This window comes from Oncorhynchus masou, chromosome 23 (genome assembly GCF_036934945.1).
Source record: "Oncorhynchus masou masou isolate Uvic2021 chromosome 23, UVic_Omas_1.1, whole genome shotgun sequence".
In the NCBI taxonomy this organism is placed as follows: Eukaryota; Metazoa; Chordata; class Actinopteri; order Salmoniformes; family Salmonidae; genus Oncorhynchus; species Oncorhynchus masou.
In genome coordinates, this window is record NC_088234.1 from 14,693,354 (window position 1) to 14,754,301 (window position 60,948).

General features: G+C 44.1%; 3 protein-coding genes across 8 annotated transcripts; all 3 read left to right on the forward strand.

The window, feature by feature from the left end:
* The first annotated feature begins 11,758 nt into the window (after window positions 1–11,758).
* On the forward strand, window positions 11,759–25,835 carry cyld3 (cylindromatosis (turban tumor syndrome) 3). The gene is given in 17 exon segments (XM_064931243.1): window positions 11,759–11,849; window positions 12,443–12,666; window positions 13,329–13,604; window positions 13,790–14,173; window positions 14,382–14,487; window positions 14,744–14,932; window positions 14,935–15,206; window positions 15,417–15,582; window positions 17,928–18,069; window positions 18,406–18,528; window positions 20,329–20,420; window positions 20,655–20,718; window positions 20,823–21,030; window positions 21,112–21,220; window positions 24,524–24,642; window positions 24,773–24,980; window positions 25,232–25,835. Coding segments are annotated over 16 exon segments (2,811 nt in total). The 5' UTR covers window positions 11,759–11,849; window positions 12,443–12,498; the 3' UTR covers window positions 25,417–25,835.
* A 756-nt stretch (window positions 25,836–26,591) lies between these two features.
* LOC135510391 (ER membrane protein complex subunit 4-like) lies at window positions 26,592–36,020 on the forward strand. 2 transcript variants are annotated; one of them, XM_064931273.1, is made up of 6 exons: window positions 26,592–26,902; window positions 27,386–27,532; window positions 27,908–28,022; window positions 31,616–31,769; window positions 35,382–35,542; window positions 35,674–36,020. In XM_064931273.1, exons 2-6 carry the CDS (start codon window positions 27,435–27,437, stop codon window positions 35,707–35,709), a joined length of 564 nt encoding a protein of 187 aa, XP_064787345.1. In that variant the 5' UTR covers window positions 26,592–26,902; window positions 27,386–27,434; the 3' UTR covers window positions 35,710–36,020. The 2 variants fall into 2 exon arrangements, with proteins under 2 accessions (XP_064787345.1, XP_064787346.1); XM_064931274.1 differs by lacking the exons at window positions 26,592–26,902; window positions 27,386–27,532 and adding an exon at window positions 31,406–31,485 and having other exon boundaries at window positions 27,950–28,022.
* Window positions 36,021–44,258: 8,238 nt separating this feature from the next.
* LOC135510379 (lysophospholipid acyltransferase LPCAT4-like) lies at window positions 44,259–59,240 on the forward strand. Of its 5 annotated transcripts, none has more exons than XM_064931253.1 (13): window positions 44,259–44,774; window positions 46,942–47,308; window positions 48,408–48,520; window positions 49,458–49,518; window positions 49,829–49,887; window positions 50,930–50,964; window positions 52,907–52,961; window positions 53,076–53,158; window positions 53,336–53,461; window positions 54,321–54,504; window positions 54,657–54,749; window positions 57,910–58,045; window positions 58,256–58,402. In XM_064931253.1, the coding sequence occupies exons 1-13, from the start codon at window positions 44,685–44,687 to the stop codon at window positions 58,333–58,335; spliced, it is 1,482 nt and encodes a 493-aa protein (XP_064787325.1). In that variant the 5' UTR covers window positions 44,259–44,684; the 3' UTR covers window positions 58,336–58,402. The 5 variants fall into 5 exon arrangements, with proteins under 5 accessions (XP_064787325.1, XP_064787321.1, XP_064787324.1 ...); XM_064931249.1 differs by lacking the exon at window positions 58,256–58,402 and adding an exon at window positions 58,411–59,240 and having other exon boundaries at window positions 44,261–44,774; XM_064931250.1 differs by lacking the exon at window positions 58,256–58,402 and adding an exon at window positions 58,411–59,240 and having other exon boundaries at window positions 44,262–44,774; window positions 54,321–54,489.
* Window positions 59,241–60,948: the final 1,708 nt, after the last annotated feature.

Genomic DNA, 60,948 nt, shown 5'->3' on the forward strand with positions numbered 1-60,948 from the left:
TCAGTAGCTAACCACAGTTACATATTAATACTGTCAAATTGCATCTGGATTGTTTTCACACTTATTGTTCAAACTATAATTCCAAGAAATATCTAAATGTTTCAGCTTTCTTGTTATTGATTCAATCTATTTCTTTTTCTTGTTGTTTCTAACTGTAAACAACTACTTACTGTACCTTAACATGAAAGAGTTTGAATTTACATTGTCGGTTAAAGGGGAAATAGTTGTATCTCTGTGTTAATTCTGTCGTTTTTTTTTTCAGGTAGGTTTAACATAACAGTCCCCACAGGGAGAATATGGAAATGGTTGATTTAAATCTAATTTGTTGATCAGTTGATTGATTGATTGCTTTATTATGTGATTTATTATGCATTGAATAGTTATGGGATTTTAATATGTTTTACAGTATTATTTCACTGATAAGGTTTTACTGTGTATGTTTTTCTTCCTATGATACACCTGTGACGTCATATAATCTACAGTTTATCTGCATCTGTTGCCCTTGTTACACATTCAATGACTGGCTATATTTAGACATTTTTACATTTAAGGAGAATTGACCTGACAATACAATTGTTTCTGACATGCAAGTAAACAGAATCAATTCTATTCTATTCAAGACATTTCATTACCTAGCTCCTGATGATGTAGGACACTGTTGTGAAATTCATTCCATGGAGAGTTTTCACTCTTCCCTTGTAATTGATTCATCAATTCATTTAATATCACTGATTAATTAGGATCTCCCCTCACCTGCTTGTCTAGGTTGTAATTGGACACAAATTGAAAGGAAAAAACAAAAAAACAGCAGACATTCGGCCCTCCATGGATTGAGTTTGGCACCCATGATCTGGTAGGCATTCTATTCATTGTGATGATCTAGGACCGGTTAGTCAAGTTTGGGTAAGGAAAAAGAGAACTATTTCAGGAACCTTCCTGAAGAATAGGCAACACACACACAGAGAGAGAGACTCTGGGTAGAGAGACAGAGAAAGAGAGAGGAAGAAAGAGGTGAGGAGATCATGGTTTCTGCTTTTAATACAGAGGTTGACAAACTGTAGAAAATATTTATAACACTGGATTATTTGAAGAGTTAAACTTACTTTAAAACTTGACAAAAAAAACACTAATGGACCTGATATTCAATGTATAAACCCATTGATATTATCTTTATGACTGAAATGGGGAAAATGTAGATGTCGTCGGATATTCCCTTGAACTCTTCAGCGAGCGGTGTGATCATCTTTCAGTTCCAGCCAGGTGAGTCTGTCTGTGTCCCAATAACACCATATTCCCTGTATAGTGCACTACCTTCAAACGGAACCCTATGGGCCCAAGGTCAAAAGTAGTGCACTAAAACAGGGATTAAGATGCCATTTGAGAGGCAACCATACACACTCGCAATTATTTGCTTAAAGGCGCACTCTAGATTTTCACAGAAATTTTTAAGCCATTTTAAATGAATGATAAATACTAATTGAATAAATTATAAATTACAGTTCAATTCAATTTGAGGGTGGTTACATTTCCCTAGTGTCATCCCATTTTGTTGCTGTGTGAATTACAGAGTGGGGATTTAAATCATGAATGCGATATCAAACGTACAGCTATGGAATAAATTGATGTTTAGATTATGATTGAACTTAAGGGTTCATGGTTTCAGTTCAGATTTGTTGGCTTTCAATTGAACAGAAAGAAAGAAAGAAAGAAAGAAAGAAGTATAAAAGGAAAAGAACAATAGGGTAGAGGAGATAGAGGAGGAAAATAGATAAATGTCATAAAAAGGAGGACAGGCAAATGAGGGATGGATGTGTGAGCGACATAGAGAGCAGCAAAGTGGAAGAAGAAGGGCAAAAAAGAGAGAGAAAGAGAGGGAGGGAGAGACGCAGTCAGCCAGACTAACATAAAACAACTTGAAAGACAGGTAAGCTACTTAAAAAAAAGAACTTCTAACAGTTTTATCTGTTCATGCTCTCTTCCCAGTGTAGCCTGGTGTCACTACGGGAACATAGACAAGGTAAGATACCCAGATGTAAACGTTTATTTGTTTTTTTGTCATTTGTGTTACATATTATTTGAACTGTAGTTTTTGTTCATTTGTTTACAATTCTCCTCATCCACATATTGGTCTTTGACAGAGAGAGAGAAAGAGAGAAAATGAGAGAGAGTGAGAGAGAGAGCGACCTCGGCCTAAACATCAGCACCACAGGTGACTTCCACAAAGCTGTGAACAATCTGAGAGACAAGGCAAGAAGGGCCTTCTATGCCATCAAAAGGGACATACAATTAGATTTAGGATCTGGCTAAAACTACTTAAATCAGTTATAGTGTCACGTTCTGACCTTATTTCCTTTGTTTTGTCTTTGTTTAGTATGGTCAGGGTGTGAGTTGGGTGGGTTGTCTATGTTAGTTTTTCTATATTTTCTATTTCTGTGTTTGGCCTGATATGGTTCTCAATCAGAGGTAGCTGTCTATCGTTGTCCCTGATTGAGAACCATATTTAGGTAGCCTGTTTCCCATTGTGTTTTGTGGGTGGTTATTTTCAGTCTTTGTGTGTCTGCACCAGACAGAACTGTTTCGGTGTTCACTTTGTTGTTTTGTCATTTGAAGTGTTCAGTTTGGATTATTATTAAATAAGATGAACACTTACCACGCTGCGCTTTGGTCCTCTTCTTCTTCCACCTCTGAATGTCGTTACATATAGAACACATTGCCTTTAGGGTTGTGAGTTCTGGGGTCCTACACACCAACCAAAAATTCACAAAATGGGACAAACACCAAATTGGAAAAATATCCTCCTGGTAAGCATAAATGGTTAGCATAGCAGAAGTGGTTAATGTTATAGCATTATGGTCTGGTTAGCACTGGTTGGAATATTAGACGTGGTTATAGCATTTGGGCCCGGTTAGCATTAGTAGTTATGGTTAGCATGATTTAGCACTGAGGATTATGTGTGTGTGGGGGGGGGGGTTGGAGTTTTAATCTCTATCCATTTTGGCAGAGAAGTTCCTCCCTTTCCACGTGGATTTACAGTCAGTCATCCAAGAAAGACAACATGATTGTAAAATATCAAAGTTACTCAGAGAACCTGAATGGACTATGCCCTGACTCTGTCCCTCCTTTGTCCTTCAGTATCCCTGGCAACGATAAGAGCGTCTGCTAAATGACTTAAATGTAAATGTAAATGTAAACAATGACAGGGATGCAGGATTGAACCACCATGCAAGACAACCCTCAAGGATACTTGGTGGTTGGGGGAAACAGAACTGGAGACATGACCAGGACTGGTAGTGGGTTCGCTTGTGGTGGAGACAGGGAAGACAGAGGAGACAAGGGAGGAGACGAGAAAGACAAGCCTGGAGCTGACAGATTTGTCCAGCAGCACAACAGACAATGCTGACTCTAGAGAATGTCTGATTGCAGAGGAAGAAGAGGATGGTGACAGCAAGAAAAGGAAGGACATCACATTGAAAACATTTGTTATCAGGACTCACAGTAATGACATCAGAGATGAGGTCAGCGGAGATTCCAAGAGCCAATCAGTACACGGTGAGCCTCGTGTCTACAGAGAGTTGGGCATGGCTAGGGTGGAGCTAGCCCCAGAACCACTCAAGGCCCAATTGCCTTTCAAAGAATCTCTGGAGCCCCACCCCCTGGGGATAAACATGGCACTGAATTCAAACCAGACACTGTGAAAATTCAATGTGGATGCAGTTGCTTGCGAACGTAGTCACCCCCCTTGGCATTTTTCCTATTTTGTTGCCTTACAACCTGGAATTAAAATTACTTTTTTGGGAGTATGTATCATTTGATTTACACAACATGCCTACCACTTTGAAGATGCAAAATACTTTTTATTGTGAAACAAACCTGAGCATGCATTACTATTCAACCCCCTCCCCCCAAAGTCAATACTTTGTAGAGCCAACTTTTGCAGCAATTACAGCAAAAAGTCTCTTGGGTTATGTCTCTATAAGCTTGGCACATCTAGCCACTGGGATTTTTGCCAATTCTTCAAGGCAAAACTGCTCCAGCTCCATCAAGTTGGATGGGTTCCGCTGTTGTACTGCAATCTTTAAGTCATACCACAGATTCTCAATTGGATTGAGGTCTGGGCTTTGACTAGGCCATTCCAATACATTTAAATATTTCCCCTTAAACCACTTGAGTGTTGCTTTAGCAGGACCTCTGTCCCAGTCTCATATCTCTGGAAGACTGAAACAGGTTTCCCTTATGAATTTCCCTGTATTTATGCTCATCCATCACTCTTTCAATTCTGACTAGTTTCCCATTCCCTCCCAATTAAAAAAAATCCCCACAGCATAATACTACCACCACTATATTTCACTGTGGGGATGATGTTCTCGGGGTGATGAGAGGTGCTGGGTTTGCGCCAGACATCGCGTTTTCCTTGATGGCCAAAAAGCTACATTTTAGTCTCATCTGACCAGAGTACCTTCTTCCATATGTTTTGGGAGTCTCCCACATGGCTTCATAGCAAAGGGGGTGAATACATATGCACGCACCACTTTTCTGTTTTGAATTTTATTACATTTTTTGAAACATGTTATTTTTTTCATTTCACTTCACCAATTTGGACTATTTTGTGTATGTCCGTTACATGAAATCCAAATAAAAATCCATTTGTAATGCAACAAAATAGGATAAATGCCAAGGGGGATGAATACTTTTGCAAGGCACTGTAAATGGACTGCCAGTCCTGACAGACTTTAACAATGGCGCCTTGAAATTAAAAACAAATCCCTACAATCACAACTTTAATCTGGCCATGATGGACTCCACAACAACCCTCTGCAGCCATAACCACGACAACAACGCAACCCCTGACGACACTTCCAGATCAGCTAATTCCATCCCTGTGAAACAATCAGACCCTGCACCCGACATCACATGAGACAACACTCCGCACCTCAGAAAGGGGGCCGAAGGCAACGGTGGACGGTCCTCACAGAAGAGTGTAGCAGAGGGGGTGTGCTGCTGATACAGAGGCATACACAAGGCATTCATAAGGTGTGTATGATTTGGACATTTTAAATCCAGAGATTAAACCCTGGTCTCCGGTGGGGGGAAGCAGTAACCTGTTAGCCCTCGACCACAGCTCTCTGTAGGTGGAAGGAGGATGATTATAGCCACACAGAAGCCTATGGTCAGCATCAGTCCAAGCTGGTGTCTCCTCCAGACATCTTATGAGAGAAAATAATGAATGGAAACATTACCTTGGTGTCAATAACAGCGAAGGCTGAGTTAATTTGATACAATTGACGATTTACATAAATAGGAAGACTAAACAAACAATAGAAATGTCCAACAATTACCATTTAAATCTTCCCAATGGAGACTAGGGTTCAATCACTGTGTCCACCCTTCCCACTGTTTCTCCCACTAGCCAGTCTCTGGACAATAAAATGAACAAGTTATTGGGAAGAATAAACTACCAACGGAACATTAAAAACTGTAACATCTTGTGCTTCACAGAGTCGTGGCTGAACAACGACAATATCAACATACAGCTGGCTGGTTATACGATGTACCGGCAGGATAGAACAGCGGCATCTGGTAAGACAAGGGGCAGCGGTCTATGTATTTTTGTAAACAACAGCTGGTGCATGATATCTAAGGAAGTCTCGAGCTATTGCTCGCCTGAGGTAGAGTTTCTCATGATAAAGTTTTTATCTATATTCTTTGTAGCTGTTTGCATACCACCACAGTCCGTGGCTGGCACAAAGATAGCATTGATTGAGATGTATTCCCGCCATAAGCAAACAAGAAAATGCTCACCCAGAGGCGGCACTCCTAGTAGCCGGGGACTTTAATGCAGGGAAACTTAAATCAGTTTTACCAAATTTCTATCAGCATGTTAAATGTGCAACAAGAGGGAAAGAACCCTGGACCACCTACACTCCACACACAGAGACGCATACAAAGCTCTCCCTCGCCCTTCATTTGGCAAATCTGACCATAATTCCATCCTCCTGATTCCTGTTTACAAGCAAAAATTAAAGCAGGAAGTACCAGTGACTCGCTCAATACGGAAGTGGTCAGATGAAGAAGATGCTAAGCTACAGGACTGTTTTGCTATCACAGACTGGAATATGTTCCGGGATTCCTCCAATGACATTGAGGAGTACACCACATCGATGACATCGTCCCCACAGTGACCGTACATACATACCCCAACCAGAAGCCATGGATTACAGGCAGCATCCACACTGAGCTAAAGGCTAGAGCTGCCGCTTCCAAGGAGTGGGACTCTAAACAGGAAGCTTATAAGAAATCCCGCTACGCCCTCCGACGAGCCATCAAACAGGCAAATGGTCAATACAGTACTAAGATCGAGTCTACACCGGCTCTGATGCTTGTCAGATGTGGCAGGGCCTGCAAACCATTGCAGATTACAAAGGGAAGCACAGCCAAGAGCTGCCCAGTGACACGAGCCTACCAGACGAGCTAAACTACTTCTATGCTCGCTTTGAGTCAAATAACACTGAAACATGCATGAGAGCACCATCTGTACCGGAAGACTGTGTGATCACGCTCTCCGCAGCCGATGTGAGCAAGACCTCTACACAGGTCAACATTCACAAGACAGATTACCGGGATGTGTACTGTGGGCATGCGCTGACCAACTACCAAGTGTCTTCACTGACATTTTCAACCTCTCCCTGTCCAAGTCTGTAATACCAACATGTTTTAAGTAGACCACTATAGCGCCTGTGCTCAAGAACACTAAGGTAACCTGTCTAAATGACTACCGACCCGTAACACTCACATCTGTAGCCATGAAGTGCTTTGAAAGGCTTAACCTTAGCCTCAACCACAACCCCAACCCAAGCTTCATGTCCACATCCAGGTTCAACCCTAACCCTGAATGTTTCTCTTTAACAATTCCAGTGTGAGTGTTGTTGTTTGGTATTTGATGTATATATGTGTGTGTGGGTGTGTGTATGCACGTGTGCGTTTCAGAGGTTGAGCTCTAAGGTGTCCAGTGGATGTTGTCGCTTTCGCACAGATTGGCCACCAGGGCGGCGCTACAACTACTACTGGTCTGCTTCTGTCTCCTCATCACCCTGCTCATGGCTATACTGAACATTGTAAGTCACACACACACACACACACACACACACACACACACACACACACTTTAACTCACTGTGTTTTTCTCTCTACAGCTCTTTTTACCTGGTAACAACCGTACGTCAAACTCCTACGACAAAACACCACTACATAATCTCCCCCTATACATTGTCCCTGTGTGTACCTCCTCAATCCATCAAGCAATCAACCAGTCAATTCATCAATTATAACCTTACCTGAGACATGAACACTTTCGTTAGCCCCCTGAGGGAATACCTAGGCTTTAGCTCAGTAGGCTAACCTAACACACAGTTGTGGCCTGAAGACGACCCAGGTTTGTCATAAGGTGCTCACTCTCTTTCTCCCCCTTCATCAGATCTTTTTCAGAGCTGATCTGATTGGTCAAAAAGACCAATTAGTGGAAAAAATAATCCGAATTGGGCTGTCTGTGTAAACGCAGCCATAGAGAGAGAGAGACACACACACACGTTACTCTACAATGACACCAAGTAAGACTGGATAACAGGTAGTAACATAGAAACACACACCTTTAGCAACAGCTTTCATCAAAGCCACTTCAGTATCACGTAACCTCATACAGAGTATCTCATTACATTAGTCAACGAAGCCTGAGGCGGTGTTATCTCCTTGGCCCTTTGTTTAAGCTGCGTGAACAAATATAGGTAAAATGATACTATCATCTGGGTTCCACCATCTGGACTCACAGAGTGACAGACAAAAGGCATGAAACTCAAACCAGGGTTGAGTCAGACATGTGTGTCCAGTTTGTGGAACCCCCTCTCTCCTTCCCTCTCCCTCTCTCTCTCAGGAAAGTGAGTTTGAATATGTTTTTTAAAAGACTGACATCACAGAGGGGGGGAAGAGAACAAGGGAAAGACGGATTATTACATGGTGGCTCAAAGTGTGTGTTTGTATTTCCCCAGGCGTGGAGTCCTAAAGGACCCTAAGATCATGGCTGGAGTTTTGTTGTTCTTCTTCTATTACACCTGTCTGTTCATACGTGCTTGTCACTGTCACGACTTCCTTGTTCGGGCGGCGTTCGGTGGTTGACGTCACTGGCTTTCTAGCCATCGCCGCTCCACTTTTCATTTATCCATTTGTTTTGTCTTGTTTTACACACCTGGTTAACATTTCCCAATCATACTGCATGTATTTATTCCTCTATTCCCCCTCATGTCTTCGTGTGATATTGTTTGTGTGTTACGTGTTTTGTAACGCGCCAGGCTGGCGTTCGTTATTTCCGTGTTATTTTCACGAAGCTTGTTTGAATTGTTAAACATTGATGTTTTGTGACTGTTTTTGCGTGCTTTACACATTGCCTTGTTGGCTGGAGGTTTTTGATGCAGCTGCGTCCGTCTGTAATCTTTCTCCTGTAATAAACAATTATCTGCTCTCCTGCACCTGACTTCACCAAAAGTATACACACACCTGACAGTCACACCCATGCCTTTCTGCTTTCATGTGTGTGTGTGTATGTGTGTGTGTGTGTGTGTGTGTGTGTGTGTGTGTGTGTGTGTGTGTGTGTGTGTGTGTGTGTGTGTGTGTGTGTGTGTGTGTGTGTGTGTGTGTGTGTGTGTGTGTGTGTGTGTGTGTGTGTGTGTGTGTGTGTGTGTGTGTGTGTGTGTGCCGAGTGCGCTGAGAGTCGGGAAGCAAGTTCAGGGAGTGAGTGTTTTAATAAATTAACAAAACAAAAAAACACGAAACACAAACAAGCACCGACATGAAAAGAGAGTCAATGACACCTGAGGAAAGACAGATATCGGGAAGACAATCAAAGAGTTGATGGAGTCCAGGTGAGTATCATGAGGTGCTGGTGCATGAGACGATGGTGACAGGTGTGCGGGATAATCAGCAACCTGATGACCTCGAGGCCGGAGAGGGAGTATACGTGACACCCGGACTCAAGTACAATTTGAAATCATTTCAAATACTTAAGTTCGATTGAGCTGCCTGTTGCAATTTAATTATTACAAAAGTCCCAAAAGTGCAAATGCCACATGGCACTCCCGTCAAGCTAAAGCAAATGTTGTAAAGATTTGAAATAGTAGTGGAAGCCAGGTCCGGAGACGACAGAGGGTCAGTCTGACTGCCCCGAGCAACACTGTAATGGTGATAGGGCCACTTCATGCAAATGACCAACCAAACCATGTATATAACGTGTTAGTGTATATGATGTGTGTGCTTTGATATAATGTGTGTGTGTTGTGATATGACATTATGATGTGTTTTGTGTGTATATATAATGTGGTTGTGTCAGTGTTATATAATATAATGTGTGTGTGTTGTGTTCGCCTCGGTACGCCAGTTTAAGGACTTCTACAACGAGCGCAGAGTGAACCGAGATGGACTGCAGTGTCTACACTTCCTCAACGAGATCATCTCAGACTTTGATGAGGTACAAATATTCCCTATATAGTGCACTACTTTTGACAAGGGCCACTCAGGATTCCAAGTCTAAAGGACTGCATCTCAGTGCTAGAGGCATCACTACAGACCCTGGTTCGATTCCAGGCTGTATCACCGTGATTGGGAGTCTCATAGGGCAGTGCACAATTAGCCTGGCGTCGTCCTTTGGCCGGGGTAGTCCGTCATTGTAAATAAGAATTTGTCCTTAACTGACTTGCCTAGTTAAATAAAAAGTTAAATAAAAAGGGTCTGGTTCAAAGGTAGTGAACTATGGGGAATAGAATTCCACTTCAGAGTTTGGTCTGGAACTCGGAAGGGAAGAAGGGCCTGGAGATTTTCCTCAACTGCTAACCTGACCATGAACTGACAGTTTGTTACCAAACATACCCTTTCTCTTTCTCTGCCTCCCCCTCTCTCTCAACCCCTCTGTCTCTAGCAGCTTCCCTCTCAACCCCTCTGTCTCTAGCAGCTTCCCTCTCAACCAAATCTGGATGAGAGAAAGAAAGGTCACTTATCATGTCATTGTTTTAACCAATCAAATCTTATCAATGAGTGGAAGTGTTCTCTTGTTCTCTGTCTCCCTCTGTAGGGCTGTGATGTGTCCTACAGCCATGTGCGCAGCATGGTAAGAGTTTGCCATCGCTCTGAAGAACAACCTGGAGTCCATCAACCAACACTCCTTCAACAGCTTCAAACTACGAATCGTTGACTCTGTCTGGCTGGCTGGCCAGTGGGACAAGGAAATATGTCCTGACTCATTTAATCTTTACTCGATTCCTTGTCGTCTCTCCTTGCCTGATTCTCAAAATGTATTGGAGAAGAAAGTCAGAGGGAAGGGACCTTCTCCTTCAGTAAGGTTGAGGATGCACAGAATCAAGGAAAGACTAAAAGAGATTGAGGCTTAACTTTGTAACCATCTCCCCATTCCAACTCACGTTCTAATGTTCTCTTTAAAATGGATAAACCATGGTCCAAACCACAGTAGGATACCTGGGGGAACTCTGTGTGTGTGTGTGTGTGTGTGTGTGTGTGTGTGTGTGTGTGTGTGTGTGTGTGTGTGTGTGTGTGTGTGTGTGTGTGTGTGTGTGTGTGTGTGTGTGTGTGTGTGTGTGTGTGTGTGTGTGTGTGTGTGTGTGTGTGTGTGTGTGTGTGTGTGTGTGTGTGTGTGTGTGTATGTGTGTGTACGCCTGCGAGCGCGAGAGAGAGATATATCCCACTACGGGTGGAGTGACTAAGAGAGGATTCATCACCGGCAAGGGGGAATTCAACACCGACTGACCAATCAGCTCCTCTGTTCTGACCTCTCCAACCAATCATCAACACTCACCCGACCAAACAATTTTGTGCTAGAAATGCCCGCGTCGATTTCTGGTTCCAGTAGGTTCCTTTCTGTTTTCTGAAGACGTTAAACCACAATCCAGACCTTTGGCGATAATTAGTGATAATTTATTCATTGTGTTTTTAATGACTCTCTACTCATGTACTACTTACTGTATGTATCTATGTGTGATCTGTGTATAGCAGACACCTAACCAAAGACCTTGAACAACATCCTCTTATTACTAATGACAGACACACAGAGTGGGTTCAAGGCAAGAAATGACATTGAAAGGGCCTTATTGGGAAATGACAGAGTATATGTAAACTCCAGATTGATTCCCTTTAAAGGGATGTTTGAAATAAGTGGTGCTGCATATAATAAGAATGGTGTTATGTTACTGAAATGGATGAGGAGGTTCTGGCCAGTAGGCTTCTCTGCCAAAGGTATTGAAACATTCACACATAGCTACACCTTTTTGAATCTATCTGCTGCCACTTTAGAGGCCTGAGAATGCAATATAACTTTTGATAATGTAATTATTTGTTTTGTACTGAGTTTGTATTAAAGAGATTAATATGTGTTGTCTATTCTGAACTACTTTATAATAAAATAATGCTTGACTATAAATGAATGCACATAAAAATTAACTAAGATGTGGGAGATTTTGTAATTACTTCTAAGCGACCAAATTCTTTAAATACTGTTAGTGCATTACTACTTTAATAAGATGATAATAATGTGTAGCCTATTAGTTCGTACTCATAAATTGTCATGAAGCTCAAAGAACCAGGCCTACCTTTTTATTCTCGATACGTCAGTTTCCGACATGAACTGAGAGCTGTGGAATTTCCCCTCTGTTTAAGCCACACCCACAGACCTCTCTGACTGGCCAGAACGATTTATATGTAAAACTCTTCTCGCTCGTCATTGGTCCTCATTCTGTTTGGGACATTTCGTGAGTTATGTTATATGAAAGTTTTGGTTGATCTAAAAGTTGGTGAAATTGGTAAGTGTTGTTATTATTAACTGTCAAATAATGTGTAAATATATTCGTTTCAGTCGAGTTTTGAACCGATATGGCACCTGTTTCCTATTCGTCATGGTTTGTGAGGTAGAATGACTCGTTTTGGTAGCTAATTTAGTAACGCGTCAGAATCGTCAGGTAGCGTGACGGGAGCTACCAGACATGTTCAACATTGCGATGTGGGCTGTTGTAGGGTTATGGCTAAAAGGATTCCAGCCTTTGTCAAATTTACGTCAAAAGTATATATATATATTTTAGCTAACCCTAACCCTTTTCCTGACCTTAATTAGCTTGATTTCCCTAACAGCTACGTCAATTCTCCCTACCTATTGGGGAAATTCTAATCAGACAAAAACTGGATCCTTTCTAGCCATAACCATACATCTGTTAGACGCCCAATATCCTGTAACTACATTCACGCGAGATTCAGCTCTGGTCCGAGATTAGGTTATGGTAAAATGTGCAGGTTATGCTTTATAACTAGTTTATAATCTAGCTTTTTGAGGCTATGTTGTGCCATTTAGTGGCCGCACCATCAATGCCACGAGATACACCCACATGCTCTATTCACACAGATTGGGGCTGATGGATAGGTGAGCTCACTCAACTGAGGACACATACTCACAGCACAATGTCTGGGGCCCAGGACCACAAGAGACGGCAACCCCCAAAGATGTACTTGGTGGTCTCCAACCTAAAGATTCAGGACCAGTTGGAAGGTACCATCCGACTGCTACGCGGGAACCTCTGTCAGGAGCAAGAGGGGGGAAGGAGCAGGGGTGACCAATTGTGGGTAAAGGTAAGAAAAGGAATGAATACTTTATCACGTCTGTCTTCTCTCTTCCTTGTGTTTGAATATTCTCTCTTCTCTTCCTCTTTCTTTCTCTGCTCTCCCTCCCTCTTTCTCTGCTCTCCCTCCCTCTCTCTCTGCACTCTCTTTGTCCTTGTCTCCCACCACCCTCTATCCCTCTCGCTCTCTCCTCCTCTCTTGCTCTCTCTCTCTCCCTTCCTCCCTCTCTCTCCTTGTCCCCCACCAACCTCAATCCCTCTTGCTCTCTCCTCCTCTCTTGCTCTCTCTCTCTCTCTCTCTCTCTCTCTCTCTCTCCTTCCTCCCTCTCTCCTTGTCCCCCACCACCCTCCGTCTCTCCCTCCCTTCCTCTCTCTCTCCCTTCCTGTCTCTTCCCCTCTCTCTTCCTCTCTCCCTCTCTGTCTCGCTCTCCCTCCCTGTCTCTCCTTGTCCCCTACCACTCTTCGTCTCTCTGTCTCTCCCTTCCCCCTCTCCCTCTCTCTCTCTCGCGCGCGCTTCCTCTCTCTCCTTTTCCCCCACCACCCTCTTGTCTCGCTCTCTCTTTCTCTCTCTCGCTCTCCATCAGGAATTTGACAATGCCAGTATGTCAAGACTGTCAAGCAGCTGAAGATTGACAAGTTATACACTCTCTCATTTCTTTCTCTCTCCCTCAGGTGTTAGACTATGGTTGTATGGTAAAGATTGACAAACAGCTGCTTATAGAAGTCCCCACCGACCTGACCGGCCTATTGGAGCCTGTATCTGATCCAGAGTCCCGCCTCAATTTGCTCATGAACCCCAAGCAACTTTACCGATTGGCTGCCTTGCCCCTAGGCACCCCGCTCTATGTCCAGATGGGCCAACCAGGAGAGTTGGCGGAGGCGGAGCTAAGGTATCGAGGACCGCTGACCAGAGGAAGTACTGCTGTGTTGTTTGGGGTGCAGCTGAAGGTTAGTTGCTCACGTGGTGTTTTTAGCTATAGACAACAGATCATAACAACAAACTTTCACTCTTTGATGATTGTCTTGAAAATCATTTTACTTGTATTTTAGTTAGCCACTGTCACACAGTAGTTACCAAAATTGTCAAATGACTCGGGTCTAGCTTTCTCGCTCTCTCTCTGTCTCTCTCTCAGGACTCAGCAGTGGGTAGAGGCAACAGTAATGGTTCTTACAAAGGTCACCAGCTCTTCACCTGTCCCGAAGCCTCCGCCCTCTTCCTACCGGCCAATCAGATTAGGCTACGACGCTGGTCCCGTGCTAATGACGACCATCACAACAACGCTCTTCCTCCTCAACCTCAACCCCCCATTGGTAACATCATTGCTAGAACGGCCGAATCGTCTCCCAGCCTGGCCCCAGTCCCAGTCCTGGCTGGAAACCCCAGCTCCCCACCTCCCTTCCAGGTGGGCCACAGGGTGTGTTTCCCTCTGGAGGATACTGTTCATGGGGGAGAGGTGAGGTTCTGTGGGGCCCTGCCTGGACGGACCTCCACTGGGGTGTTCGTAGGAATCCTGCTGGTCAGTATTACTGCTGGAAGGTGCGGCTGTATATAAAAATACAATCGGTGTGATTATACACATTTGAGATTTTATAGTAATTATTGTGTATTAAGACACCCAGAATTCAGTGTTTTGTGGATAACATTCACACATGTTTAGGCTATATTCTTCATCTAACAGTCAATGTTTCCTGTATATTTGCGCTAATCAGTTTGTTTATACGCAGGACAATGCGGTTGGTAACTGGGATGGTTCATATAAAGGAGAGAAGTTGTGCTCCATCTCCTCTTCTCTGTATGGTTGCCTGCTACCCATCTCCAAGGTGTCCCCTGGTACGTCACTCCCTGGTTCAAATGTTATGGCAGATCAGAGATCCTGTTTGGTTTACTGTTGAGTTACTATTGACAGTTATGAGAGAGGGTGTAATTGGGAAAACAAAACGTTGTGGAAAATCGTGACTGTTAGATGACTGACGTCCTCCCTTCCTTTACCCCTGATTCTCTTTCATTTTCCTCCTACCGGGCTTTGAATTGTGTGCTGTGTTTGACCGTTGACCTCTACTGACCCCCCCCCTCCTCCCCCCCGCAGAACCAAGGTCACGCCGCCATACTCCTCCCCTCCAGAACCCCAAACCGGTCCTCAAACCCACCCAACCACCTGCTCCTGTATCCTCACCTGCCTCCACCCCAAAGATCGCTCTGATGCCCCCCCAACTCCTCTCAGCCAAACTGGCCTTAAAACCTCCACCCCTCCCCAGCCCCAAACCTTTCATGAAGCCTCACCCCTTCCCCCAACCCCTCCCACCATCAAACCCCAAACCCTGCCCTCCCCGACCGCCACCGACCAACCACAGCTCTTGAACGGTTCGCCCGGTCCCCTCTCTCCGGGTCGAGGTGACGGATTGGACGCTGAGGAGAATGGAGACGCGGGATTCGAGGTTGAGTTGGAGGTGGGGTCCATGGTGGAGGTGAATGACCCACCCCTTTTTGGAGTGATTCGTTGGATTGGACGAATCATTGGAGTTTCACAACTGGTGTCAGGAATTGAACTGGTACGGTAATACTGTCAACACTGTCACTGTGTGTCATCAACTCCCTGTAATTCCATCAACTCTGTAATTGTGTCAGTGTCAAGTCAATCAGTGTATGACAACGTTGTAAAGCAGCGGTATTCAAACATTTTCAACTAAGGCACCCTTAAAACTCAAAAAATGTCTAGTGTGTGTTCGTAACATATTTATCTGCTTACTTTCCTTTCTCAGGACCAGGAACTGACCGCTGGAACAGACGGCAGTTACCTTGGCGAACGCCACTTCCGTTGCCCTGCCAACAAGGGGCTGTTCGTCAAACTCCGGAACTGCAGGCGGGATTCCAGATTCCCTGCCCCTGAGACACCGGTCAATCAGGTGGAGCGCTGCAACTCCATAGGTGTGTGTGTGTGTGTGTGTGTGTGTGTGTGTGTGTGTGTGTGTGTGTGTGTGTGTGTGTGTGTGTGTGTGTGTGTGTGTGTGTGTGTGTGTGTGTGTGTGTGTGTGTGTGTGTGTGTGTGTGTTGTCCTGCCTGACTCACGCCACTCCCTTGAGATGAATGAGCGAGCCTAGGTTTCCACTGCTTCAGGTCTATGACCTACAGGTGCCGCCCTTCCAGCGCAGTCCGGATGCCAGCAACCCGCTGATTCCAGCCGCGGCACCGGCGTAGTTCTTGGAGGCCGACAGCTGGAGTGGGAGAAAAAAAAATGGGTTAAAGAGCACTCAGCCGGGCGTCCAACTCCGGGGTAGGGCAACCAGGGGAAGCATAAGACCAGGGGAACTAGAGGGAGAGTATAGTTTCTCCTCTCTGCAACTGTTTTTAGTTTTACACCTTTACACCCACGGGTGCGCGTCACGAACCGTTCACCTGTGAACCTGAAGTTACTCACCCTGACGGGACCTAGTGTCCTACGGGACGGAAGAGGTATATTCACACCTAAGACATTTTCATACACACGACAAACATGAACCACACAGTTACCAAGAGAGGAAACCATTGGGTCTATTTCGGTCAGTGGCCCCTTGAGAGGAAGTACACCACCTGTATTTATTCAAGCACAGCCCTATACAAAGACTCTACTTATCTTGTGAATACCCTAGCTCTCAACCCAGAGGAAACTGGCAGCTTCATTAAATAGTACCCGCAAAACACCAGTCTCAACGTCAACAGTGAAGAGGCGACTCCGGGATGCTGGCCTTCTCGGCAGATTTAATGTGCTTCCTTTAAAAAAGTAATTTGGTCACTTTCATTGTGATACAAACCTTATCAAAACATGTAGGCTTATGGGCTTGGCTACATGAGATGGGCGGCCTATGATAAAAATATATATTTAAAAAAAGGCATTGTTTCTTGCCGTAAGTTGGGCGTCATTCACAAGGCTAATATTGTCACTCCTCACACTATTCTTGATTTAATCGTGTCTTTACATATACTAAATTACATATGTGTGAAATGTGTTCTGTTTCGAAACAGGGATAGAGGGGGGAAAAATCCATGTCATCTATGCACTTAAATAGCAAACGGAGGTTGCTATTTCCCCGTGGTTTATGTTCATGCCAGCCAGGTCGGTTATATACTGTTGCAAAGAGAAGAAATGTACTTAATATTAGGGAAGTTGAGAAATAAATATAGTAGACCTAACCTAGTGGTTCCCAAAGTTTGTATAGTCCCGTACCCCTTCTAACATTCAACCTCCAGCTGCGTACCCCCTCTAGCACCAGGGTCAGCACACTCTCAAATATTGTTTTTTGCCATCATTGTAAGCCTGCCACACACACACACTATACAATACATGTATTAAACATAAGAATGAGTGTGAGTTATTGTCACAACCCGGCTCGTGGGAAGTGACAAAGCGCTCAAAGATCTCGGGGCACAAATAGTAATATAATAATAATTATCAATAATTTTGCTCTTTATTTAGCCATCTTACATATAAAACCTTATTTGTTCATCTAAAATGGTGAATAACTCCCCACAGGTTAATGAGAAGGGTGTGGTTGAAAGGATGCACATAACTCTGCAATGTTGGGTTGTATTGGAGAGAGTCTCAGTCTTAAATCATTTTCCACAAATAATCTGCGCCTGTATTTAGTTTTCATGCTCGTTAGGGCCGAGAATTCACTCTCGTATAGGTACGTGGTTGCAAAGGGCCTATAGAAAGCTGATGTGATCCTCTTCTTCTTAATAGATGCCATGTTTTCTCACACAATTTAATAGCCTATAGAAATGTTGCGCAACATGAGCTCATGGGCTCTCATGAAGTGTTTGATTAGATTTTTGATTAGATTTGCATTGACGTCAGAGTGATTAGAGGGAGTAGAGTGTTGAGTACCAGTTAGCAAGTTTGGTAGGCTACTAATGACCATCATCAGCATCACAGCTTGGAGAAGCCTAATTACCGTGACTACGGTCACGTGAAATTTCTCTGCCGTCACAACTCGTGACCGCCGGTATGGCGGTAATACGGTCACCGAAACAGTCCGAGCTGCCTCCTCCTCTTTCCGCTTGCTGCAGTGCCTCTCGGCTCTCTCCCTTCTGTTCCTTTTCCCGCCCCATTTTCCCGCCTCTGTTTTCTTGGCCTCCTGCTCTCTCCATCCCAGAAGCCATAGTTTCAGCAGGGGTGAGTTACATCAGTCCGAGGGTTTGCGTGTGTGTGTGTGGCACATTTTTGTCTCTATGAGTGTGTGTGTATGCGTGTGTGTCTCCATACCATGTAACATGATGACCAATCCAACCACCAGCGTTTGCCGAGTGGGGCAGTGAGCGCGTCGAGGAGCACACCCCTCCAGTCCAGGGGGACGAGGCCAGAGATATGTACCAGGGCTGGAAGAGAGGCATCCAAGGCCACCTCAACTCCTGCTACCTGGACGCCTCACTATTCAGGTGACCATACGCTGGCATTCTCCCTCCGTCCTGTTTGTGATATTATTAAGCCAATAATTGTTATTCAAGTTATGTAATAGGATGTTGAGAACCGGAACCCTCAGTTAGAACCGGAACACTCCGATAGAACCGGAACACTCCGATAGAACCGAATTAAGGATTAGATAATGCAGTCAAATGCTTTTTTTGTGTGTGCAAAAATGTAAAATTGGGCAATGTTATCATGTCGAATCTAAGGTTGTTTTTTAAACTAGAAGGAATGCTGGATGCATTCATGTTAATTAAACTATTTTCTTCCCCTCCCCCCTCTCTCTCCCCCCTCTCTTTCCCCCTCAGTCTGTTTTCGTGCTGCAGTTCCGTAGACTGGGTGTTGCTGTGGCCCTCAAACCCCTCAGACGGCCCCCACTGCAGCCAAGCCCAGGACCTGCTTCGCTGTGAGATAGTCAACCCCCTACGCAGGTGTGTGTGTGTGTGTGTGTGTGTGTTCCTTCACAATGGATGATTATGTATAGGCATATATTGTGATTTAAATTGTTCTGTTGTAGATCAGTGTCACTTTGTATTTACAGTGCCTTGCGAAAGTATTCGGCCCCCTTGAACTTTGCAACCTTTTGCCACATTTCAGGCTTCAAACATAAAGATATAAAACTGTATTTTTTTGTGAAGAATCAACAACAAGTGGGACACAATCATGAAGTGGAACGACATTTATTGGATATTTCAAACTTTTTTAACAAATCAAAAACTGAAAAATTGGGCGTGCAAAATTATTCAGCCCCTTTACTTTCAGTGCAGCAAACTCTCTCCAGAAGTTCAGTGAGGATCTCTGAATGATCCAATGTTGACCTAAATGACTAATGATGATAAATACAATCCACCTGTGTGTAATCAAGTCTCCGTATAAATGCACCTGCACTGTGATATTCTCAGAGGTCCGTTAAAAGCGCAGAGAGCATCATGAAGAACAAGGAACACACCAGGCAGGTCCGAGATACTGTTGTGAAGAAGTTTAAAGCCGGATTTGGATACAAAAAGATTTCCCAAGCTTTAAACATCCCAAGAAGCACTGTGCAAGCGATAATATTGAATTGGAAGGAGTATCAGACCACTGCAAATCTACCAAGACCTGGCCTTCCCTCTAAACTTTCAGCTCATACAAGGAGAAGACTGATCAGAGATGCAGCCAAGAGGCCCATGATCACTCTGGATGAACTGCAGAGATCTACAGCTGAGGTGGGAGACTCTGTCCATAGGAAAACAATCAGTCGTATATTGCACAAATCTGGCCTTTATGGAAGAGTGGCAAGAAGAAAGCCATTTCTTAAAGATATCCATAAAAAGTGTTGTTTAAAGTTTGCCACAAGCCACCTGGGAGACACACCAAACATGTGGAAGAAGGTGCTCTGGTCAGATGAAACCAAAATTGAACTTTTTGGCAACAATGCAAAACGTTATGTTTGGCGTAAAAGCAACACAGCTCATCACCCTGAACACACCATCCCCACTGTCAAACATGGTGGTGGCAGCATCATGGTTAGGGCCTGCTTTTCTTCAGCAGGGACAGGGAAGATGGTTAAAATTGATGGGAAGATGGATGGAGCCAAATACAGGACCATTCTGGAAGAAAACCTGATGGAGTCTGCAAAAGACCTGAGACTGGGACGGAGATTTGTCTTCCAACAAGACAATGATCCAAAACATAAAGCAAAATCTACAATGGAATGGTTCAAAAATAAACATATCCAGGTGTTAGAATGGCCAAGTCAAAGTCCAGACCTGAATCCAATCGAGAATCTGTGGAATGAACTGAAAACTGCTGTTCACAAATGCTCTCCATCCAACCTCACTGAGCTCGAGCTGTTTTGCAAGGAGGAATGGGAAAAAATTTCAGTCTCTCGATGTGCAAAACTGATAGAGACAGACATACCCCAAGCGACTTACAGCTGTAATCGCAGCAAAAGGTGGCGCTACAAAGTATTAACTTAAGGGGGCTGAATAATTTTGCACGCCCAATCTTTCAGTTTTTGATTTGTTAAAAAAATTTGAAATATCCAATAAATGTCGTTCCACTTCATGATTGTGTCCCACTTGTTGTTGATTCCTCACAAAAAAATACCGTTTTATATCTTTATGTTTGAAGCCTGAAATGTGGAAGAAAGGTCGCAAAGTTCAAGGGGGCCGAATACTTTCGCAAGGCACTGTATATAGTGAATTTGAATAGCTTTTATGAATGTACTTGGCTATGTATGTATCTTTCAGGTTTGGCTATGTATGTGCCAGTAAAACCATGGCCCTGAGAAGACTACTGGAGGCTGAGAGTAGTGACACGGGCTTCACCAACCAGGAGAAAGGTGTGTGTGTGTGTGTGAGTCCGTCTGTCTGTCCGTCCGTCTGTCCGTGGGAGAAGGTGTTTGGCTGTCTGTCCATCTGTCTCTCCGCCCGTGTCAGTAGGATGGAAAATGTTGATAGTGTTATTTAACTCTAGAAAGTTGAGTGAAGTTGAATTTCGTGCCACTCTGCGCAGGCTGATATTTGTGGGAACATTGGTGGTGTGTTTTTAAACACGTATGTCTTCTTTCTGTCAGACCCAGAAGAGTTCCTCAACAAGCTTTTCCAGCTCCTCCGGGTTGAACCTCTTCTGAAGATTAGGTATACTTTCTCTCCTTCCCCTCCCTCTCTTTCCCCCCCCCTCTCTCGTTCTCTTATTCTCTCTTACAGACACTTTCTCTCCTGCTCCCCCTTGTTCCTTTCAGGTCAGTGACACAGAATCAGCAGCCTCAGGAGTGTCACCTCTACCAGCTCTTTCCTCCATCTGTTCCCCTCTCTCCCTCTTCTCCTGTCCCTCTGTCTCCGTCCCTCTGTCCTATCCCTCTCTCCTCCCCTGCAGTACTCATGAGGGTGGCCAGTGTTCAGACTCTGTTAGAGACATCTTTTCTCCACGCGGGACTAAAGTTTGCTGAGGTAACAACACAAGACGACATAGTAGATACACAAACAAACTTTACGTTGATGTGTTGATGGATTGACTCTCCCCTCCGCCAGGCCCCTTCCTGCCTCCCCCTCCTCATGCCTAGGTTTGGGAAGGACTTCAAGATGTTTGACGCCATCTTGCCTTCACTCACCATCGACATCACAGACCTGCTGGATGACAGTAAGAACCAAAGATATTGTCATGGAAATTCTTACACTGGGACACTGGAAGTCATTCTTAATGAATCATTGTTTATTGTCAGCACGCTGGAGAGGTTCCAACCAACTCAATGCACCATAGTACACATGTCAATCAGGAGCTCTGCCGGGGCAGTCCCAGCAGTTGTCTTCTATATGACTATACACAGACAAGTTATATTTGCATAATTAATTTCATTACCATTTTGTTTCATTCATGTGACAGACCAACACCTCACGAGTTTTCTCTCTAAGATGAGACCTGAAACTGAGATATCTTTTGTTCGTTCTCAAAACAAGGTCTGGGCGTACTGCCAAATTGCGGATTCTGATAAATCAAATTAAATGTTATTTGTCACATATATTTGTCACTGAGGGTTCCGGCGTAGACCTAACGGTGAAATGCTTACTTACAAGCCCTTAACAAACAATGCCGTTTTAAGAAAATACCTACAAAAAAAAGAGATAAGAATAACAAATGATTATAGAGAAGCAGTAAATAACAATAGCGGGGCTATATACAGGGGGTACCGGTACAGAGTCAATGTCAAATCAAACTTTATTTGTCACATACGGGAAATACAACAAGTGTAGACTTTACCGTGAAATGCTGACTTACAAGCCCTTAACCAACAGTGCAGTTCAAGAAGAAGAAAATATTTACCAAGTAGACTAAAATAAAAAGCAGTAAAAAGTAACACAATAAGAATAACAATAACGAGGCTATATTACAAGGGGCACCGGTACCGAGTCAGTGTGCAGGGTTACAGGCTAGTTGAGGTAATCTGTTCATGTAGGTGGGGGCGAAGTGTCTATGCATAGGTAACAAGCAAACAGCGAGTAGCAGCAGTGTACAAAAGGGAGAGGGGGGTCAATGTAAATTGTCCGGTGGCAATTTCATGAATTGTTCAGCAGTCTTATGGCTTGGAGGTAGAAGCTGTTGAGGAGCCTTTTGGTCCTAGACTAGGTGCTCCGGTGCCGCTTGCCGTGTGGTAGCGGAGAAAAGTCTATAACTTGGCTGACTGGAGTCTGACAATTTTATGGGCTTCCTTCTGACACTGCCTGTATTTTATACCGGTCCTAGATGGCAGGGAGCTTGGCCCCAGTGATGTACTGGGCTGTTTGCACTACCCTCTGTAGCAGTTTCCATACCAGGCGGTGACGCAATGGTCAAGATGCTCTCGATGGTGCAGCTGTAGAACCTTTTGAGGATCTGAGGACCCATGCCAAATCTTTTCAGTCTCCTGAGGGGGGGACAAGGTTTTGTTGTGCTCTCTTCACGACTATCTTGGTATGTTTGGACCATTATAGTTTGTTAGTGATGTGGACACCAAGGAACTTGAAACTCTCGACCCGCTCCACTACAGCCCCGTCAATGTTAATGGGAGCCTGTTCGGCCCATCTTTTCCTGTAGTCAACGATCAGCTGCTTTGTCTTGCTCACATTAAGGGAGAGGTTGTTGTCCTGGCACCCCACTGCCAGATCTCTGACCACCTCTCTATAGGTCGTCTCATCGTTGTCAGTGATCAGGCCTACCACTGTTGTGTCGTCAGATAACGTAATGATGGTGTTCGAGTCGTGTTTGGCCACGCAGTCGTGGGTGAACAGGGAATACAGGAGGGGACTATGTACACACCTCTGAGGGGGATCAGCGTGGCAGACGTATTGTTGCCTACTCTTACCACCTGGGGGCGGCCCGTCAGGAAGTCCAAGATCCAGTTGCAAAGGGAGGTGTTTAGTCCCAGAGTCCTTAACCGCTCTAGGGAATTTCACCTGGCCAACATCCGGACAGACTTGGCCAGGGAGAGGTTGAAAATGTCAGTGAAGACACTTGTCAGTTGGTCCACGCATGCTTTGAGTACACGTCCTGGTAATCCATCTGGCCCAGCGGCTTTGTAAATGTTGACCTGTTTAAAGGTTTTGTTCACATCGGCTACCGAGAGCGTTATCACTCAATCATCCAGAACAGCTAGTGCTCTCGTGCATGCTTCAGTGTTGCTTGCCTCGAAGCGAGCATAAAAGGCATTTAGCTCGTCTGGTAGGCTCGCGTCATTGGGCAGCTTGCGTCTGGGTTTCCCTTTGTAGTCATTAATAGTTTTCAAGCCCTGCCACATCCGACAAGCGTCAGAGTAGTAGGATTGAATCTTAATCCTGTATAGACGCTTTGCTTGTTTGATGGTTCGTCTGAGGGCATAGCGGGATTTCTTATAAGCGTCCAGATTAGGCTACCGCTCCTTGAAAGCGGCAGCTCTAGCCTTTAGCTCGATGTGGATGATGCCTGTAATCCATGGCTTCTGGTTGGGATATGTACGTACAGTCACTGTGGGGACGACGTCATCGATGCACTTATTGATGAAGCCAATGACTGAGGTGGTGTATTCCTCAATGCCATTGGATGATTCCCGGAAAATATTCCAGTCTGCTAGCAAAACAGTCCTGTAGTGTAGCATCCGCATCATCTGACCACTTCCGGGCCGTACGCATTACCCTCTGTGAGGATTCGTTAAATTGGTCACTTGCATGAACACAGAAATTGGTTATTAGAAAAGCACAAACATTAAAATTCCCATTACACTATAAACTCATATGAAAATGTACACTGAGTGTACAAAACACTTTAAGAACACCTGTTCTTTCCATGACATATTGATGTCACTTGTTAAATCCACTTCAATCAGTGTAGATGAAAGGGAGGAGTCAGGTTTAAAAATGATTTTGAAGTCTTGAGACAATTGAGGCATGGATTGTGTATGTGTGCCACTCTGAGGGTGAATGGGCAAGACAACATTTTTTCGTGCCTTTGAACGGGGTATGGTAGTAGGTGCCAGGCACACCGGTTAGTGTCAAGAACGGCAATGCTACTGGGTTTTTCACATTACAGTTTCCCATGTGTATCAAGAATGGTCCACCACCTGAAGGACATCCAGCCAACTTGACACAACTGTGGAAAACATTGGAGTCACCTTGGACCAGCATCCCTGTGGAACGCTTTCAGCACCTTGCAGAGTCTATGCCCCAACCAATTGAGTCTGTTTTGAGGGTAAAGGGAGTACAATTCAATATTAGGATTGTGTTCCTAATGTTTGGTGTACGTCTGGTAAGAACCCTGCTATGTTAAAACATGAGGACATTTTATCGGGCGGGTTTCCTGTTGATGACCTATTTAATGCTTTCTCTCTCTTTCTCTTCACTCTCATCACTCTCTCTCTCTCTCCCTCCCCCTATTGTAATCTCTTCCTCTCTATTTCTCCCTCCCGCTGTCTCTCACTCCTCCCCCTCTCTCTAGCTCTCAGACAGTGCAGTATTTGCCAGGCAGTAGCAGAATGGGAGTGTCTAGAGTGTTATGACGACTTGGACATCACACCTGGTCGTCTCAAACAGTACTGCCACACCTGCAACACTCAGGTAACCATAGCACACCATTATTACCTATAGTACAGCTCTCAAAGTTCCATCAAAAGTCCCTTACATCTACACACTGCAGGACCAATATCCTCTGTCTCCCTTCCTCTTTCTCCCTCCATCCTTCCATTAGGTGCACATCCACAAGAAGCGCCAGTCCCACAGTCCGTGTCAGGTGGGTGTGGCTGGGGGTCCATGGACCGGCCCACTGCATGGAACTCGTCAGCGATTGGCTCTCTTTGCTGTGACGTGCATCGAGACCAGCCACTACGTGAGCTTCGTCAAGCACGGACCCCGCCCCAACGACTGGCTATTCTTTGACAGTATGGCCGACAGGGAAGGTGAGAGATGTCAACTTTAAAAAGGGGCCTTAAGGCCTGCAGCTAATTTTCATTTCTTCCTGTTAGTCAATTGATTGGCCAGAGTCTACTCATCTGGTGTTCCAGATCTGAATCACTCCCTGATTACAGGGCAAATGCAAATCTGCAGTACTGCAAATCTCAAATAGCCCCGGAAACCATGAAACTCTTAATTTATATGATCATGACATCCCATAATAGTTGCCATGTTCTGTTTCCATGGTTACGGCCAGGCGGGGAGAACGGTTTCAACATTCCCCAGGTGAGGGCGTGTCCAGAGGTGGGCCGCTACCTCAGCCTATCGGCGGAGGAGCTGGGCAGGCTAGACCCCGCCTCCTTGAGAGAGTCCGCTCGCCGGCTGCTGTGTGACTCCTACATGTGTCTCTACCACAGCCCCGAGCTCAGCCTGTACAAGTAACACACACACCAATGTGCCTTCAGGATGAGTGACATGCAGTATTGTACATTAACCACTGTTGTGCCTGTTCAAGTAACACACGCACAAGTTCCAGTATTGCACCAATGTGCCTCCAACAAGCAACACAGAAACAGACTCCTACAACAACCACTGCCCAAATGTGCCTTTGCAACACGAACAACCTGTTTTTCACTCTTCTGTTTACTTTATCCTTATGTTCAATGGAAATCTGAGAAGAAAATTATGAATAATTGTATATAATATCATAATTTGATATAATATAATGATGTTATTATATATATCAAAATAATTTGCATATTTTTATTTCACACACCACTTTTTATTCCATATTGGTTATGCTGTAATACATAGATTTAGAAAATGACCATGAGAATATATTAAAGAGAATTATAATGAAATATGTTGTTTGAAACATGTTATTGTCAAAATATGATTCTGGTGTATGAAAAATAGCCCTAAATGCTTATCGGCGCCAGGTAGTCCCGAGATTAGAGTGTTGGGCCAATAGCCGATAGGCCTCTGGTTCAAATACGGGAGCCAACGAGGTGAAAAATCTGTTGCTATGCCCTTGAGCAAGGCACTTAACCTCAATTGCTCCAGGGTTGCTGGACAATGTTTACCCTGGCTGTGACTCCACTCCCTGCAGATGTCTCAGGGAGAGTTGGGATATACAAGAAAAATATTTCCATTACACACTTATTGGTGTAACAGGACATATATATGCACCCCTCCAAATAATAATGATTATTATTATCATCACGTTTTATTTTAGTAGAGCCACCACGACCTGTGACGGTTTCTTATCAAACGAGGGATAGTGAAATGCAACATGTTAAAGGTGCACTTTGTATTATTAATTGCAATGGTCATACACTGTACAGCACAAGCGGAGAGGATGTCAAAAGAAAATTGGAATCATTGTGAATGCAGCTGAACGTTTTTTGTTTTTTCATAATTTCACAGCCGAGGCCTTGCAAGAAACCCTGTGGGTGATGTACCGTCATCACAGGCCACTGAGCCTGCTATAGGGATTTATTTTGGAGTGGACTTGAAGACGTGGGATGGGTTTTGTTAGTTGACATGTCTAATTTTATATGATGTAGTTAACCCCCTTTTCCGTAATGTTTTTATTTCCTCATTCAACACCCCGACTAGCTGGTGGCGGTAATGCGCCATTAACATCGGATGCCAAACGCCTTTAAACCCCATTGAAGGGGAAGTTTTATTTTTCAACTGCTGTGTTTGCTCACAAGAAGGCAGTGAATAGCGACATCAATCATAAAACGTCATCATTATGAGACCGACCATCGTATGTTATTTTTTTACTTTTTTTCGACCATCATATGTCGTCCATTCAAGTTGTGTTCACTACTTGTAATTTGATGATTATCCATTATTTGCCTGCTAATTCGGCACAATAGTAATATAGAAGCATATTAAACAATAGTTGGAACGTGTCTGAAAGGTAAGGAATGTTGGCATTTTAAATATTTAACCTCTAATGTTTACTATAGTAGATGTCTGAAACTAGCTAGTAACGGTAGCTAACTAAGATTGCATGCTATTAAGCTAGACAGCTGCTTCAGTACATTTGTCGTCAAGTCCCAGTTTACATTAGGGACATGTCTTGATAGCGGCTTTAAATGTAATTGACGTCGATAAACGTATGGTTTACACCTGCTGTAATCTGGCATGTGACAAATACACTTTGTTGATTGTAGCCAGATCTAGCGATCTTTCGTTCAAATTTAAAACGAAACCAATACGTTTCACCCCTGTAATAGTCTTGTTTGCCCTATGTCAAGTCAAACCAAGGACTTTTCCCTTTCCTCTAGTAGAAAATGTTTGTTTTTTTGTCTCTGACACAAGCAAGATCTATGAAGTTCTGCAAAAACAAAGTTCTGTGTTTGTTTTGGTCATTGTTAATAATGTTGTGTTCTCTCTGCAGGGTTTGTGGTGCTACTTTGTGTGGTTGTTCAGCAGAGTTTTACGTTGCCATGGCGACTCCAGGGGGACAGGGGGGAGGGGCGTTGTCTACAAGAGGAGGAGCTAGGAGGATGAAATGGGCTTTGGAGCTGACATTGGGCAATGCCAGGTAAGAAGAGAAACCCACAGGTGCGTAGGGTTTAGTGGTTGATTTTTGGATTGGAACTCTATCAGCCATGTTGATTTTATCTGACAAATGGTGGATTATTGTGCCCAGAGCCCACATTTGATCATGAATTCAGATTTATTTATTTTTATTTTTTTTACCTTTATTTTACTAGGCAAGTCAGTTAAGAACAAATTCTTATTTTCAATGACGGCCTAGGAACAGTGGGTTAACTGTACCTTGTCAGCTTTACCTTGTACCTTGTCAGCTTGCTTGAAGAACTAGCTACCTTGTTAGAACTATGAATAACCTGTATATCCTTTCACCATCTACAGCCCTCTGAATAAAGTGAACTGAACTGACCTATGTCTCTTCCAGGGGTCGTGGTGACAGACAGAGTAACCAGGGAGATGTGATGTATCCAATTGGCTATTCAGACAAACCAGTCCCAGACACCAGCATCCAGGAATCAGACAAAAATCTGGTGGAGAAGGTAGGTAGTGTAGAGGAGGAATTTAAATGATCTGTTTGTGCTTTTGCCAAATCCGTTGCTGTCATTGTCAATTAGTGACAGGAAGTTTGCATGGTAACACAGACTGGCCCTCGGGTTACATATGATCAGGAAGCATTAACAAATCTCCCTGTGCACATTGTACTTAAAAAAAAGAAAATGCCTTGCATATACAGGTAACTGCCAAACTAAAGGAAACATTTCAGTAAATGAGGGATACAAAGTACACTGCTCAAAAAAATAAGGGGAACACTAAAATAAAGCATCCTAGATCTGAATGAATGAAATATTCTAATTAAATAGTTTTTTCTTTACATAGTTGAATGTGCTGACAACAATCACACAAATTATCAATGGAAATCAAATTTATCAACCCAAGGAGGTCTGGATTTGGAGTCACACTCAAAATTAAAGTGGAAAACCACACTACAGGCTGATCCAACTTTGATGTAATCTCCTTAAAACAAGTCAAAATTAGGCTCAGTAGTGTGTGTGGCCTCCACATGCCTGTATGACCTCCCTACAATGCCTGGGCATGCTCCTGATGAGGTGGCGGATGGTCTCCTGAGGGATCTCCTCCCAGACCTGGACTTAAGCATTCGCCAACTCCTGGACAGTCTGTGGTGCAACGTGACGTTGGTGGATGGAGCCAGACATGATATCCCAGATGTGCTCAATTGGATTCAGGTCTGGGGAACGGGCGGACCAGTCCATAGCATCAATGCCTTCCTCTTGCAGGAACTGCTGACACACTCCAGCCACATGAGGTCTAGTATTGTCAATTGTCACATGAGGTCTAGTATCTGACAATTAATCTTAATGGTTGTACAGTCATCTCAAATAAAACTGTGAAGGACCTCGGCGTTACTCTGGACCCTGATCTCTCTTTTGAAGAACATATCAAGACCATTTCAAGGACAGCTTTTTTCCATCTACGTAACATTGCAAAAATCAGAAACTTTCTGTCCAAAAATGATGCAGAAAAATTAATCCATGCTTTTGTCACTTCTAGGTTAGACTACTGCAATGCTCTACTTTCCGGCTACCCGGATAAAGCACTAAATAAACTTCAGTTAGTGCTAAATACGGCTGCTAGAATCCTGACTAGAACCAAAAATTTGATCATATTACTCCAGTGCTAGCCTCCCTACACTGGCTTCCTGTCAAAGCAAGGGCTGATTTCAAGGTTTTACTGCTAACCTACAAAGCATTGCATGGGCTTGCTCCTACCTATCTCTCTGATTTGGTCCTGCCGTACATACCTACACGTACGCTACGGTCACAAGACGCAGGCCTCCTAATTGTCCCTAGAATTTCTAAGCAAACAGCTGGAGGCAGGGCTTTCTCCTATAGAGCTCCATTTTTATGGAACGGTCTGCCTACCCATGTCAGAGACGCAAACTCGGTCTCAACCTTTAAGTCTTTACTGAAGACTCATCTCTTCAGTGGGTCATATGATTGAGTGTAGTCTGGCCCAGGAGTGGGAAGGTGAACGGAAAGGCTCTGGAGCAACGAACCACCCTTGCTGTCTCTGCCTGGCCGGTTCCCCTCTTTCCACTGGGATTCTCTGCCTCTAACCCTATTACAGGGGCTGAGTCACTGGCTTGCTGGGGCTCTCTCATGCCGTCCCTGAGGGGGTGCGTCACCTGAGTGGGTTGATTCACTGATGTGGTCATCCTGTCTGGGTTGGCGCCCCCCTTGGGTTGTGCCGTGGCGGAGATCTTTGCGGGCTATACTCAGCTTTGTCTCAGGATGGTAAGTTGGTGGTTGAAGATATCCCTCCAGTGGTGTGGGGGCTGTGCTTTGGCATAGTGGGTGGGGTTATATCCTTCCTGTTTGGCCCTGTCCGGGGTGTCCTCGGGTGGGGCCACAGTGTCTCCTGACCCCTCCTGTCTCAGCCTTCAGTATTTATGCTGCAGTAGTTTATGTGTCGGGGGGCTGGGGTCAGTTTGTTATATCTGGAGTACTTCTCCTGTCCAATTCGGTGTCCTGTGTGAATCTAAGTGTGCGTTCTCTAATTCTCTCCTTCTCTCTCTCGGAGGACCTGAGCCCTAGGACCATGCCCCAGGACTACCTGACATGATGACTCCTTGCTGTCCCCAGTCCACCTGGCCGTGCTGCTGCTCCAGTTTCAACTGAACCGCGGCCCTAGGACCATGCCCCAGGACTACTTGACATGATGACTCCTTGCTGTCCCCAGTCCACCTGGCCGTGCTGCTGCTCCAGTTTCAACTGTTCTGCCTTATTATTATTCGACCATGCTGGTCATTTATGAACATTTGAACATCTTGGCCATGTTCTGTTATAATCTCTACCCGGCACAGCCAGAAGAGGACTGGCCACCCCACATAGCCTGGTTCCTCTCTAGGTTTCTTCCTAGGTTTTGGCTTTTCTAGGGAGTTTTTCCTAGCCACCGTGCTTCTACACCTGCATTGCTTGCTGTTTGGGGTTTTAGGCTGGGTTTCTGTACAGCACTTTGAGATATCAGCTGATGTACGAAGGGCTATATAAATAAATTTGATTTGATTTGATTTGATATTGTCTTGCATTAGGAGGAACCCAGGGCCAACCGCACCAGCATATGGTTTCACAAGGGGTCTGAGGATCTCATCTCGGTACCTAATGGCAGTCAGGCTACCTCTGGCGAGCACATGGAGGGCTGTGCGGCCCCCCCAAAGAAATGCCACCCCACACCATGACTGACCCATCGCTAAACCGGTCATGCTGGAGGATGTTGCAGGCAGCAGAACTCTCTCCACGGCGTCTCCAGACTGTCACATGTGCTCAGTGTGAACCTGCTTTCATCTGTGAAGAGCACAGGGCGCCAGTGGCGAATTTGCCAATCTTGGTGTTCTCTGGCAAATGTCAAACGTCCTGCACGGTGTTGGGCTTTAAGCACAACCCCCACCTGTGGACGTCGGGCCCTCATACCACCCTAATGGAGTCTGTTTCTGACCGTTTGAGCAGACACATGCACATTTGTGGCCTGCTGGAGGTCATTTTGCAGGGCTCTGGCAGTTGCATTGTGTTGTTTAAGTGTTCCCTTTAATTTTTTTGAGCAGTGTATATTGAAAGCAGGTGCTTCCACACAGGTGTGGTTCCTGAGTTAATCACGCAACCAACATCTCATCCTGGTTAAGGTTGTGTATAAAAATGCCCTGTTGCCCATTGTTTAAGCTACCATGGCTAGAAGAAGAGATCTCAGTGACTTTGAAAGAGGGGTCTCAAAGGAGCTTAGGGGGTTTAAAGGGTGTTTATCTCAGTCTCCAGAACTCAACCCAATTGAACACTTACGGGAGATTCTTGAGCGGCACAATATCCCCCCTTTTCTGCAATTGTTTTTTATTTGTTTTATTCAACAACAGACTTTGATGGAGTTTCTCATGGAAGAATGGTGTCACATCCCTCCAATAGAGTTCCAGACTCTTGTTAAATCTATGCTAAGGTGCATTGAAGCTGTTCTGGCGACCCAACACCCTTTTAAGACACTTTGCCTTGGTGCTTCCCTTATTTTGGCAGTTACCTGTAGATTGTTATTAACTTGCTGTCTCTCGCCCCCCCCCTCCCCATGACAGCGTTGCTGGGACGTAGCTCTGGGGCCTCTGAAGCAGATTCCTATGAATCTAGTCATTATGTACATGTCTGGTAACACCATATCCATCTTCCCCATCATGATGGTCTGTATGATGGCCTGGAGGCCCATCCAGGCTCTCATGTCCATGTCTGCCAGTGAGTGTTTATTTAACCAATAAGGCACCTTGTGTGGGTTTGTGGTATATTGCCAATATACCACGACTAAGGGCTGTTCTTATGCACAACGCAATGCGGAGTGCCTAGATACAGCCCTTACCCGTTGTTAGGTTCTGACAAGCAGAGTGAAAAACTAACTGACAACTAGGAAAAGCTCAAACCAAGTTTATTCACCCAATGGGTCAGACAGCTGAAACAACAAAGATATGTTCCCACCAGCACAATAATTTAGTCTCCACTTTCTGTGATGACTCCTTCTCTCTAAACATGACATCTTTGTTGCTAGACAGGAAGTTAAGTGATGTGTGTAATAAACTGTTCCTTCTCCCTTAATCTGACCTGACTTGACCTCGGCCCCCATTCCTCACCAAACCACATCTCTCCACCCTTACCAGTGACCTCAACCATGTGTTTGCCTTTTCCCTCACTTAGTAACTCTCCAAGCCCATATCTCATATCCACCCTTAATTGACCCCACCATATACATTCCTCCTATGTATAACCATTAACTTCTGGTATAGCAAGTATTTAAATTAATAACGCAACAACTGAAACCAGAGTGTAGCCCTTCTCCACTCCATAGGGTTCCTAATATCTAACAATAACATGTTCTGTTAGAATGTAAACTGCATTCTACTCTCTCCCTTAGTGACATGAATAAGGATATTTCAAGTTTAGAAGTCAGTACCCACCAGTCCCCCCTTTTGAATAATAACACCGTACTGTTCAACATTATATACACTTGGAAATGACTTATAAATTAACAAAAAATAAAACATTAACAACACAGTTGATTATTAGGTTTACACCTCTGAGACTTGTGGCCTCTGATACATAACTACACTATGCACACTTTTATGTTCATATTTCATTGGACAACTGATAATGACATTTCAGCTGGAGCTTTTGACTGACTTCATGTCCTCCTTCTGGTTCCTAAGAGAGTGACAGCACAAGACTTGAAAGCAAAAAGAAACACAAAACATAACAAGTATTAATAATGTGCTATGTTATGCATAAACTTATATAAACTCAGCAAAAAATGAAACGTCCTCTTACTGTCAACTGCGTTTATTTTCAGCAAAATTAACATGTGTAAATATTTGTATGAACATAAGATTCAACAACTGAGACACAAACTGAACAAGTTCCACAGACATGTGACTAACAGAAATTGAATAATTTGTCCCTGAACAAAGGAAGGGGGGGTAAAAATCAAACGTAACAGTCAGTATCTGGTGTGGCCACCAGCTGCATTAAGTACTGCAGTGCATCTCCTCCTCATGGACTGCACCAGATTTGCCAGTTCTTGCTGTGAGATGTTATCCCACTCTTCCACCAAGGCACCTGCAAGTTCCCGGGCATTTCTGGGGGGAATGGCCCTAGCCCTCACCTTCTGATCCAACAGGTCCCAGACGTGCTCAATGGGATTGAGATCCGGGCTCTTCGCTGGCCATGGCAGACACTGACATTCCTGTCTTGCAGGAAATCACGTACAGAATGAGCAGTATGGCTGGTGGCATTGTCGTGCTGGAGGGTCATGTCAGAATGAGCCTGCAGGAAGGGTACCACATGAGGGAGGAGGATGTCTTCCCTGTTACGCACAGCATTGAGATTGCCTGCAATGACAACAAGCTCAGTCCGACGATGCTGTGACACACCGCGCCAGACCATGACGAACCTTCCAACTCCAAATCGATCCTGCTCCAGAGTATAGGCCTCGGTGTAACGCTCATTTCTTCGACGATAAATGCGAAACCGACCATCACCCCTGGTGAGACAAAACCGCCACTCGTCAGAGAAGAGCACTTTTTGCGGGTTTGTGCCCTCAGGCAACGTTGTTGCCGGTGATGTCTGGTGAGGACCTGCCTTACAACAGGCCTACAAGCCCTCAGTCCAGCCTCTTTCAGCCTATTGCGGACAGTCTGAGCACTGATGGAGGGATTGTGCGTTCCTGGTGTAACTCGGGTAGTTGTTGTTGCCATCCTGTACCTGTCCTGCAGATATGATGTTCGGAGGTACCAAACCTGTGCAGGTGTAATTACACGTGGTCTGCCACTGCAAGGATGATCAGCTGTCTGTCCTGTCTCCCTGTAACGCTGTCTTAGGCATCTCACAGTACGGACATTGCACTTTATTGCCTGGGCCACATCTGCAGTCCTCATGCCTCCTTGCAGCATGCCTAAGGCATGTTCACGTAGATAAGCAGGGACCCTGGGCATCTTTCTTTTGGTGTTTTTCAGAGTCAGTAGAAAGGCCTCTTTAGTGTCCTAAGTTTTCATAACTGTGACCTTAGTTGCCTACCGTTTGTAAGCTGTTGGTGTGTTAACGACCGTTCCACAGGTGCATGTTCATTAATTGTTTATGGTTCATTGGACAAGCATGGTCCTGAAAATGGAACGTTTCTTATTTTGCTGAGTTTATATGCAAAGAAAAACCCAAGTTTGATAACATGACGATTCCCACTCTCTTCGTCTGACTCTATGCCTTCGGGATACTTTTCTGCTGCATTCCACTAAAATGAAGGCCATATGAAGCCTCATGCTTTCATCCAGTCTTCCCCTGTCAGGCCACAGGCTCCAAGAGGTGTTCCCAAGCCATGTCATTTTCACTTCACTCCCCATCTCTTTCCTCTTCCATGTCCACCCGATATACACATGCGGTGGCCTTAATAGACTTCATCTTGAGGTAACTCAACACTTTATATATGTTTCAACATCAATGCCCTCAAAAGATATCCCAACAATGCTACTATAGTAACCCCTGCTACTACTAACACTGCCCCTGACGTGTTCTTCACAATACCCTTCATTTGCTCTGTAGTCCAGTTCCATGCTGTTACTATATTATCCTTTGCCATTTCTACAACTCCTTCAGTTACTGTCCCTAAAGTGACTGCCGTGAGAATAGCTATTGCCCGTGAATCTGTCCCCTGCTCTCCTGTTATCTTCGTGGTTCACTGATAAGTCTAGGACTGAACCTTTCAGATACTCCCTACTGGTGTCCCAACTCGTACCCTGGTCCCTAACCACCAATATCTCCAATGACCTCGTGTTCTGCCACATTTGGTACCTGTGGATAATACTTTCCTGTGCTCAGGTTAGGTACACATTGCTCATCCCAAGGCCGATCTACACCCCACCCCTTTGTGAACACCCTCGTTTACAGTATAAGAATTGTGTCGCTCGGTCCCAATCTTCTGGGAGATATGTCAAGTGTTTGCTGGCTGTTAGAAATGGGGGAAAGATTAGTGGCGTTGGAAGACTATCCAACTGTACAAAACTCTGAGTCACATGTTTCTTAATCCCACTATGCTATTATTACCACTAACTTCCCTTCTGGGGATTTGGCCTCCTATATACAGGGATCTGTGGCTATTATTTCATTGACAAACCAATCACTGAAAGTTCAATTTTTTTTACTTCAGTTTATTTTCGTAAATAGTTGAACTGTTATTTTTCTTAACTGCGCTGTTGGTTACGGGTTTGTAAGTAAGCATTTCACTGTTGTACTTGGCGCATGTGACATAAAATACGTCAAATCAAATTGTATCAGCATGTTACCACTGCTCACTGTTGCCTTTTCTCTCAGCATTCAAGCTGTTGGAGAACTCTAACCAGCAGTGGCTTCAGGGGCTGGTCTATTCTGTAGGAAACCTGCTTGGCTCGGCATTGGCTATCTACAAGTGTCAATCAATGGGGCTTCTCCCAACGCACTCTTCTGATTGGCTCGCTTTCATTGAACCGCCTGTGGTGAGATTTTTTGCTATGCTGTTAAATCCAGTTTTAGCACTTATTTTGTGTGTTATATGTTTTTCAGGTTTATTTGTCATGTGTAATGAATACATTGGAAATCTTACTCACGCATTTTCTGTCCTCTGCAGAGAATGGAGATTATGGGTGGAGGGATGGTGTTGTGAAGAGGACAGATGCGCGTGCACACTGAAATATGCTCAACTATTAATTATGAATACATGAATTCTCTTCCAAGTCTCTGGCTTTTAGGTTTTTGTCAAATCCCTCAAGGTTTGTATTGATCCCTACACTTTGTTTCTGTTCATTTGTGGGTTTTTATTGCAATTTTCACAGGTGATCAAACGTTACAACTGATAATATTAGGGGGCAAACCACATCCATCATCCTACTAAATCCACATTAGGTTTAATTAAGATGTCACCATAACACGTTTTTCATTTCAACTTTTTGTCAAATAAAAGGGTCAAAAAACAAATTTTAAGGTGTCAAATGTATTTTTTGGATATGTATTTTGTAGAAAACTGAAGAAACTTGCACAGGACAGAATAGTTGTTACAGTGAAAAATGATGACTCCACTGGCAAATGTGTGGGAATGTCACAGTTCTAGAATAGTGAATAAAAACATTCTTCAGAAATGGAGATTTCCCCTTTAAACCTTGGACATGCCTCTGTTTTCAAACTTGTTTTTTCCACGTTGGTGAAGAATGTGGAAAGGTAGGTTTTGCATTGTATCATCAGGCCATTTCTTCCAAATCATCCACTTTGTCCAGGCATGTCATTTCATCAGGTGATATTTGCAACAATGGTTACATATGACTATTTCTGCTCATGCATGTTACACATTGCAAGTCTTAAATTGATGGAAATTAGCAATGGCTTTCTAATGCTTGTTAGACCTGCAATTGTCAAGCTGGCAATTTTACAAACAAAACAGGTTAGAAGAAAAATAATGAGATTATTAACTGAAATTCCAGCCAATCATTGAGCAGCATTTGCACTGTTAAACAAATGAATCTCGCCTATTTGTATTTGTTCCCCTGCTTCCACACGACGTGGTTATTTCCCCGAGAATATACTGCTTCAAAACATGGTCAGAGATAGGCGATGGTAGCCCATCCACGGAGTGTAGATGGCAAATAAATGAAAACTAATTTAGACTGCAGGTAAGACTTTCCTCACTATTTGCTGTCATTAATATGTCATGTTTTTTCAATGGGTGGCTACTTTGAAGAATATTAAACAAATCAAAATGTGTTATTTCATATTTTTGATGTCTTCACTATTATTCTACAATGTAGAAAATAGTCAAAATAAACTTGAATGAGTTGGTGTGTCAAAATGTTTGACTGGTACTGTATATGACCTGCTGCTGCTTACTATCAGGCTGTTAGTAAATGAGTGAGTGAATGGTGGGAAGGGGAGGTCCAATGTGTGCAATCTCTGTAAATGTCTGTACTGCTCTATGTCACTACACAAATGCGATGATATGTGTTCCAGTACCTCAGAACTCCCCAACCACCCTCTCGTGCTCACTTTTTGTTCCGGCACCACCCGAGTTACAGATTTAGCACTGCCGACATGCCTAGCTGTGACCCTCCCATCTCGCTAGCTCGCTCTTTCTTTGCTGTGAAAGATCGACTTCCACGTCTTCGGCACCCGGGGAACAGTGGGTTAACTGCCTTGCTCAGGGGCAGAATGACAGATTCTTACCTTGTCAGCTCGGGGATTCAATCCAGCAACCTTTCGGTTACTGGCCCAATGCTCTGACCACTATGCTACCTATTGTAGTGTACTATTTATAAGTACTAAATTAGTGTACTATATAACTACTGTGCTTTATCTTGGCCAGGACGCAGTTGTAAATGAGAACTTGTTCTCAACTGGCTTACCTCAACTGGCTTATATATAGGACACAGGGTGTCATTTGAAACTTAGCCATTCATGTTGTTGAATCTGATTGATACTGATAGGAGTGCAGTGGTTTTGTACAAAATATAATGCTGTCACTAACCCCCCTCTTAGGATTCTAGCTGTGGTGAGATGCCGGTACTGGAGGAAGAGGCTAATGCTACTACCACTACTGACCTCCACTACTGACCTCCTAACTCAAGGTGGCGCCACCAGTAAAGAAAATGTATGGGAGTAAAGAGTGCATATGTTCTTTAGGAATGTAGTCGAGTAAAAGTTGTCAAAAAAAGCCTGAAAAATTACTTCATTACTGAAGTAGTACTTTAAAGTATTTTTACCTAAAGGGGCAATCTGCTATTCAAACAATAACAAAGCGACACACAACCACTGTAAGGGTGTATGGAAATCCCCATTGTGAACTGAGGAGTCACCATTTATAGTTAATGGTAATCATCCAACCATTATGTTCAATATAATGATAAACTGCGTTCATCAATCTGACTGCAATAATATGTGAATAGATGCAACAGGCTGTGTACGTCTCTGGAGGAATCTAGTCAAGGTAGCGTTGCATCACCTCTCAGTATGACTATAATGGACACCGTTATGCAATTATTAAGAGACTAGATGCAAATAGCTAATCCTAGCGACCAATATTCTAGCATTCATTTATTGAGGCAAGCAGATCACAGATGTCAAGGTGGTACAGTGCATTTGGAATGTATTCAGACCCCTTGACTTTTTCCCATTTTGTTACATTACAGCCTTATTCTAAAATTGATTAAATAATTTCCCCCCCCCCCCCCCTCATCAATTTACAAACAAACCCCATAATGACAAAGTGAAAACAGGTTTAGACATTTTTGCTATTTTTGCTATTTTTTTTACTAATGGAAAAATACATTTACATAAGTATTCAGACCATTTACTCAGTACTTTGTTGAAGCACCTTTCGCAGCGACTACAGCCTCAAGTCTGGGTATGACACTGCAAACTTGGCAAACCTGTATTTGGGGAGTTTCTCTCATTCTCTGCAGATCCTCTCAAGCTCTGTCAGGTTGGATGGGGAATGTTGCTACACATCTATTTTCAGGTCTCTCCAGAGAAGTTTCATTGGTTTGAAGTCCGGGCTCTGGCTGGGACACTCAAGGACATTCCGAGACTTGTCCCGGAGCCACTCCTGCATTGTCTTGGCTGTGTGCTTAGGGTCATTGTCCTGTTGGAAGGTTGCCCCAGTCTGAGGTCCTGAGTGCTCTGGTGCAGGTTATCATCAATGATCTCTCTGTACTTTTCTCCATTCATCTTTCCCTCGATCCTGACTAGTCTCCCAGTCCCTGCTGCTGAAAAACATCCCTACAGCATGATGCTGCCACCACCATGCTTCACCGTAGGGATGGTGCCAGGTTTCCTCCAGACGTGACGCTTGACATTCAGGCTAAAACGTTCAATCTTAGTTTCATCAGACCAGAGAATCTTGTTTCTCATGGTCTGAGAGTCCTTTAGATGCCTTTTGGCAAACTCCACGCGGGCTGTCATGTGCCTTTTACTGAGGAGTGGCTTCACTCTACCATAAAAGGCTGCTTGGTGGAGTGCTGTAGAGATGGTTGTCCTTTTGGAAGGTTCTACTATCTCTCCAGAGGTACTCTGGAGCTCTGTCAGAGTGGTCATAAGGTTCTTTGTCACCTCCCTGAACAAGGCCCTTCTCCACCTGATTGATCAGTTTGGCCAGGTGGCCAGCTCTAGGAAGAGTCTTTGTAGTTGCAAACTTCTTCCATTTAAGAATGATGGAGGCCACTGTTCTTGGGCACCTTCAATGCTGTTGGGAGAGCATCAGTTATTGTTTATAGTTATTTCCGCAGAGCGTGGTTTGGAGCGCACGCTTCAAACCTATTGTGTTATGTAAATGGTAAATGATCACAGACCAACAGATCATCACGGGAGTATTACACCATTGATAAATGGTTAAAATGTAACAAAATGACATGAACATAAGACAAACCTGGAAGGATTAAATATGAAACATAATTATTATTTGCTAAATTGAAAAATCCTGATATCAAACAAATTGAGATTATAGATTGAGATCCTAAATGACTCAATCATGCTTCATATTGAATTCCTATTGAAATGAATTACTGAATTACTTAATTATGTTAATGATGAGAATGATTGTTATGATTTGACTTTCTCATTTGATTGGATACATGTTATTCTGTTTTGTTTGTTATGCAGCACAGACAAACGACCCAGTAAATATACCACTTTTTGTTTAAAGGAATTCCTGCCTCAGTCTCCGCCATTCCTCTGTCACCTGACCCGTGACCACCTGTTCACCTTCACTAGTGTCAGTCATCCTACCTGTCCATCTACACACACAGATTCTAATAATCTTTCACCCTCTCTCTTCCTTATCTCTTCTCTCTCTTTCTCTCATCTTTCTCTCTTATCGCTTTCTCTTATTTCTCTATCTCTCTCTCATCTCACGCTGGCATTGCTCCCTCATCTTTTTCTATTATCTCTATCAATCTAATCTATACCAGGATTCTCCCAGATTGGATAATATTGGGATTTGAGGAGCTAATAAACCAGGCAGCTACTGATGTCCAAGTTTCCAATGGAAAATGAAAAGGGGCTTACCTAGTCAGTTGTACAACTGAATGCATCCAACTGAAATGTGTCTTCCGCATTTCACTGGGTGTCGAGGCTTGTCTGGCAGGAAACCCAGAACATCAAGAGCATAGCATCTACTAACAACATAATGCCTATCGAGATGCCAACCAGGAGTAAAACGTCGAGCAAGAGAATGATGCCAAGCAGAAAGCAAACACCTACCAAGAACACAACGGCTAGCAAGGAATTGACCCCTGGCAGGAGCAGAACTCCAACCAAGAGCATACTGAAAACGCCTAGCAAGAACCAAACGCCTCGCAAGAGACCGCATTTCTCTAGAGACAAAAGGGCCTATCAAGAGCAAAAACGGCTACGGAAAGCGAAGACAAAACACCTACAGAGACTGTAAGATCTACAGAGATTCAAACATCAAGTGTGAAGAGGAAATGCCTACAGACAGTGAAAGGCCTACAAAGATTGAAAAACTCAGACAGCGAATGGCAGAGTTTATTTACAGAATTTAAAAGGCCTACAGTGAAAGAGAAAAGCCTACCCAGAAAGAAAGGCCTGCAGAGACTAAGAAGCCTACTGAAGGAGAAATGCCTACACAGAGAGAAACGCCAACCGATATTGAAAGGACTAAAAATACCAAAAGGCCTACCGAGAGGGCGAAGTCTACCAAGAGGGCAAAGCCTACCGAGTGAGAAACACCTATCAAAAAAAAGTTATTTAATAAAATACTACACACTTTGCAGTGTAACTTTGTTGTTAAATTTGATGGTTGGCCTAATATATTGTACAGTGGTTCCACAGGAGGCTGGTGAGGGGAGGACAGCTCATAATAATGACTGGAGTAGAGTGAATGGATTGGTGTCAAACTATGTGTTTGATGTGCTATATACGATTAAGTACACTCTGTTCCAGCCATTAATATGAGCCCATTCTCCCCAATGAAGGTGCCACCAGCCAGTCAGTCTCCTTGTTCAGTCTCCTTTCCCCCCTCCTCATCCCCCTCTCTCCTGCCTTCTTTCTTAGGACTCTCCCAGAGTGGATGGATGCTTGTGGGATTGTCCCTGAAGATACTGGTCACACTACACCTTCACAACAGTCAGCGTGCCTGGACCAAACACTAACCACCTCCCCTTTAACATGCGGTTTTATTTACCTTGCCTTTTTAATAAGCTGGCTCATTGAAATACACTGTAATGTCCACTATTTGGTTACGTACTTACATTGAAAATACTGAGTTACATTTATTCAGTTACATGCACAGTAACATCAGAACAGTGATTACTCACCACGAACTGGTAGAAGCTTTTTCCTTTAACGAATCCAACGTGAAGGATATACTGCTTTCCCGGGAACAGGCCCAAATCCCTGTCATTTGCATGAAGAGAAGACAGGGAAAAAGGGGACTACAATTGCATCGTACTACACCGGGTCCCGAGTGTGCAAAGTTGTCATCAAGGCGAAGGGTAGCTACTTTGAAGAATCTCCCAAATAAAATCTATTTTTATTTGATTAACACATGATTCCATATGTGTTATTTCATAGTTTTGATTCTACAATGTAGAAAATAGTAAAAAATAAAGAAAAACCCTTGAATGAGTAGGTGTGTCCAAACTTTTGACTGGTACTGTATATATTACCTCAATTACCTCGACTAACCTGTGCACCCGCACATTGACTCTATACCGGTACCCCCTGTTTATAGCCTCGCTACTGTTATTTTATTGTTGCTCTTTAATTATTTGTTATTTTTCAATTTTTTTTACTTCTGTTTTATTTATTTTGTACTTTATCACTTATTTTTCTTAAAACTGCTTGTTGGCTAAGGGCTTGTAAGTAAACATTTCACTCTAAGGTCGACACCTGTTGTATTCGGCGCTTTTGACAAATGAAATTTGATTTAATACTAAATTACCTAGACGATTGGCTAACCTGTGCTCATTCACGAGAACAGGCAGAAGCCGACACGACATCTCTCCTGAAGCACATCTCAGAGCTAGGCCTCAGGTTGAACATGCAAAAAGCCACCTGGCCCGCACACAAACTGCAATTTTCGTGGGCATGCGGATCGACTCGTCTCTAATGAGGACCCACTTCGACGAAGAGAAAGTCCAGAAATTGTAGTTCACCTCAATGTTTTTGTCCAAAACCAGAAGGTAAATGTTTTTCAGTGTCAGAGACCGATGGGTCTCCTCTCCGCAGCCTCTTTTTTTGCCCCCATTGGGCCTTCCACACTTGGAGACCCCTGCCGAGTTGGTTCAATGCTCAGGGTTTACATCCCAAGGAAGACAGGTATTGTCGTCTGACTGTGTCCAAGGAATGTACCTGAGCAGTGGTAAGATAGCAATCACTGAAATTCTTTTCAGTCAAGATACGCCTGGACAGAGTCCATCGGAGGGAACTGGTCCAAACAGACGCTTCCTTGACAGGCTGGTGAGCAGGTATTGAGGAGGAGGGAGACCAGTGGGACATGGAGCCCCAGCTGGTCCAAACTCCCCATCATCATGCTGGACTTGAGCAATCCAACTAGCTCGGCTCAATTCTTCTACTACAACTGCGAGACTAACCTGTGCTGGTACAGACAGACAGCACCACAGTGGTAGCTGTTGGGGGTCTGGGTTCCACCAAGGGGGTCTGGTTTCCATCCGCCTCCACCAGATGGCACTTACACTTCTGCCGTGGTCACAGAAGAATCTGGCTTCACTGCGAGCTGTACACCTCCCAGGGACTCTGCAGTGGACATGCTGTCCAGGGAAAGCCCACGGGAAGGGGAGTGGCGACCGCATCCCCGAATAGTGAGGGGAAGCAGAGCTGGATCTGTTTGCCTCAGAGAGAAACACACAGTGCCCCCTCTGGTTCTTGATATCCCCCCCCCGGGCCACTTGGTCTAGATGCCCTGGTTATACACCTTTCCCCGCTCCCGCTGATTCCAGTGACTCTTGTCAGAATCAGGGAAGCGGGCCACCAGTTCCTTCTGATTTACCTGAGATGGCGGAGACACCACTGGTTCAGCACAATACTGTCACTCCTAGCAGGGACAGCATGGGAACTACCTCGAAGGCCAGACCTATTGTCACAGGAGGGGGGCACATTGAGGCATCTGAATCCCTCCCGCCGCTGAACAGCGAAAATGGTCTGGTTTAGATTTTGAGCCCTGTGTTGTTAACATCTTACAGAGTGTCAGGGACCCGTCCACCACATCGATCTATGACACAATGTGACGCGAGTTCTGCCAGTAGTGTGGGTGGAGCTGTGGGTTGCTCCAGAATCTTGTAGAATAATTTGATGAATACATGAATGCTATCGAAATTATTTGGATGCATTCATGCATCTATCTATTTATACGTGCATGTATTTATTAATTAATGTATTTGTCTATTTATTTGTGTGTACATTTTATTTATTCATTCATTTTTTTTCTAATTGTGGCAGATTAGGGCCTCCATACAATTGACCTACTTGTTGTTTGTTTCTATGTTCTATGGCCTATCTCGTGTTGCTATGTAGGCCTAAATGTTGTTGACTGAGATTGGATGATGGAGCATGATGTTACACAGATTGCGACAGATGTCTATGGTCCATTCTATACCCGAAGTTCTAATCGAACACATTTCTCCAGTATTAGGTTATGAGAATAGACAATACTCATTTAGCAATGCAGCCAAGGATGACTATTTTCTCAAAACATGTTTACTGGCAAGCTTATTAAATGGGCTAAATGTAAAACAAATGACCAATAGTTTTTTTGGCACGATAAATGAACTGAGGTTAACACCCTAATTAGATGACTGTCGTTCGACTGGGCGTGTGGGCCAATAGGCTAAACATGTTGTACCTATGACCGACCTTTTAACCGGTTCGACTTGATGTCACAACCGTGGTTGCTTGGATGTCAGTGAGGGGATTCGATTAATCTGTCTCGGGAGCCTGGTGACGCGTGTTTTGCACCGGGTGAAATTTGATCGCATTCGTTTTGGAACCGGGCTGCCTCCTAAACGTGAGCCAGGTGCCCGTTCAAAGCCCACGGCGACGTCAGCACATATTATTTTTCTATTTGAAAGGGTACTCCTCCCTTACCGCTTTTCCCCGTTCGCGTCACGGTCCATAGACCGGTGTCTCGCGGCTCAGCATAATCGAATCCTCCCATTTTCGGAGTCTTTCACTTGTCATGTCTTTCTGAAGGGCGTGACAGGTGTGGTATGTTAAAAGGATGGACTAACTACCCAGATTGTTATTCTTTTACTTTATGTGCAAGGACGATAGCGCACCTTTCTTATAACGTTCATTGTGTTGTAGTACAATAAATCAACGTTTGGGATTTTTTGTTTGTTTTGTACGGGTTCACGTCTTCACTTGGCTAGTTTTCATTTTGGACTTGTCTTTATTTATTTTTTATCCAATCAGCTTTTTCGCACTCGGTCTCCTGTCCTTCGCTCTCTGTATCTAGACACATTTTGAGATATCAGGTTTTATGCAAAGCAAAACAGTTGCAGCGGAATTAACTTTCGACTCTACGGCATATGTATTACCATTCAGTGAATAACTCACACAACAAAGCTGAAAGGGTTCATTTGAAATCTGGTTTGATCTGTCAAGGCTTGCCGAGTCGCCATGGAGAGGCAGAACAGTCACCAAGCAACTTATTCTTCCCAACACCCATTTGTGCACACGTTGAAACTGACCAGGGCGCAGTTAATAAGGGTGAGTTGTCTTATTATGCTTGAGGAAATGTGGTAAGAGCTGCACAACGATCATACCTCCAAAACATGCTAACTTCTCACCATTATGCCTAACCTGGTGTGCCGCCAGTGGACGTTATGGATCTCCACTATCCAAACATAGCGCCCACTAGCGGCTGCCCGGCAGGCTACGTTATATTTATTCCACTTTCACACCGATCATTATTCACGATTGATTAATGACTCTGTAATCATGGTAGCGTCCACATTTGAATGTAGTTCATTAAATGAAGTGTTCAGAAATATATAATATTCTTATTTATAATAAAAGTGACACTACATTATTCACCATTCAGTTTCTATTGGGCACAACATGATCTGAAAAAACACCAACAACAAAATGCAAATTCCTCCAAGTTGGTAGTCAACAAGTTTGATGTAGTCATTGCGTGCTATGAATATGAGACTGAAAACTAAACTTTTGTCTACTTTAATACACTATAAGGGAATTTGTCCAAATACTTATGACACCTTCAAATAAAACATATGTATGAAAATACCCACAAATAAAAGGTGACATTATGTACTGTCAAATCATGAAATATTTGATCTCAAATTCAAAATGCTCGAGTATAGAGCCAAATTAAACATTTTAGCTTCACTGTCCAAATAAATATGAAAGGGTTGTATGTCTCTGTGTGCAATGCATGTATGATACAGTTGAAGTCAGAAGTTTACATACACTTATGTTGGAGTCATTAAAACTCGTTTTTCAACCACTCCACACATTTCTTGTTAACAAACTATAGTTTTGGCAAGTCGGTTAGGACATCTACTTTCTGCATAAGACAAGTCATTTTTCCAACAATTGTTTACAGACAGATTATTTCACTTATAATTCACTGTATCACAATTCCAGTGGTCAGAAGTTTACATACTCTGAATGTACTGTGCCTTCAAAACAGCTTGTGAAATTACAGAAAATGGTGTCATGGCTTTAGAAGCTTCTGATAGGCTAATTGACATAATTTGAGTCAATTGGAGGTGTACCTGTGGATGTATTTCAAAACCGACCTTCTAACTCAGTGCCTCTATGCTTGACATCATGGGAAAATGAAAAGAAATCAGCCAAGACCTCAGAAAAAAAATTGTAGACCTCCACAAGTCTGGTTCATACTTTGGAGCAATTTTCAAACGCCTGAAGGTACCACGTTCATCTTTACAAACAATAGTACGCACGTATAAACACCATGGGATCATGCAGCCGTCATACCGCTCAGGAAGGAGACGTGTTTTGACTCCTAGAGATGAACGCACTTTGGTGCGAAAAGTGCAAATCAATCCCAGAACCTCAGCTAAAGACCTTGTGAAGATGCTGGAGGAAACAGGTACAAAAGTATATATCCACAGTAAAACGAGTCCTATATCCACATAACCTGAAAGGCTGCACAGCAAGGAAGAAGCCACTGTTCCAAAAACAAAACCAGACTACGGTTTGCAACTGCACATGGAGACAAAGATCGTACTTTTTGGAGAAATGTCCTCTGGTCTGATGAAACAAAAATAGAACTGTATGGCCATAATGACCATCGTTACATTTGGAGGAAAAAGGGGGAGGCTTGCAAGCCGAAGAACACCATCCCAACCGTGAAGCACGGGGGTGGCAGCATCATGTTGTGTGGGTGCTGCAGGAGGGACTGGTTCACTTCACAAAATAGATGGCATGAGAGGGAAAAATATGTGGATTTATTGAAGCAACATCTCGAGACATCAGTCAGGAAATTAAAGCTGGTTGCAAGTGGGTCTTCCAAATAGACAATGACCCCAAGCATACTTCCAAAGTTGTGGCAAAATGGCTTAAGGACAACAAATTCAAAGTATTGGAGTGGCCATCACAAAGAACTGACCTCAATCCCTTAGAAAATGTGTGGGCGGAACTGAAAAAGAAACAAAAGCTGAAATAAATCATTCTCTCTACTATTATTCAGACATTTCACATTCTTAGGATCACCACTTTATTTTAACTGACCTAAAACAAGGAATGTTTACTAGGATTAAATGTCAGGAATTGTGAAAAACTGAGTTTAAATGTATTTGGCTAAGGTGTATGTCATCTTCTGACTTCAACCTACCCTATGCAACATAATATCCTCCATATATGATCATATCCCTGTCCCTCCCATCCACAGGGCATGGTGTTTGGCTCCATCCTCGTCCCCATACGAGTTTTTCTGGCTGTCCTCTGCTTCCTGATCATGTGGCCTATTGCCCGGCTCCGATTGGCTGGCCTCTCAGAGGCGGAACGGTCCCGGCCAGTAACGACTGGGTGGAGGAGATGGTTACTACACCCCATCATCTGGTTCCTTAGCCGGGCAGTGTTTTTCTTCCTGGGGTTCTTCTGGTTCCGGGTCAAAGGTTGTAGGGCGGGGCATAAGGAGGCTCCTGTGTTGGCAGTGGCACCTCACAGTAGCTTCCTGGATATGTTGGTGCTGACGGAAACCCAGCTGCCTACGGTGGTGTCTAGATCCGAGAACCAAAGCATTCCCGTTATAGGGGGTGAGTGTTTTGTGGGAGACTGGGAGAGGTTCTGGGTCAAAGTTGCCCTTTTAAAGAGACAGGATGGCATTTTTCTTTGGCATCACCTTCTTTAAAAGAATCACATACATTTTCACATCATACACATTTAAACCAGTCAGTCCATCATTAATACATTCACTCACCAACGACCACTGTCCCAACTGCACTAGATAAGTACATATACCGATACAGTCTACTTTGCATATAGTAGTCCAACAGCACAAGGAACTAATGAATATTTGAACACAACTCTCATGACTCTCTTCTAAATGTGTGCTAAAGTTGTATTTTCCCTCATTTTCTTTCACACCTTCCCCCTCTTAGTCTCTTGTCTCTTTGTCCTGCACTCTCTTTCCCCACCTTCCATCTTTCTCCTTCACCTTTTCCATCCCCTCCTCTCCTCCCTCTTCCTCGCCACCTCTCACATTTCCCTGTCTGTTCTCTCTAGTCTCTCTCTCTCTCTCTCATTTCCCTGTCTGTTCTCTCTAGTCTCTCTCTCTCTCTCACATTTCCCTGTCTGTTCTCTCTAGTCTCTCTCTCTCTCTCACATTTCCCTGTCTGTTCTCTCTAGTCTCTCTCTCTCTCTCTCTCTCTCTCACATTTCCCTGTCTGTTCTCTCTAGTCTCTCTCTCTCTCTCTCTCTCTCTCACATTTCCCTGTCTGTTCTCTCTAGTCTCTCTCTCTCTCTCACATTTCCCTGTCTGTTCTCTCTAGTCTCTCTCTCTCTCTCACATTTCCCTGTCTGTTCTCTCTAGTCTCTCTCTCTCTCACATGTCCCTGTCTGTTCTCTCTAGTCTCTCCCTCTCACATTTCCCTGTCTGTTCTCTCTAGTCTCGCTCTCTCTCACATTTCCTTGTCTGTTCTCTCTAGTCTCTCTCCCGTTTCCCTCTGTTCTCTCTAGTCTCTCTCTCTCTCTCTCACATTTCCCTCAGTTCTCTCTCCCTATAGAGTTTAAGTCTCTCTCTCTCCTCTCTTCAGTAGCACTTCAGTGGCGTTTGTGTCCTAATGAATATAATTATCATGTCAATTTGGCTTATTATAACAGCCGTGTATATGGTTTGTCTTTTCTCTCTCTCAGCCCTCCTGGAGTTTAACCAGTCAGTGTTGGTAAACAGGAAGAGTCCAGAATCCAGGAAACGGGCTGTCGTTCAGATCAAAGAGAGGCTCACCTCCAATGGCTACTGGCCACAGGTAAGCAGGGATCAGAGGGCAGGGATCAAAGGTCAAATTAGGCTCATGGGGAACTGGTGTAACGTAGAAGCCCTGCCTGAGACATGAAACCCTATTGTTGCTAGCAGACTACAAGGATTTCCTCTTGGTCGAATGGTTAAGACAGGAGACGCTGGTTCACATCCCACCAGTTACACATGAACCTCACTGCATCAGTCTTGCGTCATATAGCACCACAACTTTGTTGACTTGCAATACCGGTATGTCATGTTCGAATAATGTTACTGGCGGCCAACAATGAACTTTACTGATGAAGGGACGGCTTTCATAGAACTGGTTTAACACACCTCTATTCATCAGTCCCTTCTCCAAATGAACCTTCCTGATAGGACAACATAGAACTGGTTTAACACACCTCTATTCATCAGTCCCTCCTCCGAATGAACCTTCCTGATAGGACAACATAGAACTGGTTTAACACACCTCTATTCATCAGTCCCTCCTCCGAATGAACCTTCCTGATAGGACAACATAGAACTGGTTTAACACACCTCTATTCATCAGTCCCTCCTCCGAATGAACCTTCCTGATAGGACAACATAGAACTGGTTTAACACACCTCTATTCATCAGTCCCTTCTCCGAATGAACCTTCCTGATAGGACAACAGAACTGGTTTAACACACCTCTATTCATCAGTCCCTCCTCCAAATGAACCTTCCTGATAGGACAACATAGAACTGGTTTAACACACCTCTATTCATCAGTCCCTTCTCCAAATGAACCTTCCTGATAGGACAACATAGAACTGGTTTAACACACCTCTATTCATCAGTCCCTTCTCCAAATGAACCTTCCTGATAGGACAACATAGAACTGGTTCGACAAACTAAATTCTAAATTCCCATCGCTCTCATTGTCTCTATTCATCAAACAGTCTCCCTCTCTCTCATGGCCAGATGCTGATGTTCCCAGAAGGCACCACGACAAACGGCACCACTCTCATAAAGTTCAAACCTGGTGAGATTTAGACCAGGGTTCAGATAATATTTGAAATCTTTCAAATGCTTTTTGCCTTTGCTTTAGCCTGCCTAGGGTGCCAGATGGGCGGGGTATGCACTTTTGTGACTATTCTACTGGTTCCATTGTGCCAGTCAAGCTCAATCAAGCCCAGATAAAGTAGTTGAGATAATTTAAAATAGTATTTGAACCCCGGTTTGGTGAGAACATCATAAAGAATGCCATCTCTTCTACACCTAAAGTAATGGATGGTATGTTGTGTTACATAGGGGGGTGAGCTGACTGGTTTGCTGTTCTGTCTCCCTCCTAGGTGCCTTCCTAGCTGGAGTCCCAGTCCAACCTGTCCTGCTGCACTACCCCAACAAAGTGGTGAGTGGACTGGACTGCGTCAGTATTGAAATACAGCAGAGAAATTGAGTGTCGGAACGGAGGGATGGAAGCGCTGGCTCCAGGGGTGCATGTTGTCAGGGGGAAGCAGCACTGTCACTCGTAGTTTACATACCGACGCAGCGGAAGGTGTAGGGTGAAGTTGCACATACATTTGTACTGACTCTACACACATCCCCTCACATACAATCATCATGTGCGCTGCTGCTACTCTGTTAATCATATCCTGTTGCCTAGTACCCTTACCCCTATACATATCTAACTCCATCTCTTCAGTATTCCTGCACATTGTAAATATGGTATTGGAACTGACCCTGTATATAGTACCCTTACCCCTATACATATCTACCTCCATCTCTCCAGTATTCCTGCACATTGTAAATATGGTATTGGAACTGACCCTGTATATAGTACCCTTACCCCTATACATATCTACCTCCATCTCTCCAGTATTCCTGCACATTGTAAATATGGTATTGGAACTGACCCTGTATATAGTACCCTTACCCCTATACATATCTACCTCCATCTCCAGTATTCCTGCACATTGTAAATATGGTATTGGAACTGACCCTGTATATAGTATGCTTACTTGCTATTTGTGTTTATATCTTGTGTTTTGTTCTACGTTGTTATTTCTAGTATTACATTGTTGGTGTTAGAGCTAGCAAGAAAGAAAGACTATGCACTGTACGTGTGCATGTGACATTGAAACTTGAAGTTGGCACTAGATGCTTATCTTGGGTCAGTTTTGCATTTCCCCCCACTAATGGCTAAGGTTAGGCTTGTGGGATTTTAACCCGGAGCGCATTGGAATTGTGACTGAGAGCACCCTACCTTGTCGTATAAAGAAATAGCATGTGGTTTCTAATCATAGTTAATGTTTGTAGATGTTGGAACTCTCATGACCCCACAGAATGCCTGTACAGTCAGACGTAGGCCCATGATGTACTCTCTGCACATGGCAGTTCACCTTCTAGAGTTATTATTTCTATGCCTTTTTAAAAACATGCTTACTTTCTAGGATACTGTGCGCTGGACCCACAGGGGAACTACCTGGTAAGACACCATCTATATCAAATAAAAACGTATAATAATCATTCAAATCAATATTTATTTGTCACATGCGCCGAATACAACAAGCGTTGACCTTACCGTAAAATGTTTACTTACAAGCCCTTAATAACCAACAATGCAGTTCAAGAACTAAAGTAAAACATAATAAAAAAGTAACACAATAAAATAACAACGAGGCCATATAGAGGAGGTACTGGTACCGAGGCAGTGTACAGGTTAGTTGAGGTAATCTGAAGTGACTGCATAGATAATAAACAGCGAGTAGCAGCAGTGTACAAAACAAATGGGGGGAGGGGTGGTGGCCATTTTATTAATTGTTCAGTAATCTTATGGCTTGGGGGTAGAAGCTTTTAAGGAGACTTTTGGACCTAGACTTGGCGCTCCGGTAAGGCTTGCTGTGTGGTAGCAGAGAAAACAGTCTATGACTTGGGTGACTGGAGTCTCGGACAATTTTATGGGCTTTCCTCTGACACCGCCTATTATATAGGTCCTAGATGGCAGGGAGCTTGGCCCCAGTGATGTACTGGGCCATACACACTACCCTCTGTAGCGCCTTACGGTCAGATGCCAAGCAGTGTCCGTACCAGGCGGTGATGCAACTGATCAGGATGCTCTCTGGTGCAGCTGTAGGACCCATGCCAAATCTTTTCAGTCTCCTGAGGGGGAAAAGGTTTTGTCGTGTCCTCTTAATAACCGTCTTGGTGTGTTTGGACCATGATAGTTTGTTGGTGATGTGGACACCAAGAAACTTGAAACTCTCGACCCGCTCCACTACAGCCCCGTCTATGTTAATGGGATCCTGTTCGGCCCATCTTTTCCTGTAGTCAACGATCAGCTTCTTTGTCTTGCTCACTTTGAGGAAGAAGTTTTTGTCCTGGCGCCACACTGCCAGTTCTCTGACCTCCTCCTTATAGGCTGTATCATTGTTGTGTTGTGTTGTCAGCAAACTTACTGATGGTGTTGGAGTCATGTTTGGCCACCCAGTCATGGGTGAACATGGAGTACACGAGGGGACTAAGTACGCACCCCTGAGGGGTCCCAGTGTTGAGGATCAGCGTGGCAGATGTGTTGTTGCCTACCCTTACCACCTGGGGGCGGCCCGTCAGGAAGTCCAGTGCAGAGGGGTGTGTTTAGTTCCAGTGTCCTTATATTAGTGATTTAGTGATGAGCTTCGTGGGCACTATGCTGTTGAACGCTGAGCTGTAGTCAATGAATAGCATTCTCACATAGGTGTTCCTTTTGTCCAGGTGAGAAAGGGCAGTGTGGAGTGCAATAGAGATTGCGTCATCTGTGGATCTGTTTGGGCTGTATGCGAATTGGAGTGGGTCTATGGTTTCTTGGATAATGGTGTTGAGGTAAGCCATGCCTTTCAAAGCAATTCATGGCTACAGATGTGAGTGCTACGGGTCGGTAGTCATTTAGGCAGGTTACCTTCGCATTCTTGGTCACAGGGACTATGGTGGTCTACTTGAAACATGTTGGTATTACAGACTCGGTCAGGAAGATGTTGAAAATGTCAATGAAAACACTTGTCAGTTGGTTCGCGCATGCTTTGAGTACACGTCCTGGTAATCCGTCTGGCCCTGCAGCTTTGTGAATGTTGACCTGTTTAAGGGTCTTGCTCATTATCGGCTACAGAGAGCGTTATCACGAAGTCATCCAGAACAGCTGGTGCTCTCGTGCATGCTTCAGTGTTGCTTGCCTCGAAGCGAGCATAAAAGGCATTTAGCTCGTCTGGTAGGCTCTCGTCACAGGGCAGCTCGCGTCCGGGTTTCCCTTTGTCGTCCGTAATAGTTTTCAAGCCCTGACACATGCGATGAGCGCCAGAGCTCATTATCAAATCTCAATTTAACATACATATTATTGGAAACAAGTTGTCAATATATGATATTTCACTGATTGGTGGGTGTGTTTTTCCCTCCAGGGTTGAGGCATTGTGGCACACCTGCTCTCAGCTCTACACTAACGTTACTGTTGAGGTAAGGCCATATTGTCCATAATCAGAATGACCACTCACCAAAGAAGAATTTCCTGTTTTCTCATTGGCTGTAATACCTGTCAGTAAAAAATGTATGTTCTCTTATTGGCTACAGTACCTGCCAGTATACACCCCCTCCCAGGAGGAGAAGGATGACCCTAATCTGTATGCAGACAATGTCCAGAAACTCATGGCCAAGTGAGTCTACACAGCGTTTGTGTGTAGTTTGTGGATGTTTCCCACTGTTTGGCATGTTGTGGTCAATTTTGCCTCTGTATTTGCATAATGTATACTTGGCTATCTGTTTGCTTTGGATGCATGTATTTTATGAATGTGTGTAGATGATTCTAACATCTGTAACCTCTTGTCTATCAGGACCCTGGGCATCCCGGCGACAGACCATGTGATGGAGGGGCGTGTTCCTACCAGAAAACTGGGAGGACTCTCCCTCCCCCTAGAACCACCTGCCAGAGAAACTCTCTCTCTGCTGCATGAAGACGGGTAAGAGACGTGTGTGTGTACATTACATGACCAAAAGTATGTGGACACCTGCTCATCAAACATCTCATTCCAATATCATGGGCATTAATATGGAGCTGGTCGCCCTTTGCTGCTGGGCCCCTCTCATCTCTCTCTCTCGACCCTTTCATCTCTCTCTCTCTCGCTCCTCTCATCTGTCTCCCTTGCCCTTCATCTCTCTCTCGCCCCTCATCTCTCTCTCTCGCCCCCCTCATCTCTCTCTCGCCCCCCTCATCTCTCTCTCGCCCCCTCATCTCTCTCTCTCGCCCCTCTCATCTCTCTCTCTCGCCCCTCTCATCTCTCTCTCTCGCCCCTCTCATCTCTCTCTCTCGCCCCTCTCATCTCTCTCTCTCCCGCCCCTCTCATCTCTCTCTCTCCCGCCCCTCTCATCTCTCTCTCTCCCCGCCCCTCATCTCTCTCTCTCGCCCCTCTCATCTCTCTCTCTCGCCCCTCTCATCTCTCTCTCTCTCGCCCCTCTCATCTCTCTCTCTCGCCCCTCTCATCTCTCTCTCTCTCGCCCCTCTCATCTCTCTCTCTCGCCCCTCTCATCTCTCTCTCCCGCCCCTCTCATCTCTCTCTCTCTCCCCCGCCCCTCTCATCTCTCTCTCTCCCGCCCCTCTCATCTCTCTCTCTCTTACGCCCCTCTCATCTCTCTCTCTCTTACGCCCCTCTCATCTCTCTCTCTCTTACGCCCCTCTCATCTCTCTCTTTCGCCCCTCTCATCTATCACTCTCTCTCTCTCTCTCCCCTCTCATCTCTCTGTCTCTTGCTCGCTCTCTCTGCTCCTCTTATCTCTCTCTCCCCCCTCTCATCTCATCTTTCTCTCTCTCTCCATCCTCAGTCTCAGAGAGTTCGAGGTGGAGGCAGCACTGAGTAAGATAATTGACAGGTGTCAGTCAGAACAGGGTTGGAGTGCTGGTGTGGATGAGCTGGCACCACTCCTGGGACTGACAGACAGACAGACTGCTGCTAAGATCTGTGGACTCTACTCCAAGGTAAACTACTCCAAGGTAAACTACTCCAAGGTTAAACTGGCCACCACCAACCGGCGTCAAGTGTGGTGTGTGTGTGTGCTTCTGTGTCGAGTACTGAAGTAGTAGATTTCCATAAGTATTCCTTGGTGTTGTGTACTTTGCATACTCTGTGTATGTGTTAACAGTACGTGTGTATGTTCCAGGATGACAAGGTGGACCTCAGACAGATCTATTTAAGTGTGACATCAGTCTCTGGGCTTCTGGGATTTAAGTCCCTCCTTCACACTGCATTCACTGTAAGTTCTGCTCCAAGTGTGTGTAGAGTAGATTTAGAACCCCAGTGTTTGTGTAGAGTAGATTTAGAACCCCAGTGTTTGTAGAGTAGATTTTGAACCCGTGTTTGTGTAGAGTAGATTTAGAACCCAGTGTTTGTGTAGAGTAGATTTAGAACCCAGTGTTTGTGTAGAGTAGATTTAGAACCCAGTGTTTGTGTAGAGTAGATTTAGAACCCAGTGTTTGTGTTTAGTAGATTTAGAACCCCAGTGTTTGTGTAGAGTAGATTTAGAACCCAGTGTTTGCGTAGAGTAGATTTAGAACCCCAGTGTTTGTGTAGAGTAGATTTAGAACCCCAGTGTTTGTGTAGAGTAGATTTAGAACCCCAGTGTTTGTGTAGAGTAGATTTAGAACCCCAGTGTTTGTGTTTAGTAGATTTAGAACCCCGGTGTTTGTGTTTAGTAGATTTAGAACCCCGGTGTTTGTGTAGAGTAGATTTAGAACCCCGGTGTTTGTGTAGAGTAGATTTAGAACCCCGGTGTTTGTGGTGAGTAGATTTAGAACCCCGGTGTTTGTGTTTAGTAGATTTAGAACCCCGGTGTTTGTGTAGAGTAGATTTAGAACCCCAGTGTTTGTGTAGAGTAGATTTAGAACCCCGGTGTTTGTGTTGAGTAGATTTAGAACCCCGGTGTTTGTGGTGAGTAGATTTAGAACCCCGGAGTTTGTGGAGAGTAGATTTAGAACCCCGGTGTTTGTGGAGAGTAGATTTAGAACCCCGGTGTTTGTGGAGAGTAGATTTAGAAACCCGGTGTTTGTGGAGAGTAGATTTAGAAACCCGGTGTTTGTGGAGAGTAGATTTAGAAACCCGGTGTTTGTGGAGAATAGATTTAGAAACCCAGTGTATGTGGAGAGTAGATTTAGAAACCCAGTGTTTGTGGAGAGTAGATTTAGAAACCCAGTGAATGTGGAGAGTAGATTTAGAAACCCAGTGTATGTGGAGAGTAGATTTAGAAACCCAGTGTATGTGTAGAGTAGATTTAGAACCCCAGTGTTTGTGTAGAGTAGATTTAGAACCCCAGTGTTTGTAGAGTAGATTTTGAACCCGTGTTTGTGTAGAGTAGATTTAGAACCCAGTGTTTGTGTAGAGTAGATTTAGAACCCAGTGTTTGTGTAGAGTAGATTTAGAACCCAGTGTTTGTGTAGAGTAGATTTAGAACCCAGTGTTTGTGTTTAGTAGATTTAGAACCCCAGTGTTTGTGTAGAGTAGATTTAGAACCCAGTGTTTGCGTAGAGTAGATTTAGAACCCCAGTGTTTGTGTAGAGCAGATTTAGAACCCCAGTGTTTGTGTAGAGTAGATTTAGAACCCCAGTGTTTGTGTTTAGTAGATTTAGAACCCCAGTGTTTGTGTTTAGTAGATTTAGAACCCCGGTGTTTGTGTAGAGTAGATTTAGAACCCCGGTGTTTGTGTAGAGTAGATTTAGAACCCCGGTGTTTGTGTAGAGTAGATTTAGAACCCCAGTGTTTGTGTAGAGTAGATTTAGAACCCCAGTGTTTGTGTAGAGTAGATTTAGAACCCCAGTGTTTGTGTAGAGTAGATTTAGAACCCAGTGTTTGTGTAGAGTAGATTTAGAACCCAGTGTTTGTGTAGAGTAGATTTAGAACCCAGTGTTTGTGTAGAGTAGATTTAGAACCCAGTGTTTGTGTAGAGTAGATTTAGAACCCAGTGTTTGTGTTTAGTAGATTTAGAACCCCAGTGTTTGTGTAGAGTAGATTTAGAACCCAGTGTTTGCGTAGAGTAGATTTAGAACCCCAGTGTTTGTGTAGAGTAGATTTAGAACCCCAGTGTTTGTGTAGAGTAGATTTAGAACCCCAGTGTTTGTGTTTAGTAGATTTAGAACCCCAGTGTTTGTGTTTAGTAGATTTAGAACCCCGGTGTTTGTGTTTAGTAGATTTAGAACCCCGGTGTTTGTGTAGAGTAGATTTAGAACCCCGGTGTTTGTGTAGAGTAGATTTAGAACCCCGGTGTTTGTGTAGAGTAGATTTAGAACCCCGGTGTTTGTGGTGAGTAGATTTAGAACCCCGGTGTTTGTGTTTAGTAGATTTAGAACCCCGGTGTTTGTGTAGAGTAGATTTAGAACCCCAGTGTTTGTGTAGAGTAGATTTAGAACCCCGGTGTTTGTGTTGAGTAGATTTAGAACCCCGGTGTTTGTGTTGAGTAGATTTAGAACCCCGGTGTTTGTGGTGAGTAGATTTAGAACCCCGGAGTTTGTGGTGAGTAGATTTAGAACCCCGGTGTTTGTGGAGAGTAGATTTAGAACCCCGGTGTTTGTGGAGAGTAGATTTAGAAACCCGGTGTTTGTGGAGAGTAGATTTAGAAACCCAGTGTTTGTGGAGAATAGATTTAGAAACCCAGTGTATGTGGAGAGTAGATTTAGAAACCCAGTGTTTGTGGAGAGTAGATTTAGAAACCCAGTGAATGTGGAGAGTAGATTTAGAAACCCAGTGTATGTGGAGAGTAGATTTAGAAACCCAGTGTATGTGGAGAGTAGATTTAGAACCCCAGTGTTTGTGGAGAGTAGATTTAGAACCCCGGTGTTTGTGGAGAGTAGATTTAGAACCCCAGTGTTTGTAGAGAATAGATTTAGAACCCCAGTGTTTGTGGAGAGTAGATTTAGAACCCCAGTGTATGTGGAGAGTAGATTTAGAAACCCAGTGTATGTGGAGAGTAGATTTAGAACCCCAGTGTTTGTGGAGAGTAGATTTAGAACCCCAGTGTTTGTGGAGAATAGATTTAGAACCCCAGTGTTTGTGGAGAATAGATTTAGAACCCCAGTGTTTGTGGAGAGTATACATGTTAAACTTGGTATGTACGATATGAAGTTATACGTTTGAACCTATAACTGTATGTACTATACGTAGCCTGGATCCCAGATCGGTTAGTGCTCTTGTCAACTCCAACATGTTTGGAATGACAATTCAATAAGGAGTTGGCAAGGGAGTAGAAATAGACTGGCACCCAGGCGGTATGTCCGGTTACTACGGTATAAAGAGGAAGCTTTAACCTATATACTACATGAATATATTTTATATAAACCACATTAATATATTTTACATAGACAGTATATAAATGGTATATATTTACATAAATGTATATATTTGAACCCAGTGTAAACTGTCTGCAGCTGTATGACAGAGAGTGTAGTGGCAGTCTGACTGCAGTGGATGTGTCTGACCTGATGGGGGCGCTAGTGGGGAGTCCTCAGTACCACACAGAGGAACTGTACACTGAACTGTCCTTGAGAGGAGCGCCCACCGAACGTAAGCCCAGGCACCCATCCACTAACAATGTTGACATTCAAATACATGAATAACTTGAAACTTATCTTGATTATTAGTGGTGTATTAGAAACTTCTCCGCCTGTTTGTTGGGCACAAACCAAGTCTGTGATTTGACCCTAGTTATGGCTGTTTCTCAATTTGTCTTTCTGCGATCCCTCGCAACACATCTCCTCACCTCCTTCTCAACAGCATTTGAGAAGTTCCAAGGATCTTTTTCTCCAATGAGAAGGAGGCAAGGAGAGCAGATGCAAGGAATCGAGGAAAGATGAATTGTGAAAGCCATGTCCTGTTGTTCGTCCCACTGTCCCTTGGAACTGCAATGCTATGTGGTTGTATCTCTACAGAAGACCTGTTCAGTGTGCTGACCACCCACCCCACCTATCAGAAACTGATCAGCGAGTACTTCACACCTGAGGGGGTGGAGTCCACACCATCATCCTCTCCTCTGACCAAAGGGAAGGCAGGGAACAACAATGCAGGATCGCCTAGCGACAACAGAACAGCCTTGCCTTACAAAATGGCTGATAACGGCTCTCCTCTGCCCAGTAAGAAGAACGACTGAGTGAAGGAACTCTGAAGCATGCTGATAGAATTCCTAGAACGGACTGGGCAGTTATTACAGATGAATCTATATGGGTGAGCTTACTTACAAAATGGCTGCCGGTTATACATCGACTTGAATGGGGTTCCCCTTTTAGGAATTCTATTTCTAATGGGGCTTACGCCATTTTGTGAAATTGAAGAAAAACCTAAGGCAGCTCAACAGTATCGACAGTAATGCCAATATAACACGCTGTTCTCTAAGAAGTCAAAGGGAACGACTCATAGTGAACTAGTGCATATGTCTTTCTTTCAGGGTTATATGTGGTCTTTTGAGACTTGTTTACAATGTCAAAGCTACATAGCTAGCTATGATTGTTACACAATTCTCTGGATCTGCCTGTCAAGATGCTGGGAAAATAGTATCACAGTAGTGTTTTATTTATAAATGTAATACGATTTTAATCAAATTAAGAGTGTGTCTTATTTTGTACTGCTTTAAATGGGATGTGTATGTGAATTTGTATTGTTTTAATGAACAAAATATAACAACCAAATGATTATGTAAATGACTTCTCAGGATGTTGTATTGTATTTTACATTTAATCTATTAAACTGAATATTAAACATTGGACTCCTTTTGTTTCATTGTGGCCTTATTTTAAAGAGGCCTTCTTCCTTTTCCTTTGAAGTTTGTTTCTCCCATCCTTCCGCCCTCTCTTCTCACTCAGTCTCTGTCTTTCACCCACTCTCTGGCTCCATCTCTCTCTTGCTCTGTCCATCTCTGGCTTTCTCTTGGGTTCCACTTTCTCTCTCTTCTCGTCAGATGTGTGACCCTCTGCCTGTGTTGGTTCATCCTCCCCCACGTTACTGAGCTTGGCTGGGATGGGAGGATGAATGGTCTCTCCCTTTCTTTTTCCTCCCTCTGTTTTTCCTGTCCTCCGTTCAGTTACAGGGGACAGAACTGTTTCTATCTCCGTTTTCCCTTCACTGTGTTTGGTTCTGGATGCTGGAATGGTCTTTAGCTCTATTTTGTTTTCTGTTGTCCCTCTGTTTCCTGTTATCTTAGCATCGGTTTCTACCTTCTCTATTTTTCCTTTGGAGGAGGAGGTGGATTCCTCCGTTAGTCCTCTCCTGTTTTTAGTTTTAAGCTTTTTTAATCCTAAATGGCTCCCTTCTTCAGATTGAACCACTACTTGTCTTTCCTTTTTCCCTCCCATATCCCCACTCTCTCCCGCCTTCCTTTTCATTCCTTTACGGTTTAGACCCCTGTTGGTTACGAATGCATCATTCTCGATAGTCCCTTCCCCCTCGATAGTTTTACTTTTCAGATTTTCTGTCACTTGCTCTTCCACCTTGTCCCCTTGTTTCCCCGTCTCCTCCTCTGCAGTGTTTGCAGACTCTTCCTTCTGCTCCTTCCTGCCCATTACGGCTTTAGCATGCCTCGTTCTTGCCATGGGACTTGGTATAGGAAAAGACTTTTCAGTCCTCTGCTCCTTTGTCTCGTTCCCTTGTTTTCCTGTCTCTTTCTCTGCTGGTTTTGGTTTATCCTCTTTCTTTCCCTCTACATCCTTCCTTCTTGCTCTAGTCACAGGATGTCTGAGACTAGGCTTCTCAATTGTCTCTCTCTCCCTTTTCCCCATCTCTCCATCTATCTCCATATTTGCTGTGCTCAGCTCCTTCTCGTCTTTCCTTTCGACGTCGTTCTTTCCCCATTTCCTTCTCGTCACAGGACTGAGCTCTCTCCATGTCACCTTCCCAGAGGTTGGTACGTCCTCCCTCTCTTCTCTCCCTCCCTCTTCCTTCTCTTTATCAGTGTAGATATTAGGGGTAGTGGCCACAGCCTCTTTTTGAGCTGTGTGCGGATTCTGTTCTTTCTTACACTCTTCAGCTCTCCAGTTCCCTCTAGTTGTGATCATACAGCTTGTTGCAGTACTAGTCATGGGACAGGGGTTTTCAGTCCTCTCGTCTACCTCATCCCTTTGGTTCTCTGTCTCGCCACCTGTCTCTTTCTTTGTGTTTGGCTTCCCTTCTTTTTTCCCTTCGGCATCTTTTCTTTTCTTTCTTGTCACAGGAGTTAGAGTTCTGGGCCTTTCAGATCTTTGCTCTTTTCCCTCGCCCTCTTCATCCATCTCTACAGATGTCACTTTATTCATTGTGTTTCCTGGTTTGGGCTTCTCCTTCTCTGTTGCTCTGCTCTTCCTTCTTGTGGTTATCATAGGACTTGGGATAAAACGGGGCTTTTCTGTCCTTTTTTCCTCATCCTCTTTCTCTTTCTTCGCCGTTTTCGACGACTCCTCTTTCCCCTTCTCTGCAGCTTTGCTACTCCTCCTTGCTCTTAT

Excerpts from the sequence above, each read along its gene's own strand:
- LOC135510391 (XM_064931273.1), top strand. The coding sequence starts at position 27,435 with ATGGCGACTCCAGGGGGACAGGGGGGAGGGGCGTTGTCTACAAGAGGA. Across the intron at positions 28,023-31,615 it reads ACAAAAATCTGGTGGAGAAG|CGTTGCTGGGACGTAGCTCT; the intron begins GTAGGTAGTGTA and ends TCCCCATGACAG. Across the intron at positions 31,770-35,381 it reads TCTCATGTCCATGTCTGCCA|CATTCAAGCTGTTGGAGAAC; the intron begins GTGAGTGTTTAT and ends CTTTTCTCTCAG.
- LOC135510379 (XM_064931249.1), top strand. The coding sequence starts at position 44,685 with ATGGAGAGGCAGAACAGTCACCAAGCAACTTATTCTTCCCAACACCCA. Across the intron at positions 53,159-53,335 it reads GTCCAGAAACTCATGGCCAA|GACCCTGGGCATCCCGGCGA; the intron begins GTGAGTCTACAC and ends CTTGTCTATCAG. Across the intron at positions 54,505-54,656 it reads CCAAGGTAAACTACTCCAAG|GATGACAAGGTGGACCTCAG; the intron begins GTTAAACTGGCC and ends TGTATGTTCCAG.